Below are 56,628 nucleotides of genomic sequence, written 5' to 3'. Positions count from 1 at the left end.
CTATAACATGTAGAATAAATAGGTCTTGTTTCAAGAGCCCAGAGCCTTTAGTAGAAGGAGTTTAGGATGGAATATTCTTATACCTGTTTAAAAGAAAAGGAACCCAAACAGATGTGGGCCAAACTGTCAGGGGTTGAAGGGGTCAATGAGGATAACACACTAAAGTGAAAATAACAAGCAAACCTTTTTGTTTACTTACTGCAACAGTATAAACAGGAGGGAAAGAGAAGGGCACTAGCTCACCAGGGCACCAGTGTTCCATTTCTCTCCATGGCATGGCACCAGGCAGGGATCAAATGGAAGCACAGCTGGGGATATCATCTCACTGCCAAGGAACCCTGAACGAAAACCCTTGCTTTTTTATGGACTTGGGGGCCGCAGGAAGGAAGATGGGAAAGGGCTTGGTGTGAAAAGGTACTGAGTCCAAGTGGAGAAAACTGCCTTGGCCAAGCTCTTGGTGGAAGTGCTTGATAAGTGTCTCAACAACCCCTCTCCCATGCCATAAGGAGGCCTCCAAATAGAGGTGCCTATAGGCTGGGAATGCTGATATGTTTATGAGTATGGCTGGCTCAGAAAGGGCCTGAGTCCTTGACTGCAACGCCCTCCAGATGTACCGGCTGTGCACCAAATCTGGCATGGGGAGGGCAGCTTCCCCTGGGGAGCCTGCCAGGCAAAGCCTTGTTATTGCCTGTGGTCAGACCTGACAGATCACACATGGGATTTTTGGCCTGGAGCCACAGTTCTCACGGGGAATCCAGGAGATGGCAGATCTGGTAGTAAATCGAGGTGGACTCAGCTGTCCCGCACGCCGGTCTGCCAAAAGCCATAAATTGGGAATAGGGGGCATAAAGGAAATTTTCTGGTCTAATGTCATGCAATTACTAAAAGTATTCAGCAGTTTTGATCTTGTATATCTGGGAATCCCAAGACCAAAGATTAGACCTAGGGCTTAGAGGAGAAACTGGCATTTTCCTTCTTAGTTCCCAGCTGCACTGGCTTCGCACTCATCTGTAAAACCGACTTGGAGAAGGGAGGGAAGAGAAAAGGAGTGGTGCTCTGAAAATGTTTGCCCTTCCACAGCCCTGTGAGCGCTCACTTTGTCAGCCTCTATCACGGGAGAAGGCGACCTCAGCAGCTACTGTGTAATTTCAGAACACCGGCAAGTCCCCCGATCTGGGCTGGATGCAAGTTATATCTCAGATGTGTCTTAAATTTGTTCCCTCATTTCTACTCTCGCTGCCTCTCACTAAGACTATTGTAATAGACCACTGAGTACTGTCCCTACCTTTGGCTTTTGTTTCCCACTGAATATCTAGGAAGTAATAAAGGACCCAGAACCGAAGCCTCTTTGGAAGTTACTTCTGTAGAGGCGATCACTGAGCCCACAGGCATGAACAAGCTCTCCTAGTCGGTGACGTAGGATTAAGAAACAACCACCAAACTCTTCCACTAATGAATTAAGGAAAGAGCACACACCCAGTTTTTTTTCATTTATTCAATAAATAATTATCAAGAATATTTATTTGTATGCTGTTGCTACATGCTGGGGATTAAGAAATTCTTCCCAGGACATAATGAAGGCAATGGGGTGGGGTTTTCAGCCAAGCCGGACAGGCCGGATGAACAGGTTTCTCTGAATGCCCCGGAAGGGGGGAAAAGCGGGGGAGAAGGTAGGAGAAAGGAAGGGAAATGGAAAAATGTTGACATGAAGAAACACCCTGCCATATTCAAAGTTTTGTAAACATTTCCCTCTGGATATTGGGGCTTCAGGGGATAATGAGTAAGATGAATGAGCGTAAGATACAGCAAGAAGCAGATTGCAGTGCAGTAACTGGAGGGCTCATATTCCACTGGAGAAATAGATTTATTGATTTATTTATTTGAGAGAAAGAGAGTGCAGGAAGCGGGTGGGGGAATGGACAGAGAGAGAGAGGGAGAAGTGGACTCCCTGATGAGCAGGGAGCCCCCCCACGAGCCACCAGCTGATCCCAAGACCCTGAGATCATGACCTGAGCCGAAGTCAAATGCTTAACTGACTGAGCCACCTCGGCGCCCTGAGGATTTTTTTTTAAGTGTTATTTATCTGAGAGAGAGAGCATGAGTGCACATGAATAGGGGGAGAGGCAGAGGGAGAGGGAGAGAGAAGCCGACTCGCAGCTGAGTGCAGAGGCCCCTGCAATGCCGGGCTCAATCTCACAACTGAGACTGAGATTATGAGTAGAGTAGAAATCAAGAGTCAGATGGTTAACTGACTGAGCCACCCAGAAGTCCCAGAGAATTTTTTACTTAGAGTAATGAAAAGGTCAGATTCTGGCAGTTACATGAAAGACAGGTTGTAAGGTATAGTGACTGGAGACACTTCAGCCTATATTCTAAGTGAAGAAGAACATGGGTCTGAGTAGGGAAAATAGCAATGGTGTCAAGAGGATGGACATCGGGAGGGTATGTGTTGTGGTGAGCGCTATGAATTGTATAAAACTGATGAATCACAGACCTGTACCCCTGAAACAAATAATACATTATGTTAACAATTTAAAAATTAAATAATAAAGAAACTTTAAAAGAGGAAGGAATGGATGTGATGGACATCCAGTAGAATTTAAAGGACTTAGTGACTGAAAGGTTTTGGGAGTGAGGCAGTCCAAGGTGACTCCCAGTTATTTGAGTTGAGTGAATGGGTGGATATCATTCATATCTCTTTTGGGTCATTAAAATAGCCTCCTTATTGATCTTCGGTCTTTACCCTTTCCAGTTTATCCTTAACATTCCCATCAGAGTGATATTTCTAAAATACAATTTATATATATCCTATCACTTAAAACTTCTCGTTGCTACCTATAAGTCTGCAAAAGAAAATCTGTGTGGCTTACTTTGGGGTTCTTGGCAGAGAACAGTGCAGCCTCACTAAAAACACATATTTTTTATAGCATACATCATAAGGACATAACACTATACAATTATTCCAAGAGTATCTTAGAAAGCAGTTCCCAAAACCCTAAGTACTTTGATTATTTTCTGGAAAGACAATAACCGATGGTCAAAATATCAAGCCCTCCATATTCTTGACAAGTTGTCTTCTTCTGTCACCGTAAGGTCCCAGACACACCAAGAAGATAATTGCCTTTTGTTCCCAACTATGGATCTGGCCCCAAACCAACATAAACACCACCTAGCACAGGCAGCTCCCAAAACTATAGATGAAGCACAGATGAAGGGAGTTCTTTGGCTCCATACTCCTAGACCTATTCTCTAGTTATTACTCACAAATAGTTGTCATCTTAGAAACAAAGAACAACTAAAAGTGACCCAAGGAAAAGAAGCTTCTCCATGTCCCTAAATCTCTCAGATTTTATGAGCCAGAAATTTTACACTGGCAGCTGCTAGGCCAAATTCCACTTGCAAACATCTTTTGCCAGCCAACACACTGATGGTTTAAAAAAAAAAATAGTAAAATCGTTTTTTAAAAAATAGTGAAATCCTTATCCCTTCCCTACTGTCAAATGTGAAAAATGAATTTGCAGTAGGGTTGGGGGCGCTCAGTACATTTTGGCATTCCCCAATCAATAGGAGCTAGAATAGTATTCCTCTTTGGATGGAGTATTTGGCTTCCAATTCATCACCCCTGGCCCAGTTCCCTCATGTGGGTTAGGCCTCTTGATCATTGATGTGCATACAAATCACCTGAAAAATGTTGTTAAAATTCAGATTTTTGATTCAAGAGTTCTTGGGTGAGGCCCAAGATCTGTTCTCGGGCAATGCTAACACTGCCGGTCCAGAAGCCCTACTTTGGTGACAAGGAACGAGGTAGGTAGCCCAGTACTCATGTGCTCTCCTTTGGAGCCAACAGTCTGGTTTTGGATTCTAGTCCATCCACTTACTAATTGAGCCGCTCCGAGAGAATTTCCTGCATTAAGGAGGGCTCAGCTTCCTCATTTAAAAAAGGATGATAATAGTAGTCCTTAATTCAAAGGAGTTTAGAGAAGATTAAGTGAGTCATTGTACATGACAGGCCTCAGAACAGTGCATGACACACAATAAGAAATCAATCAATGTTCATTATTATGATTCATTTTTGAAGTTATCATGGGTCATTCCCTTCCTTAAAATTATGGAATGGTTTTCCAGTGGCCTCGGCATGAGTTCCAGACTCCTTGACATGGATTACAATGCCCTCCATGGCTTGGCCCTTATTTTCCTCTCCATCCTCATCTCTCTACTTTTCAGTAGAAACATTTCATCTTTCTCATCTTGACATTTCATCTCTCTCATCTTGATCCCACTGCCCTAGGAGTTCTCTTTACCTAGAATACTCTTCTGTTTCTTCAGTCAACTCCTAAAAGCCCTTCAACATTTAGTTGAATCAACTCAAGTGACTTGCGTTGGAATTCTTCCTGGACCCTTCCCATCACCACTGTGAGTTCTAACTATAGCTCTCTTACGGGTCCCCATAGCATTGAGGGCCCAACTCTGCCACAACACTTTCCACATTATATTGTAATAGTCAGGTTGTCCGTCTCTCTTCTTTGGGGAAGCTCCTGTGGTCATAAGCTTTCAATTAATGTCCACTGTGGAGTTAATGAATGAACAAATGACTAAATATATTCTTGATGCTATTGTAGAGCTCTGTTGGCCCAAATGCTTTTATGAGGCCTCTTAGTTCATGGGTCACAGATCTTCGACCTTTAAGGATCCAGACAGGCTACAGCCCCATGCCCTCCCTTCCCAGGGATGCACACATACTCACCACTGCCATGACCCCACCAAGTAACAGGTAACATAACAGCCCTAGGGGTAATATTCAGACATTGCAGTAGTTCCTGCATTTTCAGATTCAAGAATACAGCCAATCGAGGTATGGATGTGGGGCTCAATCATCAGCTAAGCTACTAACCCAAAACAGTGATTTTAAACCTACATTCAACAGACTCAATTCAAATGCTGTGTGCTTTGCTTAAACCATATTCGCTTAACCATTTTAACTCATTTTCTGGCCTCTGAGACCTCTTACAATCTTGCTCCAGTCTGCTTCTTAAACCAGGTCTCACTGCCCTCACAGTACTCCAGCCACACTGGCCTACTCTTGGTTCCTGAGGTATCCATCTACCATCTCCAGGATCTTCACAGCAGCTTGTTCCTTGACCTGAGATGCATACTCCTCCCAGCCGCCACTCCTATACACACATACAGACTCCAGACTGTCTCTGCCTCCTTTTCACCTCCCGAATGCAAGCTCCTTGAGGCCCAGACTTTGTTCTTGTTTTAATTTTCCTTCCCCACTGCTCTATTTCGAACACTTAGTGCCATAGGAAAAGCTCAATAGATACTCGTTGAATGTTGAGTAAATTAACACCTCCTATAATGTCACTATTTAACCTTGACGACCGCCCCCCCAATCCTCACCCATTTAAGGGCAGCCTCCCCCGCCCTGCCCCACTTTAATTCTAGATGAGTTTCCTACTGGGTTTGTTTGTTTTTATGACATCTATTACTGATGATAAATATTTTCATTTGTTCACCTTTTTCTTCTTATATTATCTCCAACAGACTCTAAGAGGGAAGAAACGATATTAATTTTGTTCAGTATCTGGCACCTAGTACTTAGTTGATAAATATTTTTTCTTTAGAATTGTTCAGTGAAAACTAACTGGCCAAAGATGAATAGTGGCACTATTATTTCATTTTATTTGTCTGACATACAAAATCCTGCAAAAGTTTCGGGGCTGTTGTAGCTTTAAAATAGGACGAAACCACTAGTATTAACTTAAGAAAGTCAGAATGGGAAAAAGCCTTAGATGTTACGAGACCCAGGAAAGGGAACGAATTACACAACTGGTTAGGAGCAAGACTGGAAATAAAACCCAGGATTTCTCATTGTACATGATTAATTCATCAATGAGGAATAATTTGAGTCTTGACTTATGTGCTCAAGATGAACTAGGCTTATGCACCGGCTCTTAGCCCTGGTTGCGTGCTGCAGTCACCTGGAGAACTTTAAAGAGTACTGACGGCTGAGACTCAACCCCAGAGATTTTTATGTAATCAGGTTAAAAATCCTAATGCCCAGGCTACAGTCCCAATCAATTAAATCAGAATTTCTGGGGAAGGGACCTGAGCATCATCATTTTTAAAGATCCCAACATGACTCCTGCATATAGCCAGGATTGAGAAACACAGTTTAAGAGGAAGAAAGGGATGTACATATTTTGATTCATTTGAAAACGGAACTCAAGACTCTTGGCTAATATCAGTCTAATTCCTTGACCAGGTTTTCTTCCCTAATTATCAGTTCTTGGCAAGTCATTTGTAAAGAGCCATCCCCAACTTATCAGAATAGAGCCAACTGTTCTTGCAGGTCTGGATCAATTAATTTTGTAGAGAAGGACTTTTGAGATGATTTTCGTAGTCAAGTTCACAATAATCCAAGGTAGACAGGAGGCAGGGTTGATTTCTTTGTGATACTCTCTACCCAGAAGAAATTTCCAATGGTTAAGAGGAACAAAACATATAAACTTATAGGAAGAAAACAGCTACTACATAAAACAAAACAAGACAAAAACAAACAAACAAAACCTTACAAAAGGGAAGCTTACAGATATTTTAACACTTATTCAAAATGTTATTCATGGAAATAGGAATGTTTTTAAAACCTCAGATTATGTTTCTGTCAAAGGGATTTAAACCACTTACTAGACTACCATCTTTTTCTTTCAAATTCATTATGTTATTCTAGAATGTTCCAGAGTCTGGGAGTTTTGACTGCCAGATCTGATCACTCTGGTGACATCTTCAGGTGCTCTGCAGCGAAAGCAGGCAGGACACCTGAAACTTTTCAATAGGTCCATTCAAAGGCAGAGGGAAGTAAAAGACAAGTACAGGTTGCTACTTTTTAGGAACAGATTTTTCCATTTACAAAGTAGTATTTGGGCTTGTTCAGGAAAAACTGCATTCACTTCTATTATGCTCATGAAGAGTTCACTTGTAGCCAGTTTCCGGAGGTGGTGGTAGTAATTAGACCAATTACACAAAGACCGCATTTTGATAATCATGTATTGTCAACAAATGACTCACAGTTTTGGTATCTGCAGCTGGTTAAGAAAATCCTGTGGAGGCACAGTCACCTTGGCTCACGCCTTCTCAGAGTAGGCAATGGAAACTGGTGGGGGTATAAAAAAGTCTTACCCCCTTTGGTCATAAAGCACCGCTATACATGCAGTCCATAAACAAATATATAATATATCAGCCCTGTTAAAATTTCACAGAGACCACATATTATATGAATCCTTTTATATGAAGTGTCCAGAAAGGCAGATCTATAGAATTAAAAAGTACACTAGTGATTGTCCAGGACTGGGAGAAATGAAGATGGAGGGCTAGGAGTAACAACTAGTGGGAACAGGGTTTATGTTGGGGTTGACGGAATGTTCTAATATGGATTGAAGTGATAGTTGCGCAACTCTGAATATTCCAAAAGCCATTGATTTGTATCCTTTAAATGGATAATTGTATAGTATGTGAATCATATCACAATGAAGTTGTTAAAAAACACTTCCCTCCTTTAAAAAAAAAATCATGGGGGTGGTGACTACAGGGGAAAAAGAAAAAAAAATCTAAAGAGACGACTTAAGGGGCCAACAATGGAAAAAAGGGGAGGAGGGAGAAACTGCTTTCAGTCTCATTCCCAGCCCAAACATCAGCCATGATAGTTCGTCTCATTCGCCTGAGCAGTTCCTTATTTGATCTTACCAAAGCCAGGTAGTAACCCACATCTCAACCAATGGGTAGAGTCTGGAACTAGTTCTGCTGGCCAGAGTCTCTAGTACCAGTTGGGCTGAGGAAAGGGGTAGGGGGAGCTATGCCTTATGCGGATCAGGCGTCATGGATGCCTTGCAGGGGTCATAGTAGAAACTCTTTCCTAAGAATCGGGATGCTTGAGACCATGAGAGGCTCCCTGAGAACTTAGCTCTTGAACTAGTGTTGCAGGGGGAAATTCTCAAGGATATAACCTCTGAGGTGGTTAACAAACATGGCTTTTAGCGGATACTCTCGGAATCAACTCCTGTGGAAAAGAGAGGAAGGAAGCAGGAGTCAGTTGAGGGAAAAGTTGAGCTGTCATGCTGGCCTGGAAATGGGCTCAGCCAGCCCCAGGAGAAGCTCTGGAACTGAGACAGCCCTCCAGAGTTGTCCCAACAACTGAGCTTAAGCCCTTCATTCCTGAAGGGATATCTGAGGGTACATCACAGCATTCATTGCACTCAACGTTTTCTAAGAGTCAGAAGAACTCCAGCAGCGGCTCATGAGATATCCTCGTTGTGTGGTGACTAAGGCAGACTACAGAAAATGGCCGTCAAGAGGAATCCATTCTTTCAGTCACAGATCATAGAGAATGAATTTGTATAGCATCATAACATATACACAATTAACATTAGCTAATATCACGAACTTATAATGATATTGACAAAATGCACAAACCAACTATCATCAAGGAAGCCACATCTGTCAATGTGGATATTTAGTAAATGCTGCCAATAATATGCATTTCAATACCATGCATTGGTCGGTTGTATTATCTCGCATGTAGTATCAGGTAAGATACACCATATCTGTAAGCCAGATTGTCACATGATAATATAAAAAAACATATAAATATGTTTAGCTTTTTCATATATATATTTAAGAATGTACTCAGTAAGATTTCCCATGTCTGTTGGACGTAGTTTTGTGAAACCCTGCTCTTATCAAAAGCTACTCCTCTTCCTAAACCTTCCATGCTGTGCTCTTACCAGGTCTTTCTGGCTGTGATTGCTCTCCCTCTAGAGAATCCTATGAAGGTTCTATGAAGAACCCTATGAAGAACTCATACTGTCTGGAGAAGGGCTTTGGAGAGACTGTGAATTCCCTAGAATTGAATGAGAAGTGTGTGTGTGTCATGGTCTATGTACATTTTTCTAGGACAAGGGTCCATAACTCCCATAAGATTCTCAAAGTGACCATTCCTTTGAGTTTATTAATCATTCCATCTTCCACGATGCTCTTTCCACTGTTTTATTATATTCACTGTGTATATTTGTGTTCCATCACATGTTAGGAACCAGATGAATTCCCATATCTCTTCTCTTCTGAAGTTCCTCCTTAAAAAAAGAAAAAAAAAACTTGCTATGGGTCATTTTTGAACAGATAACCTCTTAGCTGAAGGCTTGTATTAATATTTGGCACCTGATAGTGAATATATCCTAAGTAGGTCCATTTCTAACACATCCAAGAAGCTCCCTAGAGTGGTTGGTATGACTCCATGATGACAGCATGTTCAGGGAGTTCCTTTCTTTGCCTCAATTTCCACTTACACTCCCTGTTCTGCTCTGAAGAGAAATCCACGGGGCCTGGGACGTTATACAAGCAAAAAAAAAAAAAAAAAAAAAAAGGCATTGAATTGTCTTTTTGGTATAGTTACCATTTATGAGCACTTAAGCAAGTGTCAGGCAGTGGGCTAAGTGTTATATAAATAATTTCACTTAAACTCATATAACAAGCCTATAAGGTGGATGTTAACTGTTTTTCTCATTTTACGGAGGAGGAAACAGAGGTTGAGCAAGGTTAGAGTGCTCAAAGCCACACAGATGGTGAGTAGTGGAGGCACGTTTGACTCCTAAGCTGATTAACTCCAAGGCTCACACTCTTGACCACTAACATTGACTGTCCCGAACCATGAAGGCTACCTTTCTAACTTTGTTCACTGGAGGGGAGGAATGTATATACATTTGCATGTGTATATGTATATATGTATATGTGTGTATATTAAAAAGTTACAAAACTTAATAATTACAAAATGAATGCCATTTAACCACCACCTAGACCAAGAAATAGAACATTGTCTCTTCTTATCCCATCTTCTCATCCCAACTTCTGCCCTCTTCACTGAAGGTAACCACAATCTTGACTTTTATGATAATAGCTTTCTTGCTTTTCTTTATATTTTTACCACCTAACGATGCATACCTAAACATAATTGATTGGGTCTGCCTTTTTGAGGGGGAGGGGAGAGGTTATATGAATGAGCTCATACAATATCTCTTTTCATATCTTCAGTTTTCATTTACTCAACTTTATGTTTTCGATTGATCTAAATGCTTATAGTTGTATTTTGCTCATTTTTATTCCTGAATAGTGTTCAGTTGTGGTAATATGCCACAGTTCATTCTTTCTGTTGTCAGGAAACATTTAGATTGTTTTCATTTTGAGGCTATTTTGAATAATGCTGCTATGAACACTCTTGAACCCGAGGCCTGGGGCACATGCGCATGCATTCCTGTAGGATATAAAGCTCCAGGTGGGATTCTGAGTCATGGGGTATACATGAATTCAACGTTAGAAGAAAATACCAAACTGTTATCAAAGTGACTTACTGGGATGCCTGGGTGGTTCAGTGGGTTAAGCCTCTGCCTTTGAATCAGGTCATGATCTCAGGATCCTGGGATCGAGCCCCGCATCGGGCTCTCTGCTCAGAAGGGAGCCTGCTTCCCTCCCCCTCTCTCTGCCGGCCTCTCTGCCTACTTGTGATCTCTCTCTCTCTCTCTGTCAAATAAATAAAATCTTTTACAAAAAAAGTGACTTACTACTCTGCACTCCCACCTGCACAGTATAAGATTTCCCATTGCTCCCTATGATTATTTAAAAAACAGACTGTAACTTTGTTCCTTGTCTTCTTTGGGGAAGAATCTCAAGTCTTTTCAGCTGCCTGCCGGTCTCTCTTACACAGTCTCCCAGGGCTGCTTTGGTTATTGAACTTCCATTTTCCAGCCACATTTCCTTTTTCTACTTATATTCTGTCTTTTGGAAAAGAAAATGCTTCTGAATTCTTATCAGAAACAAATTCAGGGGAACTCACAGGAGGAACAGGGAAAAAAGACCAATAATGGAAATTTCCTAGAAAGATATTCTGTATCAGTTTAGCTATGCTACACAAAGGTCCCAGAAACAGGAATAATTGTCCTTTTTCCAGGTTATTAGAAATCCAGTCCCAAGTTTAACAAAGTGTTTCCCACAGATGCTACATTAAGATTAGTAATGAAGACTTAGCAGGTTTAGTTTGTCAGAGGATTCAGTAAGCTTCAAGGATGAAAGCTCCTGAAAGGATTTTTGTCTGATGTTCAGAACAGAGTCCATCACATAGTAGGTGTTCAATGAATATTTGTTGGTTGTTCAATGTAAGCCTCATGTGTCAAATGTCATTCCTAAATATCTCAACAAGAAACCCAGAGACTATATAAGTGTTTGAATCTGTAAGGGATGGAAACTTTTGATTGTTACTACAGTCAGCATTTCAACACCCCTGAATCAAGCACTGGGCTCACTCTCTCTTTTCTTTAGGCTACATGCACTGGACTGAGCATGTGATGAGATGAAAAGTCCCAATGATGGACTTGCCAAAGATGTAGATCAAGAGAGCTTCAGGATCTTTCAATTTTCAATTACATGTTGATATCACCAACTGTAGCTGATCTTACCTTAAGAGAGCTGCAGTATACAAATATGATATTTTGTGTTATTACTCATAATTCATTTAATATATATAGAATGTAACATCCTGGGCCAATCACTGTACGAGGTGACAGAGCATTAGCACTGAAGAAGATAGAGATGGTTTCAACATTTTGGTCTAGTGTGGACCTGGTAATTAAGCTACAGTGGAATTAGAGCCATGATGGAGAAAACAAAGTAGTGTGAGAGCATGAAATGAGGGTATAAAACACATGAGGGAAATGGGAGAAGGCGTCCTGGAGAAGGCGATATCTAAGCCGAGGCAACAAAGAGGAGTAGGAGTCCACCAACTGAGCAAGGGAGGTAAGAAAATGCAAGGCAGAAGGAAGAGCATGAGTCAAAGCCGAGAAGTAAGAGAGAACAAGAAAGTGAAAAATGACTGAAGCACAGAATATATGAGAAGATTGGGAGAGATAAGCGTAGAGCAGAGATCGGGGGCAGGATTATTGAAAACTACATCAAGAGGTCGAGAGCAGTGAGATACTAAATGAAGATTCTAAGGAGACCAGTGACAGAGTCAAATTTGGATTTAGAAGTTTGTTGTCATTATCTAAGCCTGAAAAGATGATGACCTATGCTAAGCAAATGATAGTAAGAAATGAACTGTATGTAGGAGGTGTCATTGATAGGAATTGGTGAAAAGCCCAGGATGAGGAGAGGGAGAATTCAAGAAACCTAGCTTGGCAGTTGGGTGAACGATTTACTGAGATAGGAAACATATGGAAGAGCAGTTTGGGGAACGGGGTAGAATAGCTGGGTTTTGTTTCAGTTGTGTTTGAAGTGCCGATGAATTATACAAGTGAAGTGTACAGAGCAGATAAAACTAAGGAAAATCTGTGAGTCTCATAGGCAAGCTTAGGCACTCTAGCAGCCCACTCAGTGTAGGGGCTGTGTCAAAATATTAAAGGAAACTGGTTTGGTGGATATATTTACTATCCCATCATGGGCTTACATTGATTTAATCTTCTGTCCTGGCTTCTCAGCCATGTTTGCTGAATAAGGACCTTAAAGTCAGGTGTTTATCATGATGCAGATTCCAAGTGCTGAAATCAGATCCTTTTCTTTTCAGGCAGCTCCCTGAGCTACGTTTCAGAGAGGGGACTCGAAGACGGTGGTAATGGAGGTCACATTGTCTGGGAATAACACAAACAAGGACAACTAACTTTTTAAGTGTTTGGAAAAAAGTAGTGCCTAACATCCTTTATAGCTGCCACAGACACACAGTTCCACCGACTGCCTTCTCGAACCCTAACTCATCCCAAAGACCTAGGCGTTCTCCCAGGGAAGACCCAGCCTAGACTAGAATAAAGGTAGTTTTCGTTGAAACATAAGTATTAGGCCTTTGAATTCAAACCTTACTGAGCTTTTTGAAACCCCAACCTCTTCTAGATCACCCCTTCTTTTTAGATTACTGAAGTGGTTTTCTAGTTGGACAACAAACCCCTCTGTATCTCAGCTTATATCTCAGTTGGTCGGATACTGAGCTAAAGAGAGACTTCTTTTGTTTTTAACCTAAACCTCACAATAATCCTCTGAGAGGACACTGGAGTTGAGAGAAGTTAAATAGCCTTCCCAAAGTCACAGAGCTCACATTCTTCAGCAATGCTATACTGGCTCCCATTTTCTACCTATTATCTTAACCCTGATGATGACAATAATTTCCACAGAAGTAATTAGCATGTATCAAACATTTATTATACCCCCAAAACTCCATGAGAACACTTTACATAGATTTTGGCATTTCATCCCCACAATAGTTTTACGAGCACCATTGTCTCCACTTTTAAGATGCGGATTCTGAAGCCCAGAGAAGTTATCGCCTGCTGAATGCACACAGGTGACAAGTGGCAGAACCAGGATTTGAACACAAAAGGCGGACCTCAGAATCCTCACCAGTAATCATTACACTTTGGTTGGGGTAACCTCTTAGGTCCCTCTCCCAACACCCAACCTCCTTCCTGCTGCCACCTGTTCAAAGTTTTAGTGATTTGTTTCTGTACAGGAGCCTTATCACATTATATTTGTGATGTGGGAGCCTTATCACATTATATTTCAAGTAAGTTACATCATTAAAAGTATGGTTTTGAATGGTTGTGTTGCGTTCATCTAGTATAACAAGTTTTTGTCTTGCTTAAGCGTTGGAAGTAGCTAAGGAGGAAGCAGGTGGAACCAGTCACAGTTCGGCCCAAGGCCAATTGAGGTAGTGAGATTTATTTTTCAACCCTGAAGGTGCAGAGAAAGAGCTGTCTTAGCTTCCCACGCCACAGCTTGGGAGAGCCTAGTGCTTTGCCATTACTAGAAGCCACCTTTGCCAGCAGAGGTCTCTGCTTCACAAAACAATATCCTATTGGCTCTTTTGGATCCAGAAACAAGAGACTGGCTCAATTTTATTCTCAGCGCTCAGGAGGAACTCCAGAGTCCAGATTTACCAGGACAAAACAAACAACCAAAATAAGACAACATTTTACCTTTCTCTGACTTTTTTTTTTTTTAAACTGAGAGAAGATTAGTAACAGGCAACTGCAATACCAAAAAAATGTTTAAGTGATCCTGAGAATGTTGCCCCCTCCCAATGTCTTCAAGCTAATGCACTAGACGTGGAAATGTACATTTGGCCTGATTTTTTGGTACTTGTACCCCAGCTGTCTGATCATCCTCCCTTCCCACAATACCTTTGTCCTGCCCTTCCAGCCTCTCCCCTGCCCCAATTCAGGTCTATCTGTTTTGATTCTGAACTCTCCTCCAGACCTTCCCTGTCTTCTGCCTCCTGCTAAGGTGGTTTTGTTAATGCTGGTACTTTGCCAATAATAGCCAACTCAAAACAACGTAGTGCCTTCCTTCTCAGCACAATAAGATCCTTGATGACTGTAGAACAGATGTATCAACTATAATACAACTTAGTGGCTGGTAAATAGAAGTAAAGGAAGATTGGAAGGAGAGAAAAAGGAAAGTAGTGAAGAAGAAAGAGAAACTGTTGGGTTGCCTCGGTGGCTCAGTCGGTTAAGTGGCTACCCTTGGCTCAGGTCATGATCCCAGCATCCTGGGCTTGAGGTCCACATCAGGATCCTTGCTCAGCAGGGAGCCTGCTTTTCCCCTCAGCCTCTGCCTGCCACTCTGCCTGTGTGTGCTCTCTCCCTCTCTGTCTCCCTAAAAAAAAAAGAGAAACTGTTAATAAACTCCTCTATATGGTTGATATGTCTTTCACATGTTTCTCTCCTAATATTAGACTTAAGAAGCTTCCTGAATCCCCACCAGTGAGCCTGGACTTTGATTTGCTGAGGAAGTTCAGAGAGCTGTGAATCTCTGGGCTTAATAAGTCAGATATTTTAGATAGCCAGATATTTTAGATTATCTGGGAAACAGGTGTAAATGAAGCTGTATATTCATCCTCATTCTTTTTCTCCGCCCTACCCACCCTATGTTTAAATACCTCCCTGCCAGGCTCTCACTTCAGCCCTGAATTTACTGACAGAGCCTCTGCAGCCTGTGAGTGGGAGAGCTGGGGCAGAATGTAAGAAAAGGAAATAAATAATGGATGATGAGCTTGGCTGGTGACATATTGTTGCAACAGCAGCGGAATCTGCAGGAGTGTAGATGCAATTCTGCAGATCTGAAGCGATCTTCAGTACAAGAGAAAGGGAAGAAACTCTGGCCGTCTTCAGCAGCTCCACAATTTTAAGCCTACACTTCACAGTTATCGTAAGGCAACCAGTGTGGTCCCACACATCCAAACGTAAATGGTGGATGGAGGTGTGAGCTGAAGTGCATGAAGACAGCTACCTGCTCAAAAAACTGTTCTCAGTTAGCCTGAAATGCCCCATTCATTCATCAAAAATTGATAGTTCCCTAGTTCTAACATCATGATGCCAGGAGAACAATATTGCATGAGTCAGGTACTCAAATTCAACTGATCTGAGTAAAAAGGGATTCATTAAAGGCTGTGGATGGAGAGAAAGACAACAGCAGGATGATGGACTAAGAAACTATAGGTCATCCTTCTCCAAAGAGACACTCTGTTAACAGTACACTGACAAGAATACCTCTGTAAGAACTCTAGAGACCAGTCAGTAAGCTACAGCACTCAAGCACACTAAACCAAGGAAGGGTTCCAACAAAAAGGGTGGGAAAATTTGTGGTATTTGGATCATTCGTCCCTGCCCTTCCCTCAAGCAGAACAGTGCTGAATGAGCAATTGGGAGGAAATCCCTCAGACCATCATGATGGAAACAAAAGAGTGGACCATTTTTCCATCATTCTAGTTTGTCTGGGGAATGCCTGGGTGATTAGTTTCTATCTTGACTAGTGAGTTGGACCGTTTATTAAGAAACTGGTACCAGTGTGGAAGTCACTGAAAACAAGTGAGCAGGATGTCAGAGCTGCAGAACCATAGGTAAACACTAGGGGGAGCAATAGATCAGAAAAGGTTTGAGATGTCCTAGAACCTGCCTTGGAGCTGATGGGTGAAGGTCTTCCCCTGCACAAAGATAATATGAAAAGACCAATACTGCTGGGAGAGGTGTTTGTTTCTTTAAATGCCCAAATCCCAGCAAAAGATTATAAGGCAAACAAGAAATATGGGCCAATCGAGAAACAAAAATAAAACCCCAGAAACTGACTCCCAAACAACAACAACCAACCCCAAAACCATATCTATGAGTTGTCTGATGAAGAATTTAAAATAAATATCATGAAGCTACCCAATGAGCTAAAAGAGAATTCAGACAACTAAATCAAATCAGAAGAATGAATAAAATAAGAATATCAACAAAGAGATATAAAGTACAAAAAAATAACCAAATAGAAAAGATGGAGCTTTAAAATATAGTAATAGTACTGAAAAAAATCACCGAGGGAGTTCAACAGCCAACTTCATAAAGCAGAAGAAAGAATCAGTGAACTTGAAGATGAGTCATTTGAAATCATTGAGTCAGAGGAGTAAAATGAAAAAAGAGTGAAGAAAAGCAAAGAAAGGTACAAGGTACTTATGGGACACTATCAAGAGAACTAATAGACATATTAGGGAATCCAGAAGAAGAGTCAAAGAAAGGGTTTGAGAGCCTACCTGAAGAAATAATGGCACAAACATACCAACCATGAGGAAAGAAATGGACACAGATTCAAATAGTTTAGAGTCCAATTATAAGGTGGTGCCTGCATGGTTCAGTCAGTTAAGTGTCTGACTCTTGATTTCGGCTCAGGTCGTGATATCAGGGTCTTGAGATCAAGCCGCGCATCGGGCTCCACACTGAGCATGGAGCCTGCTTGAGATTCTGTCTCTCCCTCTCTCTCTGCCCCGATCCCCCACTTGTGTGCGCACATTTTCTCACTCTATCTCAATGAATAAATAAATCATAGTAGACTATGATAAATCCAAAGAGAACCACCCTGAGACACATTACAATCAAGCTGTTTAAAGTCAAAGACAAAGACAGAATCTTAAAAGCAGCAACAGAAAAGTAATTTGTAACATACAAGGGAGCTTCCATAAGATTATCGATGGATTTCTCTGCAGATACTTTACATGCCAGAACAGAGTGGCATGATACACTCAGAATGCTGAAAGAAAAGAAAGAAAAAAAAAACTGTCAGCCAGAATACTGTATTCAGTTCAGAAAAACCGTCTTTCAAAAATTCAGGAGAAATTAAAACTTTCTCTGATAAACAAAAGCTGAGAGGATTTATTACTAGACCTGCTCTACAAGAATAATTAAAAAGAGTCTTTGAGTTGAAATCAAAGGAGAGTAGACTGCAACACAAAGATGTATGGGAAATAGAAGATTCTCTGGTAAAGGTAAATTCATGGACAAATATAGAAACCTGTACTACTGTAATTTCGTCCAGAGAATTTAAATGACAAAAACATTTAAAAATAACTATAAATGTATGTGAACAGGTATATAATATATAAAATTAGAAGTTGTGACAAAAACAACAAAGTGGAGGGGGGGTGTTGTGAAAGAGTAGAATTTTTATATGCAACTGAAGTTAAGTTGTTATCAGTTTAAAATAGAATGCTGTAACTTTAAGATGTTTTATGTAATTGTTATGGCCACAAAGAAAATATTCTGTGAGACAGTGAGTCGGATTCATAAAACTAAAAGTGGAAAGGTGGCTGGGAAGAGGGGGAGGTGAGTTTTTTTAAATGGGTATAGAGTTTCAGATTTGCAAGATGAGCGAGTTCTGGGGATCTGTCTCACAGCAGTGTGAATATATTTAACACAACTGAACATAGATTTTAAAATGATTAAGAGGTTATATTTTATGTTGTTGTTCTTGTTGTTTTTACCACAATAGAAAAAAAAAAGACTCCTGGGGATGAGGGGAGAGTTAGCATTTATTGGGAACAGAGTTTCAGTTTTGCAAGATGAAAAGAGTTTGGGAGATGGATGGTGGCGAAAGTTGTCTAACAGTGTTTGTGTATTTAATGCCACTGAAATGTATACATATATATAGTTAAGATGATAAGTTTTATGTTTTGTGTATTGTACCATAATTAAAAAAAAACACTAAGTCCAAAATAACCAATAAGTGTGACTATATCAATGAATTCATTTCAGAATAAATTGTGTTCCATTTTCCCTGACAGAGCACATTCACAATCCATTACATGATATTCCCAAAGATTTGCCAATAGAAATAAGTGAAACACTGCCCAAAAACCTGGTATGGGGTAGGTTACAGAATCACTGGGGCTCCATTCAGGGATACACAGGCAAGAACAATGCCCCCAGTTCATGCCATGAAATAAAGACACAAAGTTGGCATCATGCTACCACCACAAGACACTAGACACTGCCACCCGACCCCTACCCCTAATTCTGTCGCTGGCAACGCTTGTCCAAGCAGTCCACAGCCTCTCCCCACAGAAGACTAATAACCAATAAATTATAAGGTAGCAATTGACTGAGGAATTTTATGGAAACTTCCTATTAGCAGAGTAGTAGAGGGTATAGCTGGGTACAATTTAAAATATATATATATAATACCCATTTCTTGGGGCAGCCGACCTCCAAAATGTTCCTTTAACATTTACGCCCCTGTGTCTTCCCTGCCACCTTGTACCAGGGTTAGTCTGTGTGACCAACAGAATAAGGCAGCTATGATCGTATATCACTTTTGTGATTAGATTTTTAAAGACTGTAGATCTGTTAGGGATGCCTGGGTGGCTTAGTTGATTATGTGTCTGCCTTCAGCTCAGCTCGTGATCCAAGAGTCCTGGGATCCAGTCCCACATTGGGCTCAGCGGGGAGCCTGCTACTCCCCCTGCTTGTGCTCTCTCTGTCATATAAGTAAATAATCTTTTTTTTTTTTTTCTTAAAAGGGCCCACATTAGCTCCAAATAGCTTTCCCTACTAACCTAAAATTTCACTAGTAGAGATAAATTTCACTGGGACTTACAGTAGATGGTCTTCGAGGGTCTCCTGAAAGGCATAACATCTTAAAATAGCATTTACAATAAGGCCGTGACAGGAAACAAAAGCTAACTCCAATGATGCGTCTAAAGAGACTCTTACCCTGGAGACTATTTACAAAAGTGGAGGCATGGTTATAGGAACCAGGAAAGAATGTTGAATCTTCCAGAGATTAGCAAGCTATGGAAGATATTTGGGCAAAAGGCAGAAATTGCATTAAGAGAGTCCACTGACAGGTGGATCCCAGGAGTAGGGGGCAACCAGTCATAACTTTTGTAACAAGAGGACATAGCCACCCCCAGAACCATGGTGCCAAAGCAGGGAGGGAATGGAAAAGAAATGTATTAAATCTCTGTCCAGCCCCATCCCCCAGGCTCATGAAGCAGGTGCTCTCCTTTGGGCAAAGCTGAGCCCCAGAGAGAGGACAAAGAAGCTCACTTGGTGCAGGAGTCGGTCCCCCCAGGGTACAAAGACAGACAGAAAGGGGCAAAGAATGGATGGTGGGGTGGTACAGCATTAAAGCATTTCCCGATTCTTAAAGAACCCTAAAAGTTATCTAAGACAGTCCTTAGACTATCTGTGAAAATTGTCTTTATTTCATCCCTAGCAGAAGTCCAGAAATGCCAAAGGCATAGCTTTTGGGGTCCAGCCACCCTGCTCTGGCCTTCCAAACTATGTGACCTTGGGCCAATTACCTAACCTTTGAAATCTCAGCTCTCTTTTTTGTGAAGTGAGTGTCATAATAACCTAATAGGGTCATGGTGAAATTAAATAATATTCACAGAGGTAAAGAGACTTATAACACTTATAATTTAATATAGATAAGTAGGTAGGTAGACAAACTCTGGAGTGATGCCTGAGAAACAAGTAACAGCGAATGTCTGTTGGGAAGAATTTTGGAGGAATGAGTCCAGAGTAGAAGGAAAATTTAATTTTTATTATCTGCTCTTTTTATGGAGAGGACTGCTGGAATTTCCCCCTTGCATATGTACTATCTTTAAAAAAAACTCCTTTGATACCAACAGTCTTTCTAGTCTTTCTAGTTGGTGTCTTGTATTCTGCTGCTTATTCCATTTATTCTGCAACTATTAGTTACTAAAATGCTTTCTACTGTACTAGGTGTTGGAGCTACAAAAAAATTAAGATACCATCCCTGCTTTCAAGTAGCCAAAGTCTAGTTGCAGGGACAAAAAGCAAGTAGATAAGCATTATGGAGTGTAGTTAAGTGTAGTTAAGTGTGGCCTGATTTTTCTTATTTAAATTTTGAAGACACACACACGCACACACACAATCCCCCTTAAATGACCCCCTTTTTGGTTGCATTTATCACATTCTAACATCCTATTTAACTTATTTATTTCTGGTGTTTATGAAAATTTTTGCCTGTTCTGTTCATTGATAGATGTCCAAAGCTTGAAATGGTGAAATTTTTCAGTAGATACTTGTTGAATGAATAATTGCTATGTAATAGAAAAGCATGAAAAAGGAACTGCCAGAACAAAGCATAAGGACCACTGAACTTCTATATGGAGGTCATTAAGGCTTCCCAGGACAGGTGACACCTTGTGCTAAATCTTGAAGCAAATCTAGTGACTTTGGCTGAAAGACCTAATGTTTTAAGAATATGCAAAAGAGAAATGCAGAGATGAAACACTCAGGAAATTCAAGTCCAAAGGCATAGAGGTATAAGAGAGATTGGCACATATGGAAAATGGCAATAAATATCGGTTGCTGGTAATTGTTTATGCTGGCTGGGTGATGGGTTCTTGAAGATTTGTTATACTGTTCTTTCTCTATGCTTAAAAATTTCCATAATACAAAGTTAAGAATAGATGAATAAACAATTTTAATAAGTATAAAAGAATTTTTAAAATGAATGGTTCTAGGCAGTGGGGCATAGCGATATTTACCAATCACGGGTAACAGCAGCTAGACTCGGGTGGCAATAGGTGTGTGTGTGCGCGGGGGGGGGGGGGGGGGGGGGTAGTTAAATACCTGACAAGAAATACATAAATCAGTCGTTTTCTAATCATGAATGGCAACTCAAACTAGCTCAAGAAGGAAAGGGAATTCATTGGTTCACATACTAGGGAGTACAGACAGGGTGTACCTGGCATTAAAAACTAGTGGATCTAAGAACTTCATTGATACCCCCAGAGTTCTGTCTTTCCTCATATCCTTTTTGTCTCTGTTCAAATTCGTTTTCCAGATACTCCTCCAGGTGGTGAGTGAGATGACCATTGATAGCCTGTACCTCAAATCCTCCCATCTTAAAGAGTTTTTCTCTCCCATCTTAAAGACTGTAAATCTCATGGAAGTCTGTGATTGGCTCTCCTTGGGTCATGTGCCCCTCCCTGAACCAATCACTGTGGGACAGGGAGATGAAATAATATGATTGGCCAAGCCTGGAATAAGGTGTAGCAAGTGGGGACTGGAGGGGGTGGGGAAGGACCACAGACACCAAGATTGACAGCTCCACCAGGACCACATGGAGTAGGGGAAGGAAGGGATGCTGGCTAATTGAAACAGCGGACGTCACAGCTCCCACAGAGAGCCACAGCTGATGTCCGAGATGAGAAGGTTGTGGGGTGCAGAGTGGACTAAGTAGTAGGAGAGAAGAGGGATAGGCAGAGAGGCTTTACTTTTCTAAATCAGGCTACACTGGACTGGACACTGGAATCATAGAGAAAATTGTTGTTGGGTTGGGGGTGAGTGGACCGATGTGGGAAGAATGAAAACACGAGGCTCACATTAGCCTCCTGCGGCAAACACTACATCCAGGCATGAAGTGGTTAAACGCCTCGCACGCTTCCGTGGAGGATGATTGAAGATTGCATATGGATAAAAACTGGTGGTGGGAGTGCTGTGATTTTCTCAGGTAAATTGTGAAGTTGAACGCAATTAGAAAAACATCCCCAAAATAGCTTTGGTTTGGTTGGCATGTGACCAAACCCTGAACAGCTTAGATTAGTATAAAGGAGATTCAAATATATGTCTTTTGCATATGCTTAGGAAACTGAGCTGAAGGAAGAGGAAAGCGGCTCATGCCATCTGTTTAGGAGGTATGCAAGCTTCTGAGGGAGTTTGGAAAGAAAAGGGGCTTTAGTCTTTTAAGACCAGTAGGCAGTGAGAAAGGCACATACTCAGAGAAACAGAAATAAGGTCAGAACCCAGGACAGACAGACAGTCTGAGACCTGTAAAGCCAGCAGGAGCACCATGACTTCCGCTCTGCACCACACCAAGTTCTTGCCATCAGAATAGTTCCATACACATCTCCTCTAAGAAACCTCCCTGTGTATCTCAGCAGGACTGAGCCCTTCCATTCGTGGTAAGGTCATTCCTAGGATTCACTGACCCGCACCCAGAGCTTGCCTGTTAGGAGTGAAAGGAAAGGTTTTGATGACATTGAGCCCAAGGACCACAAGTGCTGGAAACCTACTGAGGCTCAGTCATCTTTCTCCCCTGTGAGGTTCACGAGCACGTGATACATTCAAGAGCCATCAACAGAGGAGAAATCAAAATACTCCTTTATTTTCCCATGAACAGATGCTCAATTTCTTAGTGCAGAGCTCTCTTGTAAAAACAAGGTCAGAGCAAGCAGCCGACAGTAAAGGCCTCCCCGAGCCTTTCCCTCCCCACTACACACTGAAATCTTCTCACCCTCCGTCTTGCCACACTGGATCAGAAATGGAAGCAATAAAACGTATGCTCACCTATGCACTGGAGAAAGAGAAAACAAGATGACCAGATCCCAAGAGGGGGCCTTGGCTCAGCGTACCTATTCCTGCCGCATGAAGTAGAAGAAAAAGCTACATGGAGGTTCCTATCCCTGCCCTTGTTAAATATGGTCCAGTTAATTTCCTGGAATTTGACCGAGCTAATGAACACGTCTTCTCTGGGAGAAGGCAAAGTCTGGAGAGAAGGGGAGACATGAAACTACCCTTTCCTCTAAATACTTGCTTCTCAAAATATGGGCCCTGGACCAGCAGCAACAGCATCACCTAGCAGCTTGTTAGAAATGCACAATCCTGGACCCCACCCTAGATGAAGGGAATCTGGCAGTTGCATTGTAATAAATGCATATACACATTAAAGTCTGAGAAATACAGAGTTTCCGAATCCGTGCCCAAATTGTCGTTTTGATTTTTGCTCGCTTCCAAAAATAGGGCTCTGCATATGGTCAATAGTTAATGAAAGGATGTTTGAGAAATTCTCTTTGGCACCTATTTAATTCCATGTAAAGGGAGACCATTTCTGAGAAACCAGCACCCATTCACCAATGAGTGGCTTAGAGACAGAAGCACACTGAAAACAACCAAACAAAACAGTCCTAGACATACACGCACAGCTCCACTGCATAGGACAGATGGACATAGTAAATTTCCTCTCACTTCACCCTCCCCCCATAATATTCTCTCCTTTCCTCACTCACACTCTCCATCCAAGATACTATGAAGCTTTTGTGTTGGGCTGACATCATTCTCAGGCTATTACCCCTGCATCACGTGTCTCTCGCAGCCCTGTCCTCAGACCCAAAATCTAAGAAGGAGACAATGCACCACTAAGCCGGGACACCGTAGGCTAACAAAAAGCAATTTGTCACATCAGTATTTCTCGCCTTTAAACAGTTCTGACTGTCATGACCCAATTCATACCTTATCTCCAACAGTAGCAAAATCCCAGGCCTAGATCTTCATCCAACATGTGCCTGAGTATGAAATTAACGATAAAAACTCAGAGCACTCAACGCCAATTTCTTCTCTTGGCTCCACCTGATATAATCCCTTATAGGAAAAAGGGCCAGGGGCTGACAAGTATTTATGGGTTAACAAGCATCTGCCATAATATTATTAGGGGACCCAATAATGACAGGATATAATGAATAATGATTAAATTACCATCTGCTGAGCACTTATAATGTACTTGACAACAACCTCATGAAGGAAGTCGTATTCCCATATAATAAGTGAGGGAATTTGAAGTTTTCAGAAATTGAATAACATCCAGGAAGCAGCCCAGATAGATACCCAGCATATCTCTTAAGGACAGAGCCTCTCAACCACGACAATAATACGATGTTTCACTTGTCAGAAAACATTGCAAACTCCCAGGATGAGTAAAGAATCATTTTCCTTCTCAGGCGCTAATGTGAGGATTAAGCGAGATTAAAGATGTTAACGCAGTTAGAAAAGTAAGATACTGCAACATACAAGGTATCATTTAGTACATTAAGATCATGTCCAAATAAAAGCCCTCCATACCATACAAGTGACAACGATACATGTGAAAAACGTTCACCCTTATAATTAAAGATACCCCAGTTCATTCAATATCCAGTTCTCATTCATCAAATTAGAAAATACTTTTCAAAGTTTAACCCTCACTGTTGGCAAGGAGGGTTACATTGCTGGTGGGAGTTCATGTTAGTACAACCTTTCTTAAATAACAAATAGATAATATGTTTCAAGACATTTTAAAAAATTGACATAATCTCTTGTAAGGAAAAATAAATTAGGATAAAATTTTAAGTACAAATACAGATTGCTTGGACTTAAATCCCAGCGCCACTGCTTACCAGCAGTGTGCCCTTGGGAAAGTTTCTGCCACCTGGTGCCCAAATGGGGATAATAATAGCACCTATTTCACTGAGTTGTTATGAGAATTAAATGAATTATTATACATAAAGTACTTAACCCAGTGCCTGGCACAAAGAAAGCATGATATATAAGTGGTATCCATTATTTTTATTGTCTTAGCACTATTTATAATAATTGGAGTTACGGTCTAACTAGAGAAAAATGGTTAAGTACACCATGGTATGGACATAAAATGAATATTATGAAGCCACGAGACTTTAAAAGACTATTTAACCTCATGAAATGTAAAGTAAAAAGAGCAGGAAACTCTATCTATCATCCCCATACCATTCATGCCTGATAAAAGGGCACTTTGTACAAATAAGGATGTGTAGAAAACGAGTGCGGACTACATCAAAATATCAGCAAAGAGTATATGTGGGTGAAGGGTAGGGTTGGGGGTCCCTTCCCTTTCCGGACTTCACCAATCTACCGCAGTGCTTCTCACGGTCTAGTATCTTTGCCCCTTAACCCCAGCCCGTTCCCAGCAGACAGCGGACACTCAGGCTGCCTGGAAGAGTGAGTGACGGAATGGAACCTCGGGACGAAGGGCACGGAACTGTCCTGTAAACGGAAACTGGAACGCATGCACCCCCAGCCGGATGACCCACAGTAACAGGTGTTTTCCATCTCTGACCTCGGTGATTCATTCCGCACAGCTGCCCGCGCACAGGGGTGTCCGCGGCTCCTAGAATACAACGCCCCATACGGGCAAGTGCACAGTGTTCCGGACGCCCGGGCGGCCACACACGGAGACACACCCCGGAGACAACCTGGATCCACAAAAAAGAGGCCCTGCCACCTTAAATAGGTTCTTTGCCTGACTGCAAAGAGCAAGAAGCTCTAGCTTGTGCCTACGCCCCTTGCTCCCAAACGCACCTTTCTTTCTAGTTTTCAAGCAATCTATTGAGGGTGAGACTGCATGTGTCCGGTCGCCGGCGGACCCCCTCCCTACACACACACACGCACACGCACATCCCTTCCCCCACTCGTCTCTTTCAGACTAGGCGCGTCTCCGAGGGTTGGGTTGAATGGGAAAGAACCGGGCCGTCTTTGTCATTAATCCTCCCCTCCTTCGGGCGAGCCAAGCTTCTTCCGGGTCAGCGACAATCACCGCCACCCCAGTCGGGCCCGCGGTCCCCCATCCCACTAGCCTCGCGCCCGCGGGGGCCAGGTCGCCACCGCCCGCAGGTTGCGGGAGGGGAGGAGGGCGAGGAGAAGGGCGGGCGGCGCGGGAGAGGGGGAGGGAGGGAGGCGGGGAGGGGACGGCAATCCGAGGAGGAGGAGGAGGAGGAGGAGGAGAGAGCAGCCTCCCGCAGCTGGCGAGGAGAATGGGAGTGCGGGGCGCCAGACCGCCGCGGGGTGTCACGGCCGCGGCCGAGCTTGCCGGGCGCGGGGCCGGCGCCCGCCGCTTTTAAACCCGGGCGGGCGCGGCGGCGGCGGCGGGCGGATCGCGGAGCGCGCTGGGCGCCGGGCGGCGGCCGGATGGAGAGGAAGGGCTCGGCGGCCGCGGCCAAGGGGAACCCGAGCCCGCCCGCGGCCGGCGAGGCGCAGCGGCCGCCGCCGCCACTGTGCGTCCCGGGCGGCGGCGGCGGCGGCGGCGGGGTCCCGGCGCGCGGCCAGGCTGGGGCGGCGGCCGAGCCCGCCGAGTTCATCCGGCGGGCGCACGAGTTCAAGAGCCAAGGGGCGCAGTGCTACAAGGACAAGAAATTCCGCGAAGCCATCGGCAAATACCACCGGGCGTTGTTGGAGCTGAAGGGGCTGCTGCCGGCGCCGGGGGAGCAGGAGCGGGACTCGCGCGCGGCCTCCCCGCCCGGGGCCCCCAACCCCGGCCGCCTCTCGGAGGAGCAGAGCAAGACGGTGGAAGCCATCGAGATCGACTGCTACAACAGCCTGGCAGGTGAGCTGTGCCGCGCCGCGCCCGGCCCCTCCGCCCCTGCCCGCCCGCCGCCCGGCGAGGGACCGGGGCCCTCGGGTCCCAGCCGACCGCAGCGGCGCGCCCGCGCTGCCCACTTCCCCGCCGGCACCGTGCTGCTCCAGGAAGGAGGACCCGGGAGGGGGGCGCTTTGGAAAAAGTGACTTTTAGGATTGTACCTCCCCAAACTCGTCCCTTCCCCGTGGACACTCCCGACTCCCTTCCCCCTCGTCCATCGTAAATCTCACCTAAAAATAACTGGTCAGACAGAACGAGCCCGGGCTGGCCTGGTGGCGATTGCTGCTGCTACTGCCCACCAGTGGACCTGGGTCCAAACGCGGGAAGTAGCGCCCAGGGTGGGCACCCACACTCAACGCATGCCCAGCGGCCGCTCTCCTCAGGTATCACTGGCACCAGAGCTCGCCCTCACCTTGCCCTCCACCGACCGCATCCCCCTGGGCAAGGTCCTTCCTGCCCCAAGTTCCCTTGGCCTCGGTAGCAAAAGGCAGTTTGCCACGATGCCTTCGGCATCTTGAGCAAAATGGATTCCAAAATGCCACTTTCTTCTCTCTCAGCTCTGCTGGGGCCCCCGGTTGCCAGGTGAAGGGAGCGAGCTCAAAGGGAAGCTGGTTCATGGTTGGGCTTGAGCTGTGTGCGACATCCTTGCTTCTTCACTGGTCCTCTTCCAGCTGACTGCAGGGCCGGAGGCAAAGGGGGCCCTTCTGTTGGGATGAGAAAGTATATATATTTGGGATGAGAAAGGTACATTCATTCCAGAGTTCCAGAGTTCACTTTGGGGATTTAGGTCACCGTCAGACATTTAAAAAAAAAAAAAAAATTTAACTTTGCTACAGGAAATCAAAGTTTCTTTAAAAAAAGGAAGAGCGTGGGTCCTTCCAGGGCCTTCCTGTGAGAAGGTGGGAGATGTGGGCAGGCGCAATGGCCTTACATTTGGAGAGGCATTCTGTACTCCTCTCACCCCGTTTGGTGGGATTTGGGCACCGTCCAATGCCCAATCCAACGGCCAAGTAAAAGGCGATTACTCCTAGTCCCTAACCCTTGAAGTTGCCTAAACTAGCTCCGGACAGTTGGAGAAGAGTAGCCTGGGGAGAAGGACTGGGTGTGGCCACGGAAGGTGAATGTGTTTTGGGCACAGGAAGTTGGGGGATGAAAAAAATATATATCGATAATGCTGCTGTGTTCCCTTTGAGGTGTCTAGTGCCAGCCTGCCTCTGTGTTCCCATAAGGCCATGCCCAGTATCACCTTCAATCAGGCAAAACCAGCCACTTTATAAACTGTGGTTTACAAATGGAAGGGATCAATAGACAAGTAGTAGTAGCAGTTGGAAAAATGGTGGTGCCCATAGCAGTCCTAGTAATAACGGCAGTAGGTAAAGTAGTTGTATAGCAGAGATGGGCTATCTCAATCCGTCATCGTGCACAGCTTGGTTCTCTTTATTTCCTGTAAGCCTCTGGCATACTTGCTTCTGCCTGATGAATAGTTAAAGGGCAGAGTGGGCGTGGGTGGAGGAGAGGCCGTCTGGATCACTAATGCGGTGATTTCAGAGTGGTAATGGAGTTTTATATTTAGTTTTATCCACGGGCATTCTAGGGTTGCCCCTCACCCCACGCTTTTGGCCGCTGGCCTGTGGCTAGGACTGCCTATTGCCAACCCGAGAGGCGGTTACATTTCCATGGCGAAACCAAAGATGTGTCCTTGGTCCGGCAAGCCCAGCCAGGGCGGGGCTGAGATCCCGCCAGCTCCTTCACCCTTACCCTCACCACGCAGGCAACTTGGGAAAACTTCAGCGGTGAGAGAATGGAGAGTGGCAATCGCGAGCAGATGGATTTCCCCTCTGCTGCCTTCTCCAGCCGCTGGCCCCTTCTTCGTATTAATAATTTATTGTGTGCACTGTGCTAGTCACCCTATGTGCAGTGCGCTTTTTAACCTTTAAAACAACTTGCTGAAAGACTGCAGAGAGAAAAAAACAAAAACAAAACCCAAGGTTCCAGAGCCATCCAACTCCAAAATCAGTGATCAGTGTTCTCGACATCACACCCTGATGCGCAAATTCAGTGTCTTCTAGGCATCTGGCTCCCTGAATCCAATCTTAGGTGGGCTTCCGTTTGGAGTCCTGAGCCCTGGGAACTAGGAGAAAGAAACACAGGACCTAATTCAAAACCCTGATAGGGCTCTTCCTAAGCATTTTCAAGTTTCAATGAAAGAGAAATGAAGAGTAATTACAAGCTGAGCAGTCATGTCAAAGCCAAAATCTGTATTCTGGGTAGAAAATTCAATTGGGAGATAGGATCCTGGAAGTAGAAGCCTGATGTTGGTTTCCTCTGGGATAATGCATAAAATCTCTTACTACTGTCTGAGAAGTCCTAGCTGATAGGAAAGTATCCTTTCTTGTTGGACAGCACAAGTAATACATACCTTTAAAGTATATTTTCTTTTAGAAAATATCAAAAAGTTTAAAGAAGAAAATGCAAAATTACTCAACCCTGCCACCCAAGGACACCCCTCATGATATATTTCCTCCCTGTATTTTTCTCTAGACATTCATGTGAACTGTTTTCAAAGCCAGGACCTCCTGTATCTGCTTTTATTCCCAGTTACCATTATTTTCAGAAGCGTTTTTTACATTTCTTTAAATGTGAAGATTATTTGAAGTGGCGACGTGAAATTTTTAGTGTTTATAATGACCATTTGATGGAAAGGGAAGAAAAGATCACTGCTACTGTTGTAAGAGCCAGAACAGTGCCGTGAAGCCTATAAGATACCCTGTCCCACCTCGTGCCTGCTGATAAGAAGGAGACAGCAGCTGCACATTCTTTCTGGCAGAAAGGCAACTGACCCTTCCATCCGGGCTACAGTGCCGACTGAGCAGCCCGGCCTGCTCCTGGTGGGAGCTGTCTGAAAGTGTTTGTGCTCTCAAAGATCTGTCCTTCTACACAGCTGTCCATAGAGAGAGACATTTGGGGTTTGGAAGGAACTTGGACCAGCCCAGAAGTACCTGGAGGATTAGGCTATGTTGCTAAGGGCAGCTCAACACCCAACAAAAGGCTGTTGGGAGGCTTCTGGAAAACACCTAGGTCTGGTTGGACCCTGGTACTTTTCACGGAAGTCTCCAAGAGGATAGCAAGAGGGTGGTGGGGATGTGCAATGTACTAAGAGATGTTCGTCTAAAAATCCATTTGGATGACTTGAGGGGGTCATGTGAAGGATGTGTAGACAGTTGTCAGAGTGCCCGTGGTTGTGGTCTGTTCCGGCTTGGAGTTCCTCCAGATTAGGAGGGATCTGACCAGTACTGCAAGACCCCTGGACTTGATTTTACCCATCTTATTCGTAATGGAATTAAGAAAAAAAAAAATTGGGAAGTATCCCGTTCTTTCAGAATTTTGAATGACATTGATACAGTGATCGAAAAGATATTCTGACCTAACTAGGGCAATGTAGGACTCTACTCCTTGCCAAAGCTGCAAAGGAAGCGCGTGTTAGCCTGTTGATCGACTCCTGTTGACCTTGAACAAGACACAGGACTCCCCTGGGGCCCTGGAATGTTTTGTGCAGAGTTTCTTGAAAGACAGAGCCTTTTACTCCCCATGGTTCCCATGGGGCTGTGGTGGCCCCAGCTGGGTGTGATCAAAAGATTACAACATGTAATGACTTTGTTGATATTTTCAAATGACATTCAAGACTCAAATGCCCGCAGTGTAGATGAGGGCCTACAGGCCGTGGCATTGGATCTAGATGAGAGTCAGCTTGTGCCTCTATCCCTGGCATACCCTGTGACTTTGATTAAGCCCCTACCATGTCATTTTGTCCATTTTCCCATCCAATTACGGCTATGTTTAAGAGATTTTTTGTTGTTTATTTTACCAAAGGGATAGATAGTACCCACTGATCCTATATGAAGCTCCAGGACAAGGGTATGACAAGGCCTAGAGAGGTCACACTGGGAAAAGGCCTGGGATGGGCATGTCTTAAAGCCATGGGACCAGGGCTGGCCACATAATTTGTGCAGCCCAGTGCAAAATGAAAATGGGGAGCTCCTTATTCAAAAAATTGTGTGTGGGATGGGGAGAGGTATCATGAAAGGTGTTGAAAGATAAAGCTTTTCTCCTTTCTTTTATGACCTTTCTCCCTCTCGATTTGACATGGTGCTTTTATTTGCTATTTAATGTCATTATAAGAAAATTAAAATTTTAAATGATTGTCATGAATTTTACTGTTCACCTTTCTATTGTGCAAAGCTAGTTTTAAATGGAAACGCGAAAGGACTTACCTTTTATGTGAAATCACGTAATTTACACAATTCACATCTTGTAGCTTATACATGCATATGTAGTCTCTTCTTCCTAGAGCAGTGGAAATGCTGACAAAAACAAACCCAACTATTTTTATTTCATTTCTTTACATGCATTCCTTATGGGGCACTTTCCACCAAGTTTGGCTTTCTACCGAGTAAGGAAAGGAAAAGGCACTATTCCCTACTCTTACCCCACTCTTTCCTTTTATATCATCATTTTCAGCATAAGCAGTTGGCTCGTGCAGGGTAGAAACGTAAGTAGGAGAGGATATGATGGGGCTTTAGGTCATCTGTGCTTCTTCCTGCTTTCTTTCTGTATCTGAAGCAATTTCTGGGTTGAATGGAAAGCATGCCCCTTGGGGCTGTCAGCATGTCTGCCTGCTTACTTAGTCACGGACCTGATAGTCTTACCTCATACTCAAGCTGGGTCCTGCTGAATTCTCACGCATTGTGGGTCCACCGGAATTCTGTGCTCATGGGGCACCCTGAGTGCTACGTGCAAGTGGGGTTGCAAAGAATGGTTGTGCCTCTCTCTTCTGCTCATGTTCGTGCACCATCATCCCATCAAACTTCACTTACAAAACACAGCTCCAAAGATAAAATTGTTAGGAATTTCAAGGAAGCAATAACAGAGCATTAAACCAAATACCCTTATGTGGCCCTTCTGACCGCATAAGGCACCCATCCTTGAAGTCACCCCCAATGGGATACCAGAAGCTGACTGGGTAGATACACCTAAGGTGGACAAAATTCGACATAGACTCTGAGGCGGGTTCTAAGACCAAGGGTACTCAACAGAAAGGGGTGTGGAACCAGAGAATCAAGCATGAAGACTAGAGACAACTGGTAACCCAGTAGCTAGAAGATAAGTTTTGGAGGTAAGAACTGGTCAAAGAAGGGGAAAGAAGAAGGACTTCATGCTAAGATGCTCAGCCAAGATCTTGCCATCTGAGAGAGCTTGACGGGCCATGCCATTGTTGATCCAAGGCTGTTCCTTGGGCAGCACCTTTGCCAAGAAATCTCTGCCTATAAATGTGGCCGCTAGGATCATGTGAGAATTGAAACTTGTAGGATGCTTTCTAGGAAAGAACATTCTGAACATAAACTCCTGGCTAAGTTTCTAAAGATTCTGACGGTCCTTAGTCTACCTCCAAGGGAAGTGAACTGGGTGGTTCTTAGCCAGAAACTCTTTAGGATGTCCCTACAGCCACAATACATGGGAGTGTCCCATCCAAGAGAAGGGGACGCAGCTGCAGTGAAGACAGGATGGCCAAGATCTGGAGCAGCCAAAAGCTGTTCCCAGAGCTTTGCAAGTTGGGAGTGACCTCCAGACGGGACAGTCTCTTCTTATAGCTACTCTCTCTTACCCCCAGCCTGTGCCTTCTCCAGATAGCTAGGATGAAAACCAAATGTCTTAACCCACCAACCATCAAGTGCCTAATTCCCAGGTGACTTTGGGAGGTCAGAGGTTCAGTTGGGAACAGAGTTTTCCATTTTCACCAAGATAATTAGTCTTACCCCTATCCCAACCACATAGCAGAAACCTCTAGCACCAGCCATGGTATCAGACATAAAAAAAAGAAAACGCCAAAGATAATGCTATCGAAGATGAAAGGAGTTTAGTTCCTGGTGGTATTCATGTGGCCTGGAAATCATTCATTAGCAATGTAAAGCTCATTCATTACCTTTCTCTTGTACATGTACATTTTCATCTCAGCCATACAATGATGCCATGTCTAGTAGGACCCAAACCAACAGTGTCCAAATATTTTTGAAAAGGAGGTGGGATGTGTAGTGCCAAGGAAGGTTGATTTGAGCTGAGCTGAATCTCAGGTTGAAATGCATCCGAGTGGATCTTCCCTTCCCTTTCTGCCAAAAAGACTTTCAAAGAACACTCCAATTATAGATGACGTTTACATGGAGCAAGCTCAGGGGCAAACGTTTCCCTTCCATGGTGTTTCTGTGAGTAAAGAACAAAAGTGAGAAGTGATGCTAAATAACTAGCTGTCTCTAGAGTTATGTAATCAGTTACGATTTCAGATTCGGATGTGACCCCAAACTTCACACAGGTGTGTGAATTTTCTTGGTAACATAACCAGCTTGGCCTCTAGCATCAGCTTAGGCACGTCCAACAGGAGAGGTAGTCACCACACCTAAAGTGACCCATTTAACAACTACCACCAGAAAACAACAACTATAATAGTAACAACTATAGGAACAGCAGTGGCAGTAAAGACCACCACAACCAGCCCAGTTCCTAGCACCCAGTCGATGTTTCCTGAATGAGTTAGAAATGAATGAAAATTCTTATTCCAGCAGCTGTCTCATATTAAAGACCCTGTAAATCCAATCATTCCATTAATATTAATTGTGCATTTAATACGTGCTAGATGCTGGGCATGGGGCCAGGAGTAAACATGAAGGACAAGGTCCCCGCCTTTGATGAATACACACACACAAACATATACATATAATACATATATGTACATGAAGATATAAAATTATATATAATTTATACATATAAATATACATACTTAATATATATAATTTCATTTGCTCTCACTTCGTGAGACAGAAAGCTTAAGCTTAGAGCAGTTAAGTCACTCACCCGTGGTCACGTGGCAGTATGTGGCAAGCAGGGATTTCTCATGTGCCACTCTGTAGTTCCACAGCCATGGTCCTAACCAGTCACCTCGCAGCCTCCATTTTTAGGAGTTTCCTCCTTAAATACTAAAATTCACCTCTGTGAAATTTCTATTGATCCATCCATATCCTTTTTAAAAAAATGTTTTATTTATTTATTTATTTTATTTATCTGAGAGAGAGCATGTGTGGGGAGCGGGGGAGGGGGAGAGGCAAGCAGACTCTATGCTGAGCTGGGAGCCCAACGTGGGACTCGATATCAGGACACTGAGGTATGACCTGAGCTGAAATCGAAAGCCAGATGCTTAATCAACTGAACCACCCAAGTGCCCCTGATCTAGTCATATTCTGTCTACCCTTTGGGGCAACACAGACTACATCTCATCACCCGTGTAACAAGGACAAACCTTGGCATTTTCAGGGCAGCTCAGTTTCCCCTCGTCGAGTCTTGTATTCTGTAGGTCAAACATCCTCTTACTGCGATTGTGCCTTGTGTGATTAAGAGTCCCCTAACATGACCATTCTGGGTGGGTAAGAGACAAGTGTCCTGCGTTCTGTAACCAGGTCAGAATTTCCCTTTGGTCGCCAGGAAGAAGACCTGAATTTGTATGGGCAGAGAAGTGCGAGGAGCTGGGGAGCCCTGATTTCCGGTGAGCCGAGACGCTGCAGGAGCCCCACCACACTTCCTCCTCTTTTCTGTCCCCCTTGCTTTGGAGCGTGTGAATTCCAGTTGGGAGGTCCTGAGAAATTTGAGTGGAAGTGTTAAGAGCTGGAATTCCCTTCAGCCATTACTCTCGGTAATCGCTCTGCAGACACCGTGAGGAGAGACGATCCACTAGATGGATAACGTCTGGAATTGTCCAAATGCATTACTCTAGACCTGGTTGGTTCTAATGTCATGAGAGCGAGGACGCCATCCTTTAAAACCATGTTTCCGTTTTAATGCCAAATGAAGTTGGGCACATTATTATTCCGGGTGGTGTGGAACATTTGCTCTCCTAACATCCTGGAAAGTAATACTTACGTTTGCGTTTGTGTTTTTATGACTGGCTGGTACTAGGTTCTGGCTTTGTGGGCCAAACTTCATCTCTCAAGAAACAAAAACAAAGAGTCCCCAAAGCCAGCACCAAAGAGACCAGTGGCCCTGTGTCTAGTGGAATATTGACTGGGGCAGACTCACGTGACTGCTGGTGGCACATTCACCGTATGGGAACTTAATCTGACCTTGGTTTGCCTCTCTTATTAAATGGGTATAATCATGCCGGTTTGACTCACAGGGTGCGGGCGAGGAGTAACGTGAATATATTTCCGCAACTATAAAGTATGAGTGGTGTAAATTAGCATTTTAAGTGGGTAGGGATACATAGGAGAAAAAAAGGTAGAGGAGAAATAAAAAGTGAGATCTGCCCAATGAAGGAAAATGCTCACGTCCAATGTTAATAATTCTGGGATAAAAGGCATACTTGGATAGTATCCACTAGGAAAACTTGCTTGATGCCCGGTTTCTGTATGAAATATCTATCCACACTGACTCTCCCATAGTGTTTCAAACACACATACTAAAATAGTCCCCCAAATACTGGTTTCTTCATAATCCACACACAAAAACACTTGCTTAAAAAAAATCGTCTAATGAGAATGTGAGGGGTGTTCTCTGAACTAAGATTTCCCTGCTTCTGACATCCCTACCTTTGAGAACAGAATGGAAGCTTGGCTTGGTGAACAAGGACTTGGACTCCCAAGTTCTCCACGTACGGGTGCCTTGTGTCAAAGACTCTTCTCTTCTGGGCTCTAGTCTTCTTATTTACAAAGACTAGGGTTGGATTCCAAGCTCTCTGAGGTCTTTGCCAGCTCTTCAAAAAGGTTGTCTTCATGCCACACTTTCTGAACTGTGTGGTCATAACACGGGATTGGGTCGTTCTGTGTGTGCAGATCCATACCAGTCTCCAAAAGCCGTTATGACATGAAAAGGCAGAAGGAAGGCCCCTCTTTAACACAAGTCCCTTGTGCGAGTAGATACAAGCTAGCATCAATGTATCTGTGTCAGGAAGATCATCTGAAATCATTCAAGTGAAGCTGTTAACCTCACTTGAAAAGGAGACTGGGCAGATAAATTAACCTTAACTTTTAAAAAAAATTATTAAGACCTTATTGTTTGTAGGGCAATATTCACAGCAAAATGGAGGGGAAAGTGCAGAGATTTCCCATACAGTCCCTGCCCCCATGTGCACCACCTCCCCCATTGGGGTGTTTGCTACAAAGGACGAACATACGCCAACACATCGTAATCACCCAAAGTCCATAGTTTATATCAGAGTTCGCTCTTGGTGTTGTGCATTGGATGGCTTTGGACCAATGTATAATGACATGTATCCACCATGAGGGTATCATACAGAGTGTTTTCATTACCCTAAAATTCCTCTGTGCTCTGCCTGTTCATTTTTACGCCCTACCCCACAACCCCTGCAACCCCGGAGCTTTTACTGTCTCCATAGTTTTGCCTTTTCCAGAATGTCATGGAGTCGGCATCATACAGGACGTGGCCTTTTCAGATTGGTTTCTTTTACTTAGCAATATGCACTTAAGGTTCCTTCATGTCTTTTTTAACTTTTTAATTTTAAATCTTTCTGTAGTATTTGAATTATATATATGCATGATGGCTATTATTTTTTAAGAAAAATGATGACAGGGTTATCGCTTAGAGAAATCATGGGTAATCTGGCTTTCTTCTTTTTTATTTTCCTGAAGAAAAGCCACCTCATAGACATGGTTTTTAGACCATGATAGATATTTTCTGTCTTGTCTAGCCTCATCAGGCAGTGGCACCAAAGATGTCAAGCAAAATTATCCCAAGACCCCCCAATTTCTCTTAATATCCCACAGTGGGATTCATCTCCCTTTCTGCAGTGCTGCCACCCCAGTTGGCACACAGAGCTAAATCCTGACGGCCTGGAACCCCCCCCCCCCGGTGGGAGAATGCCCCTCAGTAGTACGTTAGTGACAGCTCGAATCTGGCAGTGAGGCAGGGAAGGGCGTTCGGTCAGATCTTGTGATATGAACTGATCCTGAGCTTTAGCGATGTGCCTCTGGTATGGAAGAAGGCGTGCCATGTGCCATCAGTGTCCAAGATTCTTACTGGCCCCTGAATTTTGAAACCCTGGCCATTGGTACCTCAGATACAGCAGCCAGAGCATGGGAAGGCAACTCGCTTATTCCCTGAATCTTTCCTGTGCACTTTCCTGGGCTTCTTCCAGCCCAAACCCAAACCTTCCCTGTTCTCCTCAAACATGGCACAGGTGTAGTGGGAACTGGAGTTCTAGTCCAGAATCTGGGGCTAACTTGCTCTGTGACTTTGGACAAGTCCCATCACTCTGAGCCTCAGTTTCCCCAAATGTAAACAGTGGGGGTTGGGTCATTGCCCTCCAAGTGTCCTCTCACAAGGGCTGAACTGTTTAGGATTTTGAAGACCTTCTAGCTCCCCGCTCCCCGGCCTCTCTTTCTGGGAGCAGCAGGATTTAGGAAGGGACAAGCAACAAGCTCGCTTTTATTCTAGTTTACTGGTATGTGCTGACAAATAATCGCTAAAACATCCCAACTAAGATTTCCAAGGCAACCCTTGCAAATAGGGAGGATCAAGCGAAATAAGCGACCTCACAACCTCCCAGGATGATAGCTTCAGACAGAGTGTCTCTGAAAGAAACCAGAGTAAGGATTGGAGGGCTATTTAAAATCTTCTGTGGGCTCTGGAATCTAAATCGATGTCACCAAATATTACCTATTACTGCTAATATTTCCAGATTATTTCAAAATTCAGGCTTGGATTCTGAGCAGGCAGTCACTCACCATCAGAAACCTGGCGGTGCTGGTTAGACTAGGCTAGGAAGGCCTGATGGCAAGAAAAATGAAAGTTTTTAACAGATGGTCAGGATGCCGAGGTGGCTCCGTCGACGAAGCGTCAGACTCTTGGTTTCGGCTCAGGTTGCCATCTCAGGGTTGTGAGAGGGAGCCCATCGGGCTCCATGCTCAGCTCGGAGTCTGTTTGAGGTTCTTTCTCTCCCTCTGCCTCTCCCCCCACTGTCTAGAAATAAATAAATTTTTTTAAAAAGAGAGAAAGGAAAGAAGGACAGAAGGAAGGAAGGAAGGAAGGCAGGGAAGAAGGGAGGGAGGGAGAAAGAAAGAAACAGTGTCAAGGCCAAAAGTTACAGGCAATAGGTGTCGGCCAAGAGTGTCTCAGACAGTTGCCACCCTTGGCCCAAAGCTAAAGATCCCGCAGGAGTCCAGCCACATCCAAGCATTTAGGGATATGATTCTGGGCCTATTGCTCTCACCGAGTCAGAACTGAGCCCCTTCTTCTAATGGGCCTGCACCCTCGGGCTGTGGAGGGAACTGGGTCACTGGGAACGTGTGTGGACCCGTCCCTGACACCTAGAGAGTGAGGAGGCCTGTCACCCCGAGTTTGCCAATGAGGATGGGAGGGAAGAAGGAGAACACAGAGGAACAGATGGGCAGAAACCCTGCAGCGCCACGTGGCCAAATGGGAGAGAACTTTGCTTAGCATAAGCAGGTCTGGGTTTGAATCCTGACTTTCCATTGACTCCGCCATTAACCTCGGACGGGTCCTTCTCTCGGAGTTTGTTTCTGGTAAAGGGGGAGCGATGATGTGCCCTGCACGCGATTGTGATGGTAATTGACATGAAACGGTGCATGCACACGTGCCTGCACAGGGCCTGGTACGCAAGCAACGCTTCACACGTGATGGTCTCGGTAAATCTAATTCCCACACCAGAAGGTACTAAGACAACAAAGCATGTGAGAGGGGAGGAAAAAGGACTCTGCAAAGGAGGTTATGGGGGACTGTGGGAAGCAAGGGAGCACACGGGGAAGGACAAAAGAGTCATCAATGACTCCAGGGCAGGGGAGGTGAGTGAGGTGTAACCCGACAGCCTTCAGTGTGGGTGTTTCCGACCTGGTATGTTCAGTTGGGTTCCCTGGGGAGCTTCACAAGCAAGCAAGCTTACTGGTGGGAAGGGGCACTGGGAGAAGGCAAGGCCTGTTTGAGAGGGAGCCATCCAAGGGAGAGGCTGTGAAGCGGCAGCCTGGTGCCTGCCCTGCCTACCCTGTTGTGCTGCATGCTGGTGGCACCAACTTCCTGAGCCTCCTCCCTGGTGTCGGAAGAGGAGAGCCTTTGGCTTACTTGGTTTACTTGGGTGTCCTGAGAGCGAAAGCACACCAGCAGGTGTGTCCCTTGGAGCCTCCTTGTAAATCCCGTCCTTGCGGGTGTGCCTCTGCCACGATGCCCAGGACCCTCTCAGGCCCCCAGGTCTTCCTAAGGCAGGGGCCCCAGGAACAGGCAATGCCCTTTGCTTAGGAGACCCTTCAGCCTTCTCTGCAGCCCTAATGCCAAGTTCCATCCACCGCACTCTCTTTGAAGACACAATGGGCGGAAGGGATTTTTAACATACTTTCCTAATTACAGAAGTAAGATGTTGTAACTATAGAAGATATTAGATAAAAGAAATTCAAAGGAGGGGCGCCTGGGTGGCCTGATCATTAGGCGTCTGCCTTCAGCTCAGGTCATGATCACAGGGTCCTGGGACTGAGCCCCTTATCGGGCTTTCTGCTCAGTGGGGAGTCTGCTTCTCCCTCTCCCATTCCCCCTGCTTGTATTCCCTCTCTCACTGTCTCTGTCAAAAAAATAAATAAAATCTTTTAAAAAGAAATTGAAAGGAGAAACTAAAACTCACTTGTTATCCAGCCATCCAGCCAACTCTTCCCTATTTGGGTTTATTTCCTTCCAGTCTTTTCTTGTCTGTCCATATAAATATGTATCAGCTAGTCCACTTCAAGGTCTACCTTTCTCCAGTTTATTTAGGAAACAAGGAGTTTGGGTCCTTTGTGCTGGGACCACCACCAATCTCCTTCCCGGTACCCCCAGGATGTCGCTCATTCTCCCCAGGGGGTTGCCGGTAAGGGGGGGGGATCAGTTCTGCTTCCTCTTTTTGCCCCTTCACTTTCACACCCCCAGTACCACCACTTGGGGTTGAACTTCTGGCAGGTTCTAAGAACGTGCCATGCGTCTCAGGCTCTTCCCGCTCCATCCCTGCTCTGTCTCTTAGGCTCTTCCACTCTCAAATTCAGGTCATTTCAAACACAGAGCAGTTTGCTTATCTTTTTTTTTTTTTTTTTTTTAAGATTTTATTTATTTATTTGACAGACAGAGATCACGAGTAGGCAGAGAGGCAGGAAGAGAGAGAGGAGGAAGCAGACTCCTTGCTGAGCAGAGAGCCCGATGCGGGGCTCCATCCCAGGAACCTGAGACCATGACCCGAGCCAAAGGCAGAGGCTTTAACCCACTGAGCCACCCAGGCGCCCCAGTTTGCTTATCTTTTTATCTACCTTATTTGCCTCCGACTGCTCTCAAAGCTTCACCTCACCCCCTAGAGCAGTTGATGAAGATGTTCTTAAAAAAGGATACTTTCGGGATGCCTGGGTGGCTCAGTGGGTTAAGCCTCTGCCTTCAGCTCAGGTCATGATCCCAGGGTCCTGGGATGGAGCCCCGCATCAGGCTCTCTGCTCAGCAGGGAGCCTGCTTCCCCCCCCTCTCTGCCTGTTTGTGATCTCTGTCAAATAAATAAATAAAATCTTAAAAAAAAAAAATGAAGGATACTTTCTTCCCTACGAAGAACTCTGATGCCTTCTATTACAACTCTTCACTGTGATACAAACACATTTATTTTTCACAAGGTTCCGCTTCTACCACGTAAACGTTTACCACCTTGATTTTTCCACCAGTATTTCCCACTAAAAACATTTTGTCAGTATCACTAAGCATTTTTCTTCAGCATGATGTCAATGTCTGTGTCGTGTTCCATTGTACCTGTGTCCCATTATTTATTTAACCAGTCTCCTGCTGGTGGATATTTCGGTTATTTCCAACGCTCGGCTATTACATGTGGTGCTGCCACAGGGAGGCCACAAAGTGCTTTTCGGTGACATGTGTGCCTGTTAAGTCACTCAACCCCAAAGTATCTGGTGATGTTTGCTCTGGTGCCATGGAAGGATGGAGGGAAAGGCCATAGGAATAGGAGAGATGTTGCTGGGTCACGAAGGGGAGGTGATCAGACCAGGGACAACGTTCTTTAAAGTCCAAAAGGAGAACAGGCTGGGAATTTGGCTTCTGAGATTTCCCCTCATCCTGGCTGAGAGTTCCTGCCAGTAACCATGAACATGTGTCTTGCTTGGCCAGCGTCAGCAAGGTGAAGATGGATCTCTACTATTGCTGGGTATGTTCTCATCACCACATTCTCAGTGACCCAACTGGCCCTGCCAAATGCCACTTCCAGCCCAACGAAGGGGTGTTATGCAGACTCCAATAAGCAGTAATCCTGTACTGCTTTCTTCCTACTACTCCCTTCTCTCTCTGCGTCTACCACGATGAGGTCAAGAGGGAGAGATAGGGGCCACAGGGGAGGGATAACTTGTTAGCATGCTGCCAGAACACCGACAACCTGAACTGACCCCAGGCTTGGGCGTTGCTGTCCTATGGAGCATACTCTGATGTCCCTTAAAGGACTGCCAACTTGAGCCTGCAATGTATAGGATTTTCTATTGGTTTCTCCACTTTAGCTCTCTCACCTGCAGCTTCGCCACCTTAGTGCTGGCCAAGAAAAGGTGGAAAAGAAGAGGATGTGCTCCTGGAAGATAGCAGTATCTTTTCAATGCTCTCCGTTTTCCTCTCCCATGGCATGGGCCATGATGAATGAATCTTTATCAAATACGTTTACTAAGAGCCTCTGCCCAACATTGTGTGGCCATGGTGAGAGGGATGCAGCATCCCTTGACCACTGGGGACGTCCACGTGAAGAATTCAAAGGGTGGGCAAAGTAGACATCTCCAGAAACAGGGTTGCTAACACAAAGAAAACAAAAGAAATCATTGACAGTGCTTGTTTGAATCAAATGCAAGCATGTGCTGGATTGGAAAAGCAGAAGGTCAGAAGTGAAGGTGATGGTGTCAAGGGCCGTTCAGCCCACTAGACAGAGTCACACGAGTCATGGTAGTGGGAGTCGCGGCATCAGTGTATGGGAGAGCTCTTGTCTGGGCACCAGGTAGGGCAAGTCTGGTGTGAACAGATACAGCTGTCTTCCTGCTTTTCTTAGAGCTTCCCAGGGCCTTGCATTCAGAAAAAGACCTTTAGAGATCGTGGAGTCCAGGTTTCCATTCTTTCCCACCAGCTCCGCTGGAGTGGAACCAACATGGGACCTGGGTTTAGATAACCTTGGCCCTTTCCTTACAAGTCAGATGGCCTTAGCAAGTCACTTAACTTCCTTAAGCCTCTGCTTCTGGAAGCAGAGCTAATCATACCTATTTTCTACAGTCATCATGAAGGTCAAGTGAATTGTTAAACAGTATAAAAATGTTAGGTATTGCTGCTTACCGAGCATACAATGTATGCAAACCACAGTGACGCCATTTTGCCGTGTGGGGATTGAAAGATGCCCCGCGCAGGGGCACCTGGTGGCTCAGTCCATTAAATGTCTGACTCTCGATCTCAGCTCAGGTCTTGATCTCAGGGTCCTGAGTGTGAGCCCCGAGTTGGGCTCCATGGTGGAGCCCTACTTAAACAAACAAACAAACATAAGATGCAGAGGGCATAAGGGCAGAGGAGCCGTGTTTCATGAAGAGCTACAGTGATGGGCATGACTGGAGCATGTGGCTGTGAAAAGTAATTTTATTCTTTGGAAAACTAAACGATCCATTTAATGATGGTACCTGTAGATCTGACCTCATTGGGAAAAGACTACCCAGCGTGACGCCATGACCATCAGGTACTAGAAAAACAATAATTTCCCAGCAAGTTAGACATAGAAGGAAGTTACCGGATCTTGATAAAGAACCTCTAGAAAACAACTACAGCTAACACCAAGCTAAATGATGAGTGATTGAACATTTTCCCTCCTGACCTGGGAATCGCCCTCTTGGGCATCTGTCCTAGAGAAATGAAAGCTGTCTGCGACTGGTCATAGCAGCATTATTCACAATAACCAAAAAACCAGGAACAGTCCAGATGTGCTTCCTCAGGTGGATGGTCAGACAATGGCTACGTCCACGCCGTTGAATACTACTCAACAGTACAAGGAACGAACTATCGATCCATGCAACAACTTGGATGCATCTCAAGGCGATTATGTGGAGTGGAAAAAAAAAAAGCCAGCTCCTAAAGGCTTCATACTGTATATAATATATAATATAATATATAATTATATATAATATAATATATAATATATACTGTATATAATATATAATATAATATATAATCTCGTGCCTCACGAGAAGCAGACCTCACACCTCGAATCTGTCCGTGAAAGACATGAATTCAAATGCATTCTAGGTAGTTGAGCATATATATATTATATATTATATATGTAATATAATATATATAAAATACTTTGAAATGACAGATTTTAGAAATGGAGAATAGACGAGTGGTTGTCGGGGGTAAAGTAGACTTGGGGATACAGGAGGGATATGGATGTACTTCTAAAAGGGAGATGGGAGGGATGCTTGTGGTCATGGAACTGCTTTGTAACTTAACTTTGGAGGTAGACGGAGGAAGCTACATATGCGATAAAATGGATAAAACCAAACACACACACACATGCAGAAGCACGAGTAAAGCTGGAAGGATCAATCTGTGGGTTGTATGAGTGTCCATCTTGTGGTCAGTGTATTGCACGATATTTTTAGAAGATGTTACTTACCATTTGGGGGAGACGGGGTAAAGTGTACAGGGGAGCTCTTCGTATTATTTCTTGCAACTGTATGTGAATCTACAGTTAGCGCCACAAAAATTTCGATTAAAAAAATCAGACCATGGGGGTTAGTCTTACCAATGCCAGCTGAGGTGGGGATTGTTTCAGGAGGAAACCTGAGACTTGTCGTGTCAGCCCTATGAGGTTAACTTGTAGACTCTGGATGGAGTTGGAGATGCTGGTGGTTTTGGAACTTCAAAACAGAACAAAACAAAACAAAACAAAAAACCTTGGCGGAAACCCTGCACGTGGTTTTGTTTGTTTGTTTCCCTCTTCAATGCAGAGAAACAAGGAGGGTAGAGGGTCCTAGAGAGTTACATAGGAAGCCTCCAGATGAGAAATCTACATGTGAAGAGAGCACAGTCTGGCACCGCCAGGACCTCACGTTCGTGCCTCACGAGAAGCAGACCTCATACCTCAAGTCTGTCCGTGAAAGACACGAGTTCAAATGCATTCTAGGTAGTTGAGCATCCTGGGGGGGACACTGGGTCCAATGCTTTAGGGGCACAGTCTCAGGAGCCGGATGGCTTAGGTTCAAATCTTAACCTGAACACTTAGTCACTTTGTGACCTTGAGCAAGTGACTGAACTTCTTTAAGCCTCCGTTTCCCCCACCTAGAAAATGGGTGAGATACTAGAGTCTACCCCTAGGTTGTGATCAAGATGAAATGAATTAACGCTTAGAACAGCACCTGGTCCATTTAGGCTTAATAAAACTTATCTGTTCTTATTCTTCTGGAGGGATGGATGAACATGGCCTACAGGACCAGATTCTCTTGAGCTCACCCTGGAGCATCTCAGGCCTTCTGCTCTGTTTCCCCATTTCCCTGGCCTAGGCTGCTGTTCTCCAGGCAGAAGTCTCTAATGACTAAGAAGAGAAAAACCCCAAAATGTCACAAGCTGATCATCTGTCTGAGAATTGTTGTTTTCCCACATGTGCAGATTTTTTTCCAGCTCTAGGACTTGGCCATCTGGGACCTCTTTGGCCTTGTGGATAACCCTGAAGCAGCTCACAGCTTTCCTGGGCTCTCACAGTTGGTTGAACCGACTGCGTGGTCCTTAAGACACCTACATCCAAAATGCTAGAATATAGAGTACCAGCTCAGGAGGTGAAGGCCCCAACAGACGCCCACTGGGGACTTCTTAAAAATGTGTATTACTGGCCTCCACCCCGGCCCTTTGGAATCTTCATCCTTGGGCATGAGGTCTAGGATCTCTATGTTAAACACGTTTCCACAGATGATTTAACATGAAACATTTGTCTGTAGGGTTCTCACCAGATGTCAGACTTCTTGCGTCCTGCCAGCAAGCCTTCAAGGAAAAGGTAGATAGCCACCATAATTATTTTTATGCTTATGCACTAGACAGTCGAAATCCAGAGAGGTGAAGTGTTTTATCCCAAGGACACACACGCGAATGCCAATGCCAGGGACATTGTCTCGAATCAACTAGCTCAGAGGCACCGAAACTGGCCAGCAACTTCTCTGCTAAAAATACTTCGCTCTTTCCTTCCCAGACTCTCTAAAGCCCTACAGAGTCGGGAACCAGGCCTATTCATTTTCCTGCCACTGCTGGCGTTTTGAGCTCCTAGTTCTCCTGAATTATTAGGCCCCCAGAGGAGCTCAGCTACTTTGGGTCCATCCCCTCCCCATCCATAAAGCTGTCAGCCAGATGCTGCCTGGGGAACCAGTTCCTCTATGGCAGCGAGAGAACAGGTGCAAGCAGCACTCCCGTTTGCTGTTTGGGTGTATAAAGGGCTTGAGGGTAAAACCACTTGTTGACTCAGAGGCCGGCTCCTGTATGAGAAGAAAATACCCCCGAACCCCACTCCATTCTTTCCTTTAAGCCCCCTTTCCTGGCGGCAAAGCTCCTTCTGTAATGTTCTCTGCATCTCCCCAGCTGCTTCCCATAGAGAAAACACATCTTCAAAAAGGAAAAGGGTCCAGGAAAACCAAGCGTCCAACCTACGTTTGGGAAACACTCAGAGCAAGTGCGAGTTTGTATACATCCCTGACCATGAAACCAAAATGAGAAATCCAAAGAAGAGAGTTGTTTTCAGAACTCTGGATGCAAGCATTTGTGTGCACAGAGGGGGAAATCAGCGCTCTCAGGGAAGGCTGGAATGGGGTGAGCCATGGCAGACCTGGACGTGGAGCCGCAGGAGGAAGATTCCTGTCCTCTCGCTGCCCAGGTCACGTTCCCATTGCTCTGCCGCAGAAAGACCCTCTAGATCACCCTCCACCGTGCCTCTGACCTAGTCTTGAAAGTCTGCTTTAAATCCAGCTCTAGCTTTGTGTATGTGTCATACACTCTGTGTAGGACTCAAAATGGAAATTTTCTCTGGTGAATGTGCGTGTTGCTGGGGAAACCGTATTTGACTAATGGGTTCCTAAAGAGAACCCGTTTCTGTGCCCAGCACTGTGTGAAGCATAGAACATACATTAATTATCTCATTTTATCATCACAAGGGTTCCCACAAAATAGGTATTATTATCTCCATTTAATACACGAGAAGACTGAGGCCGAGGGACATGAAGTGACACACCCTAGGGCCTGGGCTGGTAGGTGGCAGAGCTTGGACGGCGGCCCGGGACTGTATCTCCAGACCCAACGTTTGAAGTTCAGCCAGGACACCCTGAAACTGGCTTGATACTCCTTGCCTCTTCAGTTTGGCTGTGACCTACCCAGTTATTAGATATGCGCAGTGTCACCTCTCTTCACCAAACTCCATCCACTTTACTACTATGCAAATGCCCCTTAAAATAAATATGAAAACCAAATAATTTTGTCCCCTCCATGGAAATTTTCCCCCAGTAAGTGACAGACACTTGCTGAGCCCGCCTCTCAAAGGAATGACCTGCAAGGTGTGTTAGTTTCCTAAGGGTGTCTGTAACTATCCCAGCTCTGGAGGCTAGGAGTCCAAGGTCAGGATTTGGGTAGCACTGGTTCCTTCTGCCAGCTGTGAGGGAGAGTCTGTTCCATGCCTCTCTCCTAGCTTCTGGTGGCCTGGGGTTCCTTGGCTTATACATGGCTGCTTTCTCCCTGTGTCTTTTCACATCATCCTTCTTAGGTGTGTGTCCATCTCTGTGTCCAAATTTCTCCTTTTTTATAAAGACACCAGCGGTATTGAATTTAGAGCGCATTCTAGTGACCTCATGGTGACTTAATGATCTCTGCAAAGACCCTTTCTCCAAGTAGGATCAAATTCTAGATATTGAGGATGAGAATGTCAACATCTCTTTGGGGGATGACACAGTTCAACCCATAAAGTGAGGCAACCTGCTTCTCCTCATTCCTGGCCCCAATCTGGCCTTTCCTTCCCCCACATCCAGCCCATGCTTTGCTTTTCTGGACAGCCGGTACGGGCAAACTGTAGCGAATCACCAGAGGAAGAAATCCAGTGTTTGTATGAACTTGTTCTCCCGGTCTCATCCAGTGTCCCTTCATCTCCTGCCAGCGAGCGGCACCTTGCCCAGGCAGTCACTATGCCCTGCGTGCACCAGGAAAAACAAAAACAGAACAGGTGCCAGAGCCAGTAGAACCTGACCTGTTTTAGCCTGAGGTCTCAGTGTGGTTGTTTGGGGAACGTCCAACATAGGATTTCCACTGTCCTGAGCGCACAACCATGGAGTGGGGTTCTTTCAGTTGCTGATTCTCTGATTTTTTCCTGCCACAGACCCCTTTGCAGAGCTAAGAAAGCCTGTGGGCTCCTTTTATAAAACCGTACCCTAACCACCCAAAGTTGACCGTGGAAGAGGAATCTCCACGTGCGAGGATGGTTGGACACTGGCAGTCCAATTCTGGTCCCCCAAATGTACTTTTCTCTTGTAACTTGCACTGTCCACCACTTCTGTCACCACTGTAGAGACCCGGGGAAGGCTTTTCTCTTCTAGTCCTTCTTCCCAGCCATGACTAGCAGCCTGTCTGAATCCTCCATGTCTCGGCGGGTTCCAGGCTGTAGCATTTATTTAAACATGTCAGAAGACCGAGAGACCAGAAGGTCCATAACATTTCTCTCAAAAGGGCTTCTGGGTGTGGTTGTCTGGGAGCCCAGGCCCATCTTCACATGTCTACTGTGGACATGTCTCCCCACTTCGTACCCCTTCTGCCACCCAATGACTGCATCTTTGAATCCAAATATATACCCAGAGTCAAGGCCACGGATGGGAACAAGCTCCCTCTCCATCCAGCAGGAGACCTGCCTTCCTGAGTTCTCAGCCTTCTCTGTGGAAACTGACAGGCAGAGGCACACCTCACTCCCTTCAAGGAAGATCTTGCCCTAGAGCCTGGCCTTGGGGAGACTGCACAATTCAAATCTCTGCTGTGAAAAAAAAAAAAAAAGTCTCTATGTAGACAGAAAGTTGTCTTACAGAAGCCCTTTTGATCACTGCCCTCTCCAACAGAAGATGCCTCGCCATAAGTAGTAGGGAGAACAGAGTTCCTTTTGAAGAGGAACCGGTGAAACAATGTTGTCCTTCTATTCAGTGGCCAACAATTGTATTCACAGGATGTTCGATTGAAATGGAGAGTAGAGATTATTCAGCCAAGTGGAGGTCCCTCCTTTTACAGAAAGGAAACGGAGGCCCAGAAAGGGAAACTGATTTTCACACTATTGGCTAGCGGCAAAGGTGGAACTAGAATCTAGCTCCCCTGATTCCCAGCCCAGTACTCTTTAAAATATGGACCCATTCCATATAGCAGAGCACATAGGCTGTCGTCTTATAAACCCTAATTCAAATTCAGACCAGGTTACTACAACGTGGAAGAAATTTCTGAATCATCAGTGAATCCAAAATGGCAGTCTGAGCCCTCCTGGATGAAGGGCTCTAACCACACGAGTGTAACAGGAGAGGGAAAATATTTCAGGAGCTCCCTATTGCGAGTCCGTTCTGTCTCCTAGATGCCTCTTAAACTGCTCCCTCTCCCCTGTCTTTCTGCCTCTGCTTCAATCAACCCAGTCAAAGCATTTCATCATTCCACTGTGACCAAGAATAAAGTCCCAGATCCTTAACGTGAACCAGAAGGGCGTAGGTGTCCGGGTGGTCTCTGGCGTTTCTACCTTCCCTTCCTTTTACCCTTCCCTCAGTCTCTCTGCTCCAGCCAGACATAGTTCCTCAAAAATCCTCAAGTAAGTCAACGTCCCCCTCCTCCCCCACCCCCGATCTCTTCCTCTGTTGGTTCTGCCTAGAAAGTGTTTTCTCCTTCCCACCTAGATCACTGGTTCTCAGGGAGGATTTTACCTCCCCCTCCGGGACATTTTGCAATATCTGGAGATGTATTTTTGGCTGTCATGACTGGTATGTAGTGGGTAAAAGCCAGAGATGTTGCTAAACGCCATATAATGCACAGCACAGGGCATCCTCCTGTGACAAAAAGTTATCATCCTAACATGTTTATAGTAGGGGAGCTACCAGTTAAGCAGCAGCCTTCGGCTCAGGTCATGATCTTAGGGTCCTGGGATCGGGTCCCACATCGGGCTCCCTGCTCAGCGGAGAGCCTGCTTCTCCCTCTCCCTCTGCCTGCTGCTCTGCCTACTTGTGCTCTGTCTCTCTCTGTCAGATAAATAAACAAACAAACAAATCACAAATAAATAAATAAATAAACAAAATGTTTAAAGTGCTAAGGTTGAGAAACACTCAGAGCCAGCTTAAATGCCACTTCTTCCATGAAGCCCTCCCGGGATACTTTGTATTGGCAGAGGGCTCCCCTCTCTCCGTGTGCTCCCTCTCTTCCCTTCTCCTTGTCAGTGTTGACACATGGTTGTATTCAAGATACTGGAACATCTGCCTCCCCCACCAGCCCATTTGCTCTAGGACGGAGGGCGGAGGGGAGTTTTTGTTCACAACTGATCCCAGCGCCCAGGGAAGTTAGGCATTGCCTTTTACCTTGTTGATCTTGGAGCACAGAGAAACGTAGTTTACACAGGCGATGTGACTTTTACCACGGGTTACGTTGGTTTTGGAAGGCTTCAGACGCAGACCCACAGAGACCCATAGTCAAGAGCACACTCTGGGGATCCTGGCAGAAGTGGGTGGATGTCATAATTCTCCCACCTCCCAGTTGAGCGACTTTGAGCAAGTTACTTAGTTTCTCTGGAACGGGTGTCATCGCCGGTAAGAGAAGGATCAACATTGAACCTGTTTCATGGGTACCGTGAACGTGAAAAGGTATAAGGTCCATAAGGTACCGAACGCCACCTCTGACACAGGGTAAGGGAATAACCGCGGAGAGGAAGCAAGGGCACTGGGCTGATGGGACCGCAGCCCACAGGCCCTGGGTAGTGGGCCTAGGGGTGCAGCAGGAACTTCGGAGACTGCTGGTCAACCTCTTCTTCTGAACTTTCTCTACTCTAAGGACGTGCCTACAAATGTCACATCTTACCTCTTCCCTAGGCTTGTTATGTGGATCCCAAATAGCTCCCCACCCAAACTACAGGGATGCCTAAAAATCACCTACAGGTAGGGCTGAGGGTAGCTTTCCAGACTTTCACTTACCCCCTACCTCAGAGGAGCTCTGGCTAACACCCCGGGTTTCTTGCCTGACTTCCCCCAACCTCCCCCGGCCCAGCACGCAACCTTCAGGATGGCGGCTCGTTTGGACCCACGCTGGCTCTAGATAGCTCCACCTTCCAGAGCTCTGCTTGTGGTGCCAGCAGGGGCCCCACACCCTATAACCTGCCTGCCTCACCTCCCACGGGGTCTGAAACCCGGGCTGCTGCCGGGTGTCCCCGTCGCCACTGGATCTGGAGCCACAGGGGAATTCAAAACATTTTCAGCGAAGGGTTCCCAGAATTTGATGGCTAGCCTTTCCTCTCCCCTAGGGGAGGAGGATCTGTTTCCATTTCCAGGCCTTTTTGCTTCCTTTCCCCACACCCCACCCTCATTTTAATCACTCAAAAGCTGTTTTTAAAAGAGACAAAGGTCCATTTCCTTCACTGCTCAGGTCAGCCAACAGAAGTGTCTGTCTGAAGATGGACGGGAAGAGGTTTGCCCGTCTGGGCAGAGAGGACAGCAGATGAGGCACATGGGAGCCTGACAGGAAATCCTTTAACCCTGGGAGCCGGTGTTGGAGCCAAGACCCACACAGGTAGCCCGGGAGGTCCATGCACAGGACGCTCTTGACAGAAACCTCTCCCCGTCCACAGAGCTGTGTGAGCCCCAGGACGGGATCCAGCAGCTTGGGGGGTGGGATGAGGTCCCCACAGCCAAGGGAGGAGAGGAGAGGAGAGGGGGCTGGTGGCATCAGCTCAGCCCCATGCCCGGCTGCCAGCACAGCCTGGTTTTCTGAGACTGCAGCCACCCACGCCAAAGGGGGTAGCAGCCCCTCACTTCTGTCTCCTCCTTTGGCTTTCTGCCCTTGGGCCTGTGAAACCTGATGGGTCAGTTTCTAGATCTGGGCTGATTCACTTCCACTTCCTGGTTCTCACATCTTCAACTTCCGAGACTGTGTGGTACACCTCCCCCTCAGTCGGCCAAAAGGATGTGGGTGAGTATTTTTTCTTTTTCCCCAAAATGGCCAATGAAAGAGCTGATCTCCTAATCAGCGATTCTTATCCCTGGGAAGTTATTTAAGGGATCAAAACAGCTGAAGTTAGACCTCTGAAGATTTAAATCAGTGACTCGCCTGTATCCCAGAGAGAGGACGGTTCCTCCCATGTGGGAGGATTCTCCAGGAGCAGGCATCAGGCTTCTCCCCCACCGTCCGGTCTGGTCTTGGCGGGACGAGCACTTTTGCCTCCTCCATCTCTCTCTCTCTTTATCTTTTTTAAGATTTTTATTTATTTTAGAGAGAGTGAGCATGAGCCGGGGAGGGGGGCAGAGGGAGAAGCAGACTCCCTGCTGAGCAAGGAGCCCAGTGCAGGGCTCCATCCCAGGACCCTGAGACCATGACCTGAGCCAACGACAGACAGTTAACCCACTGAGCCACCCAAGTACCCTTGCCTCCTACATCTCTTTTAAGTCACTTTGAAGAAGCATAGGGGTGCCTTTCCTTGCCTCTTCCCTCCCCCTTTCTGGTAATCCCTCCAAGGTGTATAACACAATCTTCCTTCAGTGCCTACTAAACATCTGTGTGATCACATGGAGGGGGAGGTAGCTCAGCAGGGTGGGGAGTTGGGTGAGGAAGGGGAGGCCGCTGGGCACCCAAGGAAAGGGGGCATCACTCTCTAGGGTCTCATGAGCTTTCTGGCCCTGGCTCTGGCCCTGCAGCTGATGGCTGGTGAGAGAGAGCTTCTTCAAGGAGAGATGGTTTACTCAGAGATGGCTGAGGGACAATAGGAGGGGGACCCACCACAGGCACCTGCCAGCCTCAGCTTCCTCTTGCCTAGGACAAGGGTCCCGAGATATGCTCTGTGCAGGCTTTTGCACTGGCCCCATCAGAAGGCTCTTGGTCCCCAGAACTGCAAAGACAAACTTGCATGAATGAGAACTTGAAGAAAATGAGAGGCAGTTGTTACGGCAGGGGCACAGGGCTGAAAAGAATTCTAATAATATTAAATGACACTTAGGGTGACCTACTCTGTGCCAAGCCCTATGTTAAATATTTCATGGCCATTGTTTTGGGAAATCCCCTCAACAACTCGATAAAGAACTTGGGCACCGGAACCAGGCGGCTTTGATGTAAGTCCCAGCCTTGGGACGCTTGGGTGGCTCAGTGGGTTAAACGTCTGCCTTCGGCCCAGGTCATGACCGATCCCCACATCAGGCTCCCTGCTCAGCAGGGAGCTTGCTTCTCCCTCTGCCTCTCCCCTCTGCTTCTGCTTTCTCTCTCTCTGACAAATAAATAAATAAATAATCTTTTTTTTTTTTTTAAAGATTTTATTTATTTTTTTGACAGAGAGAAATCACAAGTAGATGGAGAGGCAGGCAGAGAGAGAGGGAAGCAGGCTTCCTGCTGAGCAGAGAGCCCGATGCGGGACTCGATCCCAGGACCCTGAGATCATGACCTGAGCCGAAGGCAGTGGCTTAACCCACTGAGCCACCCAGGCGCCCCAATAAATAATCTTTTAAGAAGCACGCAACCCACCCATCCATCCATCCCAGCCTTGCCTCTGTCATGTTGTGTGCCCTTGGGAAATGACCTCATCTTACCGGGCCTCAGTTTCCTCATCTGTAAAATGGGAATAACGGTGGGCTGTACATCATGGTGTTCTGAGGGTTATGTCGGGAATGCAAGCAGAGCAATGACACGAATAGCCTGCACCCGGTGGGCACCCAACAAGTGTTAGCCACAGTTGGCATTGTTAGGGCCTCTTGTGGCTTATTTCTAGGGTCGCCCCAACGTAAGTCTCATAAAGTGGCAGCTTGAACAATAGAAATGTGTCATCTCATCGTTCTGGAAAGCAGGAGCCCAAGATGGAGGTGTTGGAAGGTTCGGTTCCCTCAGAGGGCTGTGCGGGAGAGTCGGTGCCATGCTTCTCCCTCACCTTGTGGGGCCTCTGGCGTTGCTCGGCTTCCAGACGGTCATCTTCTTCCTGTGTTTCTTCACATCGTCTCTCCTCTGTGTGTTTGTCTGTTTGAGCTGCTATGTCAGTAGCATAGACTGGGCGGCCCAAACAACACAATTCATTTCTCACAGTTCTGAAGACTGGGGAGTCCAAGATCAAGGAAGGAAATTCAGCATCTGGGGATTGTCTGCTCGCTGGTTCACAGACAGCCGTCTTCTCACTGTGTCCTCATGGCAGAAGGCGAAGGGAGCTCGCTAAGGTCTCCCTCATAAGAGCACTAATCCCAGTCACGAGGGTTCAGCCCTCGTGACCGCGTCACCTCCCAAAGACCTCACCTCCAAATACCGTCACACTGCGGACTGGCTTTCAACATATGGATTTTTCGGGGAACATAAACATTCAGTCTATAGTGTATGGTTTTTTTTTTTTAATTAAAAGAAGTTTTTTTAAAAAAAATTTATTCATTTGAGAGAGAGAGGGAGTGAGGGAACAAAAGCAATGGAGAGTGTTAGAGGGAGAGGGAGAAGCAGACGCCAGGACCCTGAGATCATGACCTAAGCCGAAGGCAGACCCTAACTGACTGAGTCACCCAGGCGTCCCTGTAGTATGCGTTTTTATAAAGACACCCATTGTCTTTATTGTATTAGGACCCATTCCAAGGATCTTACTGTAACTTGATTACCTTTTTTGTAAAGATACTATTTCCATATAAGGTTACATTCTGATGTACTAGGAGTCAGGACTCCAACATATCTTTTTGGTGGGGACACAATTCAACACATAATACAAGGCTAAGTAACTCACTCAAGGTCACAGAGCTTGCTGGCAATGAAGGGGGGTCCTGGAACCCTAGATCACTTGGTGACAAATCCCACAGCAATACACCCCAACATAAAGCCCCAACACTACTCCACCTTTTCTGGACAAGGAGAAAGAACCAAAGAGAGACACTCAGAGTCTGCTGTATGATAGCCCTTTTCCTTTCTCTCTCCTTCCTCCACAGCCTGCCTGCTCCAGGCTGAGCTGGTGAACTACGAGCGAGTCAAGGAATATTGCCTCAAAGTCCTGAAGAAGGAAGGAGAGAACTTCAAGGCTCTTTACCGGTCTGGTGTAGCCTTCTACCACCTTGGAGACTATGACAAAGCACTCTACTACCTGAAAGAAGCAAGGACCCGACAGCCAACAGGTAAGGTGGCAGTTACTGTTTTCTTACTGGCAGTCCCTCTGGCAGCCTCCCCGTCATGGCGCCCAACTGTCATGGCGGGCGCGGCCAGGTGTGGGCCAGGACCTGAAATGAGGAGCGCGGACAGTCCACGCATTTGCCTGGCGTCTTGGTTCTAGGGAGGTTGGGCACCTCTTTTCAAATAGAATATGGAATTCTCTGGGGTTTTTTCCCAATCCAGAAGCCAACTCTTCCCACTTACTCAATAAATACATATTGAGTTCTTAGTTTTGTGCCACAGTTCGTGCTGGGTGCCAGGGATGTAGATGAGAAGATGGAGCCCCGGCTCGTGAGGACCTCACAGTCCTGCTGGCGAGACAGAATGCAGATGGATACTCTTGGTGCTGAGCTCAGCAACTTGCAGGAAGGGTGCTCTGACTTCTCTGGTCAGCTCCCCTTCCTCAGAGCCTGCATTTCCTGCACCCTTCGCTCAAATTCCTGTCTACCAGCTCAGCGGCTCATTCATCCCACAGACATTCACTGAGCAGGTCTGGATGTGTTCTAGGAGCTGGGTAGACAGCGGGGAACAAAACGAAGCTGCTACCGTCCAGGACTTTGTGTCATGACGGAGGAGGAAGGACAGTTAACAAATAGGTAGAAAATACAATATTTAGTCGTGGTAAGTGCCGGGAAGGAAATAAAGCAGAGTAAAAGAATCAGGAGTAAAGGGGGTTCTGTTTTACACCAGGGGATCAGGAAGAGCCTCTCTGAGGAGGTAACATTTATTTGTGTGTGTGTGTGTGTGTGTGTGTGTGTGTGTTTTATTAAATTTTTAAATTTTTTAATAAACATATTGTGTATTTTTATCCCCAGGGGTACAGGTGTGTGAATCTCCAGGTTTACACACTTCACAGCACTCACCAAAGCACATACCCTCCCCAATGTCCATAACCCCACCCCCCTTCTCCCAAACCCCCTCGCCCCCACAACCCTCAGTTTGTTTTGTGAGATTAAGAGTCTCTTATGGTTTGTCTCCCTTCCAATCCCATCTTGTTTCATTGATTCTTCTCCTACCCACTTAAGCCCCCATGTTGCATCACCACTTCCTCATATCAGGGAGATCATCTGATAGTTGTCTTTCTCCGATTGACTTATTTCGCTAAGCAAAATACCCTCTAGTTCCATCCACGTCGTCGCAAATGGCAAGATTTCATTTCTTTTGATGGCTGCATAGTATTCCGTTGTATGTATATACCAAGTGTTCTTTACCCATTCATCTGTTGATGGACATCTAGGCTCTTTCCATAGTTTGGCGACTGTGGACACTGCTGCTATAAACATTCGGGTGCACGTGCCCCTTCAGATGACTACGTTTGTATCTTTAGGGTAAATACCCAGTAGTGCAATTGCTGGGTCATAGGGTAGCTCTATTTTCAACTTTTTGAGGAACCTCCATTGCTGTTTTGAGGAGGTAACATTTAAACAACGAATTTGAACTTGGTATTACCATTGTCGTTCACATGGCTGATTTTTTTAAAAATCCAATCCTCCTTCCAAGAAGAATTTAAGAACTTCACGATCAGTTTGCAGAGACCCAAATGTATACTTTTTTTCTATATTCTTAAGGACTGCCCACATCTTTATTTTTATGTGTCACAGTTTTGCTTTTGTTTTTGTTTTTGTTTTTTCTGTATATAAATGTGTTCTAGACTCGAAGCAACTTGAGAACTAAGAACTGGACTCATTTAACAGAATTTTCTTGAGCGCATCCTATCTGCCAGCACTGCTGGATGCTAGAGCTGGCATTGTTGAGTGTTAGTATTTGTTTCTGCTTCCTGAAGTATAACATTAACATTAATTAATTAACAATGCTAATTAATAACATTTAAAACATTTACATTCAGTTAGTATTTACTGCTCATTGGATGAAGCCCCTTTGGACTTCTCGATCTTGGTCCTCACGGCAATTCTGTGAAGAAGGTAGACGCTCCCCGGCGGAGGGAGGCCACCAAGGCAGGCTCACCCCTTAACCGTGGGCTTCCCTGGGCCTCTTCATCTCTCCAGGGCCTCCGTTCTCCCTGTCACAGTGAGGACGAGGATCCGGACTTGGCATGATTGTAATGAGGAAGAAATAGATGGTGGCGGCAACAAGCGTGGCCCTACGTAGGATTCCTGTGTAGACCTGACCGTCCTCCTCCCCACGCCCGCCAGGGGTTCCCTAAGGTGTGTTTCTCTCCTCGCAGACACCAACGTGATTCGGTACATCCAGCTGACGGAGATGAAGCTCAGCCGATTCTCCCAGAGAGAGAAGGAAGCCATGTGACAGCTGCAGCCGCCCCCGAGGACGGACTTCCAGGCAGCCCCCCGGCGAAGGGCCCCTCCTGGGTTTTGCTCCCTTCTCCCCACTTCTGCCGGCTCCCCCTCTCTTCCTCCGGCTGCCCCTCAACAATCTGTCTGCTCCCAGTGGGAAAGGAAGGAGCGGCAGATTTGGAACCTGGCGGGTTGCCTGCCATGGAGACACCCCTTCTCTAGCAGGTCCGCTACTGAGAGGGACCGCACTTCTGCGGGGACAGCTGGAGAGGACTCTTATAGGGCCCAGCATGCTGATGCAGCAGTGACTTCGGCCAGTGCTCCTGACAGAGGCAGAGCCGGGGAGATGTGCCGTCGCAGGCACGGAGCCCACGGGCTGGACCCCTGCACACTTTCCGGACAGACCAGAGGATCTCAAGGCCACCGTGACCAATCCAGGGAAGAG

General features: G+C 45.5%; 1 protein-coding gene across 1 annotated transcript; it reads left to right on the top strand.

Moving 5' to 3' along the window:
- Positions 1 to 25,974: 25,974 nt before the first annotated feature.
- TTC9 (tetratricopeptide repeat domain 9) lies at positions 25,975 to 56,386 on the top strand. Its single transcript, XM_032345088.1, has 3 exons — positions 25,975 to 26,484; positions 53,715 to 53,897; positions 56,117 to 56,386. The coding sequence occupies exons 1-3, from the start codon at positions 26,070 to 26,072 to the stop codon at positions 56,194 to 56,196; spliced, it is 678 nt and encodes a 225-aa protein (XP_032200979.1). The 5' UTR covers positions 25,975 to 26,069; the 3' UTR covers positions 56,197 to 56,386.
- The last annotated feature ends 242 nt before the right edge of the window (positions 56,387 to 56,628 follow it).

This window comes from Mustela erminea, chromosome 5 (assembly GCF_009829155.1).
Source record: "Mustela erminea isolate mMusErm1 chromosome 5, mMusErm1.Pri, whole genome shotgun sequence".
Lineage (NCBI taxonomy): Eukaryota > Metazoa > Chordata > Mammalia > Carnivora > Mustelidae > Mustela > Mustela erminea.
The sequence above is the reverse complement of the archived record's forward strand: the minus strand, read 5'-3'. Positions and strand labels throughout refer to the sequence as shown.

Bases quoted from the DNA above. Each gene is read 5' to 3' on its own strand.
- TTC9 (XM_032345088.1), top strand. From the start codon at position 26,070: ATGGAGAGGAAGGGCTCGGCGGCCGCGGCCAAGGGGAACCCGAGCCCG. The intron at 26,485-53,714 runs GTGAGCTGTGCC...CTTCCTCCACAG, and splicing joins CTGCTACAACAGCCTGGCAG to CCTGCCTGCTCCAGGCTGAG. The intron at 53,898-56,116 runs GTAAGGTGGCAG...CTCTCCTCGCAG, and splicing joins AAGGACCCGACAGCCAACAG to ACACCAACGTGATTCGGTAC.